The 72,089-nt window shown below is 34.1% G+C and overlaps 2 protein-coding genes across 4 annotated transcripts; both read left to right on the plus strand.

The window, feature by feature from the left end:
• The first annotated feature begins 13,702 nt into the window (after nt 1–13,702).
• LOC131621398 (uncharacterized) lies at nt 13,703–14,647 on the plus strand. The gene is made up of 3 exons (XM_058892436.1): nt 13,703–13,798; nt 13,856–14,102; nt 14,187–14,647. The coding sequence occupies exons 1-3, from the start codon at nt 13,703–13,705 to the stop codon at nt 14,645–14,647; spliced, it is 804 nt and encodes a 267-aa protein (XP_058748419.1).
• A 9,083-nt stretch (nt 14,648–23,730) lies between these two features.
• On the plus strand, nt 23,731–38,890 carry LOC131621458 (helicase protein MOM1-like). 3 transcript variants are annotated; one of them, XM_058892510.1, is made up of 14 exons: nt 23,731–23,855; nt 24,736–25,280; nt 26,772–27,309; nt 28,385–28,436; nt 28,711–28,791; nt 28,876–29,175; nt 30,257–30,430; nt 31,340–32,252; nt 32,829–32,849; nt 32,952–33,073; nt 33,972–34,076; nt 34,884–37,142; nt 37,239–37,449; nt 37,886–38,890. In XM_058892510.1, exons 2-14 carry the CDS (start codon nt 24,767–24,769, stop codon nt 38,626–38,628), a joined length of 6,033 nt encoding a protein of 2,010 aa, XP_058748493.1. In that variant the 5' UTR covers nt 23,731–23,855; nt 24,736–24,766; the 3' UTR covers nt 38,629–38,890. The 3 variants fall into 3 exon arrangements, with proteins under 3 accessions (XP_058748493.1, XP_058748496.1, XP_058748494.1); XM_058892511.1 differs by having other exon boundaries at nt 23,790–23,916; XM_058892513.1 differs by lacking the exon at nt 32,829–32,849.
• The last annotated feature ends 33,199 nt before the right edge of the window (nt 38,891–72,089 follow it).

Consider the following 72,089-nt stretch of genomic DNA (forward strand, 5'->3'; position numbering starts at 1 on the left):
AGAGATGGAATTGTGATTGGGTTTTCATAATTATCGTTTTTAATTACTATTATCGATATTGATATTTGGAGAGATCGAATCTCATACCGGTAAAAGTCTATCTAATTTGATTTGCAGACAAGGAATCATATTTGAGGATAAGTGAAGATAGTAATTCAAAAGATTGTTCAATTGTGAATTAATTGATAAGTTGTATAGGAATAGGTTGATGAACCCTAAAGCTCAACATATTTCCTTAATCGTTAACAAACGTTCATTATCTGCATTTACATTATTGTTTACATTTGATAGTACTATAATGGCTAAATACCCTTTTTGGTCCTTTAAGTGTACCTCGGGGTCCATTATGGTCCCTTAACTTTAAAAAGTTCCAAAGTGGTCCTTTAATTGTTCAAAAAGGTCCACGTTAGTCCTTTCCGTCCAATTTGTGCTAACGGCGTCAAACTTTTCATGCTGGCATCTGATGTGGCGCTGAGTCATACGCCATCTTCAAATTCATTAAAATTCTAAAAAAACATTTCAAAATTTTGGCTATTACTTGGATTCGAACCTAGACCAACTTCTTTGCAAGTACTAACAATTATCCACTACTCCACTTTACAATTGGTGTTATTATTTTCATTTAACTTTATTATCAACATTATTATTACTACTATTATTATTATTACTATTATTATTATTGTTATTATTATTATTATATGCTTATGTGATAAAAAAATATTAATTAAACAATGAATCAAAATATAAAAATTGATATATTATTAAATGAAAATTAAAGCTGCAAAATATTCACAAATTAAAGCAATGTTTCTAAATAAAAACAAAAAGTAATGTATCTTCCTAAATCAAATCTCAAATCAAAGTAATTAAATAAAAAATCAGCTTTGAAATCCTCATTTTCATCAAATGCTTCACATCTGCAAAAGTGATTTGTGTTCCTAAATCAAAGCAAAGGTTCGTAAATGAAAGAAAATGTTTCTAAATCAAAATTGCAAAATTGATTTTTTGTCTTCTCCTTTTTTGAAAACTCTCTTCTTAAAATCCTTCTTTCCAACAATTTCTTCAGCGATAAAAGAAAACAAAGTTATGTTCTCTTGCCATTGCAGCAAAATCTATGAATTTACCAGGGAAACATTCATATGGCCAGATCAATAAAGACTCGTATATAGATCTAAGGATAAAACGAGATTGAAGATCTGAGAGAAATAAAAGGATTCACGTGCAGATCTGAAGAGGAAATAGGTGGCAACGTAGGTCTTCATTGTCCATTGGGATTGCTCAGCTAACAGTGGTGAAAACTGCTTGCCACAGCGGCAATAACTAACACATTGAGAGAGGGATTTTATTTCTTCATCTACTTCAAATTCATGGGTTGGTTAAGAGGAAAGTTGAACAAAGAAGGATACTACATTTAAGGATACTTCCTATTTTTCTTTTAGTTTTTCAAACTTTTCTGCAAATGAAGAACACGATGAAGATATAAGAACAACAAGAACAATTTAATTTGTTGTTTTTTATTTTATTTATTATTTTACTTTAAATTAAGAATAGTAGTAATAATAATAATATTAATAATAATATTGATGATAAAATTGAATGATCCAGTTAACATCGATTATGAAATGGTGTAGAGGATAATATATATTGCTTGCAAACAACTTGGCCTGAGTTCGAATCCAAGTAAAAGCAGAAGTTTTGAAATGTTTTTTTCAGAATTTTATGAATGTGTGCCAACTCACGTGCCACGCGTATGTTTCAGCGCCACGTCAGATGCCAACATGAAAAATTTGACGCCGTTAGCAAAAATTGGACGGAAAGGACTAACGTGGACCTTTTTGAACAATTATAGGATTACTTTGGAACTTTTTAAAGATAAGGGACCAGAATGGACCCCGAGGTACACTTAAGGGACCAAAAAGGGTATTTAGCCTACTATAATCATAAAACAAATCCAATTAACTTTTCTCACTCAAAATAATCAACTATAGAACGGCAGTGATATTAAACCAATCCCTGTGGATACGATATATTACCGAAAATATTTATCCACAAATACTTTCAACAAATTGGCGCCGTTGCCGGGGATTGGTGTCAATATTGCACGCATTGCAATAGTTTTTTATTTTGAGTTATTTCCTTATTTTTAGTTATATTATTTTTAGTTATTTACTTATTTTTAGATTTTTTGTTTAGTTACTTATTTTTAGATTTTTTTTGTTTAGTTACTTTATTTTATATTTTTAGTTTAGTTCCTTTATTTTAGATTTTTAGTTAGTTACTTTATTTTAGATTTTGTTATTGCAATAATCTTTTAATTTTTAATTTTATTTCTTTTAATTTTAGTATTATTATTATTATTATTATTATTATTATTTTATCTTGTTATTTCACTTGTGTGCTAGTTTTGTAGATTTTTGTTGTCGGAATGTTTGACCCAAACATAAATGCCGGGATTCATGCTCATAACGAGATCCTATTCCAACAAATGGAGTACCTCCTTCAAAGTGTGTCACAGTTTACACCTCAAGTTAATGAGTTTTATGATAGCGGATGGGGCACACCGGAAGATACGATGGAGTATCATATGGCTAACCATGAATATCAACAACAAGCCTTTCAACCTTACACTCAACCGTCGCCACAACAACAAGGAGGACAATCTAAGTTGGAAGAGACCATGAATCAGTTCATACAAATGTCAATGACAAATCAACAACAAGGACTTTCATATTATAACCAAGGTTATCAAAGTGAACCATCTGAGTTAGAGGAAACCATGAATCAATTCATGCAACTCTCTTTATCCATTCAACAAAACCGGGAAACACGAGATGTCCAACTTACCCAATTCTTAACCGAGCAAAACGTAAGTCAAATCCCAACTTTTCAAAACCCTACGACTTGTGTAGAAACTTGCAATACTACTTCTATAAGGAGTGTAAAAGTGATTGGTGAGGATGTTGGAAAGAAGAGAGTGGAGGAGGAAGTTGATGACAAGGAAGATGTTGTTGAAAAAGATAATATAGAGCATATAAACATCAGGGAAAATATAGAAGTTGAGTATAAGCCCTCAATGAATCTACCTTATCCAAGACCTCCTAAAAAAGTGGATGATGTGTTAGTCGAAGGAACAAAAAAGGAGGATATAATCAAAGAAGTCGTGAATAAGTTAGAAACTTCAAAAGTTGAAACTTTTTCAAAAGAGAATATGATGAACTTAGAGTTGAAGAAGAGTAGTAATGCAAAGGAGCATAAACTCTCATTGGAATTACTTCCTCTACAAGTTCTTAATAAAAAAGGGAATGAGAATCATTACTTTCGGCCAATGGAAATGTTTAGCCGTTTGCAAATCACCATCCCATTTTTAGAAGGTTTAGAGTTAAAGCCAAAATGTGTCAAATTCATCAAGGAGATGTTCTCAAAGAAGACGAAATTAACGGATAAGGAGGTTATCTATCTTGAGGAGAGGACAAAACAAATGAAGGAAGAGAGATCGCGAGTTGAAGTGGTAAGAATTAAGGATGAAGAAACCAAACAAGCAAACATGAAATACTTTTGGGGCTTCACATTGGTAAGAAAAGTGCCAAGAAAACGAGACAATGGTTGATGATTCAACCATGAACTGTCGAGCCATGCGACGTTAAATGGAGCGCTTCGTGGGAGGCAAACCACGTTTCTAATGTTTTATTTTATTTTGTTTATTTTTATTTCAGGAAATAATAAGGGAACCTTTCTGGTGAAAGCTAGGAAGAGGCAATTGATATTGCAATACCCTCTGTGAGTCAACCCTCTCGGGCTTGTTACGAAACATTGAGGTCAATGTTTAGTTCAAGTTTGGGGGTGGATTTACTCTTTTGCATTTTTTAATTTTCTGTTTATTATTTGTTTGTTTTATCCCCAATTTAGAAAGAGTACTACCACAACAAAATGAAAATCTCAAGCAAAGTACCAACAATGGAGAAACATGTATGAAAGTGGTAGCGAGTGAATGTTCAAAAATTTCAGTTTTCACTTTCTTTTTCAATAAGTAACAAGTCAGGTATGAATCTTCAAACTCAAACTTCTAGTGTGTGCATGAAACATAGGTTGTTAGAAAATACTTGGCAGAAGTTCTTTATGGTACACTATTTTTGTTGGATCAACTTAGCCTTAACCATTGTGAGGAAAGCTTTCCATTGTTTACTATATGCAGGAGACCATAGGTTATTTTGACTTGTTTGTATCATGCTAAACCATTTGTCGCATCGTTTGTGGAAATCTGTGGAAGTGATTTAGGCATTTGTTTGAATCTGAGGGTTTCTTTGAACCAACTCCATCTTAAAATTTTCTTTTCTTCTGTGAGAGTGTGATCCTTTGCTAACCATTCTTTGAGCCTGAGGTCAAGGTAAATTTCATCATATACACCAAGGAAAAACCTGGTGAGTTTTGATCTCAATAAAAATTTTGTTGTAGACCATCAACCACAAAATTTGGTGATGTGTTTTCTCTTTGACCTTCATAGAAAGTAGGGGAGCATTCATATAATCCAAATACAGGTTGATCTCCAAGTTGGGGAGAATCATAATCAAAAGAAGAGTAAGGATGTAAGTGGTGATGTACAAAGAACGAAAGAAATTCATAGCTTGAAAAAAAAAAGAAACAAAAGAAAAACAATGTTTGAAAGAAAACAATTGTTGAAAAAAAAAAGAAAAACATCGAGCTACGAATGAAAAAGAAGAAGTGGTGAAAAAGTCAAAGGTATAAAGGAAAAGGAAAGGAGTTATGATTCGGATGCTTCCCTAGAATAGGAACAACCCTCGTTTGTCTTCTTTTCTTTGAATCTTAAACCACACTACAACCCTGGAAAGACCTTCTGATTCTCAGATTCCACATGACTTGATGCTAACAATATGGTGAACGTATGATATGGATTTTTGTTAATCTAATTGTTTGGATGAGTGTTTAACCCCTCTATTATTCATCATACTTTTTGATGAGAGTGATTAGTGCTGATTCAATTGCAATTGTGTAGTGTTTTGAACTTCTGGAGGTAATTTTCTTTCAAAATTTGTTTCATGTATATGTTCTAAGTTTGCAAGAAGATGAGGAGTATCCGATTTGGTTGCTGAATTGAGCCACTTGAAAAACTTTTTTGAAAAACTTGTGCATGATTGTTGGTATGTTTGGTTGAGGTAAGTAATTTTGTTTAGGGACAAACAAAACTCTAAGTTGGGGAGAGTTTTTTAGGAGTGAATTAATGGTATTTTCATGTGTTACATTAACTACCTTTTGAGCTAAAAGTGAATAGATCTTATGATTTTTAATGGTTTTATAGTTAGAATTGAACTTTCGAGGTTCGATGTTAATTGTAGAACAACTTGCATCACTTTGGGTGTTATTTGTGCAGATATTGAAGTTAAGAAGCAAAGACGAAGGAACACGCAAGCGTAGAAGCTCTGAAGAAGTGGAATCACAAAGAATTGATTTAAAGCAAGTGGCGAGCCGCGCCAAAGCAGAGGCGAGGCGCGCGAAACCCTCTGTCTTGGGTTCGCGCCGCGCAAGACCGTGTCGCGCCGCGGTGATGACGTTATAAAGAAAAAGGCTATAAATACAAGCCCTAATCGTCATTAACCAGAACTTTTGATAACTTTGGAAGAGAGAACTTTTGTGAGCGAAATTAGGAGAGCATTCTGAGTGTGCAGCCAAGAACAACAATTGAAGGCCAAATCTTTACCAATCGAAGACATTCCGTTGATGAAGATGAATCCCTCTGTTAATTCTTGTGTGTTCTTCATGTCTATGGAGAGCTAAATTCCTCTTGTTGAGTTTAAGGTAGTAGTTAACCTATGAATATACAATGCCATTAATTATTTCCTATGAACAATTGTTTGAATTTATTATCAATAAGAAACCTTGTTTTTACTTTACACCATTGTTGAATCTTTGATCGAAAGAAAGGATTTTAACTTTTGCCCTAGGTTACTATATTGATTCAATCCCAATTTGCAGAGATCGAATTGTGATTGGGTTTTCATAATTATCGTTTTTAATTACTATTATCGATATTGATATTTGGAGAGATCGAATCTCATACCGGTAAAAGTCTATATAATTTAATTTGCAGAGATGGAATCATATTTGAGGATAAGTGAAGATAGTAATTCAAAAGATTGTTCAATTGTGAATTAATTGATAAGTTGTATAGGAATAGGTTGATGAACCCTAAAGCTCAACATATTTCCTTAATCGTTAACAAACGTTCATTATCTGCATTTACATTATTGTTTACATTTGATAGTACTATAATCATAAAACAAATCCAATTAACTTTTCTCACTCAAAATAATCAACTATAGAACGGCAGTGATATTAAACCAATCCCTGTGGATACGATATATTACCGAAAATATTTACCCACAAATACTTTCAACAAATGTTGAATAGGATTCTTTGTCAAGCAGATAGCAGCAATATTATCATAGGAAATTGGAATACTAATTTCACTTATTTTATAGTCTTCCAACGGATATTTGATCCAGAGTAGTTGTGTGCAACAACTTGCAGCTAGGATGTATTCTGGTTCTGCTGTAGATAAAAAAATAGTTACTTGTCTCTTACTAGCCCATGATATAATATTTTCACCTAAGAATTGACAGGTTCCACTAGTAGATTTTCTCTCAATTCAATTACCTTGTAATCTATGAAGAACTTCAGCTTTTCCATCATGCTCATTTCAAACTTAGCCTGTATTAACTCAAAAAATTCTTTGTAAAAAGTAGCATTATTAGAACCAAAATTGATATGATCAACATAGACTTGGGCAATTAAGATTTCATTTTTCAAAGTTTTTCTGAACAATGTAGTATCAACCTGACCCTTTTGAAAAACATTTTTAATAGGAAATTACTTAGTCTCTCATACCAAGTTCTAGGAGCTTGTTTGAGACCATAGAGTGATTTTTTAAGTTTAAAAACATATTCTGGGTGAATTGAATCTTCAAACCCAAGTAATTGTTTGACATGCACTTCTTCAAAAATGACACCATTTAAAAATGTACTCTTAACATCCATCTGGTATAAAAAATATTATGATTAACAAAATAAGATAGAAGTAAATTGATTGCCTATAACATTGGAACATGTGCAAAAGTTTCAGAGAATTTAATACATTCTTGTTGATTGTATTCTTGTGCTACAAATCTAGCTTTATTTCTTACCACTTCACCTTACTCATTGAGCATGTTTATGAACACCCATTTTGTTTCAATGATGTTCTTCAGATGTGGTTTGGGTACCAGATCCCATACTTCATTTCTTTGAAATTGGTTCAACTCTCCTTTTACTATCACAATCCATCCAATTCTTAGACCTTATTGTTTAAGATGTAACATGTATATCCAAACTTGTAAAATTAAGATATATTTGGATTTCATCTCTTGAACAGTTCATATAAAGTTTTGTTCATAATAGGTATGATGTAGATTCTGTTATGAATATAGCATGCTGTGTTTAGAGCTTCTGCCCACAAGTACTTAGGTAAGTTGTTTTGATGGATCATGATTATGGTATATTCTTGTAAAGATTTGATATTTTTCTCTACAACTCCGTTTTGTTATGGAGTTCTAGGAGAAGAGAACACATGGAGAATTCCATATTTTTCACAAAAAAATTAAAATGGCTCATTTTCAAATTCTCCTCCATGATCACTTTTGACTTTTAAATTGTTGTATTCATTTTGATTTTGTACATGTATGCAGAAGATTCTAAACACATCATATGACTCGTCTTTAGTTCTTCGGAGTTTAACCCAAGTCTATATGTTATAGTCATCAATAATAACTAATCCATATTTCTTTCCATTGATTGATTCAGTACCAACTGAACCAAATAAATCAATGTGAAGCAGCTTCAAGGGTTTAGAGGTAGATTCATTATTTTTAGTTATAAAAGAAATTTTGTTAATTTCCCTACTTGGCATACTCCACAAATAGCATCTCAGTAATAATTAAATTCTGAAAAACCTTAACAAGTTTAGAGATTAATCTCCAGTTAACATGACCTAACATTTCGTGTCAAATCCGCTTTTCATCACTCACTGATAGTAGACAAAGTACCTTATGATCGACCAATTTAGAGAAATTAATTTTAGAAACATTGCCCTTTCTCCTATCTTTGAACATTATGGACTTGTCAGACCATACAAACATTCTTATAAAACACTACTTCATAACCACTTTCACAAAAATGATTGATGTTTTAGTCCATCTATTAACCAAACATTATTAATGGAAATAGAGGAATTACCATTAATATATGTACCTATGATCACTCTTTTCTAGTTCCCTCTTAACTCCACGGGTACTATGATTGTTGCTTTGCTTCTCCCTTAAAGCATATCTATTGGAAAGATAATTTCAAATTTAGGCATCCATAATCTTATGGGTCCTTTAAAGTTATTTCTGAAGGACTTATTTTGACTTTGTACCTTAACTTTTGTGAAATAAGACTTGGGATTATTCAAGACTTTTTGTTTAAAAGTTTTTGGTCTTGAATTAACTTTAGCCTTAGGTTGTGAACCTCACAGAATCTTAGACTCAGATGTCTTAGGTTCTGTTTTGTTCAGAACCTTTGACTTCTGAGTCTTCAGAAGTTGACTTCCTTCAGAGTTTGAGTCTTCAGAATTTGACATCTATCAACACATGAATTCACTTAGGCTTTGTTTGGGAGGGCAAAAAGGGTTTTGAAAAATGATTTTTTTTAAACAAATATAATTTTTTAAAACATTTTCTGGAAAAAACGATTTTGTTCAAAATAATAAAATAATATTTATTATTAATGTATTTTTAATTTTTGAAATGCTATAACAAAAATTATATTTGAATAAATTGTCCAAAGTCTTCAAAAACCTTCATCCAATACAAATTTTGAATTCCTTCAAAATAAAAAGTTTGTGGTATTACGAAGAAAAACAAATACTCCAGAATCCTCCAAATCAAAAATTTCTATTGTTTTCACTTGATTCTTCTATTTTCCTCCAAACTCTCCCAGAAAACCTATTAAAAAAACTTGTACCCTAAGTCAAATATAACTCAAAGTTTTTTCGAATTCTAAATGAGCTACATGCCCAAATTAAATACTCCTAAATTAGTGAGCGAATTTTGCATCTCCTTTGGAAGACTTTGATATGTTGTAAATCAAGAAGCAAGCAACCATTTCGAGATGATCTTAAAAGCAGGGACAAAGTATGAGTGACTTTAGAGGAATGTAACTTTGGTAACTTTAGTTATCAATTTATTCTTTTACATCAATAAAATATACATTGATTATTTTATCATTTATTTTGTTAACTAAAGTTACAAAGTTACAGCAACAATAAAGTCACTGAAGCCATTCCCTAAAAGCAGTGGGTACTCTAGTTTGTGAAATCCAATGTTCAAGATAATTTACAATTTCTAAAAAAAATAATTCTAATATTATTTTACTATTTAATATAAAAAGTAGATTATGTAGACTTAAATATAAACGGTTATATAGATAGAGAAGATGCTTATTCAAACATATTTAATAAGCAAACATTACAACTTATCATACATATCTTCTTCATCACGGGATACAATTTCATTCATTGCCAGGATGCGTGCCATAATCCTTGCGAGGAATATAATGATGATCATTATCATCATAGATACCAAACTGCCTAGTTCCACCGGGCTTGCCAAAGCTCTTCCGGCGATCGCGATTATTCTGATCAATGAGTTTGTTACGACCACCTTCCATGCCTCGATGGATTTCAAACTTTTGAGACACTAAGTTTCTTTTATCATTTGCCATACAAGAGGTTGCTAACACAAACACAAGTGCAATTGCCAGAAGCTTCATGATCTGGATTTGCTATGTGGTCTTGTGTAGAGAAGATAGAAGAGACTCAAACGGCTTTTATAGCCATTAGGTTTTGGCTTATAATGAGTTGGATATATGGTGGGGTTGGCATTATGTGAGACAAGATTAAGTGCTATTGCCATTAAATTCTTGTTATTCAACTATATCAAATGATGAAAATTGAAATGCTCCATTATAATTCAAATATGGACTACGTAGGAAATTTCTATTTGATTGAAATATATATTGGTTATGTCCATTAATCATTGGTAAAGAGACTAATTTAATTCCTCCTTGCAAATTTGTTGGAAAAAGACTGGTTAAGATTTTTTGTAAAGGGATAATTAACACCTACTATCTTTCCACTTTCACTTGTGATTATGAGTACTAGTTTAGAATTTAATTCCATCATTGTTTCAATTGAAAGAAACGATATTGGTGCAATGGTGCATAAGTCCTATTCATAAATAAAATGAAGATGACTTAGTGAACATAGTGAATGATACTAATGCGATGAGAATAATCATATATCACCTCACGTATATTTCCCAATTTTCACATTGCCAAACACGTTCAACTTATTGTAAAATTTGACTCTTATAGGGTGTAGTAATACTATGCGTGTTATTAAAGTTGCATTAGATAACACATAGATCAAACAAAACGCCCCTTCTCCAATTTTCCAGTTAATATAATGCGGTTTCTCTATTTTGTTCATTTTTCTCAAGATTGCGTTGAATGGAAGAACAAAAAGATTGGAGAAGGGGCGGTTTGTTTGATCTAGGATTTTTAACCCGTTTGGATAAGAAGAGGGCTACGGGTCCAGTTTGACCCGGTCCAGCCCAGGGTTCTTTTTGTTGGCATGTTTTTTTTTTTAAACTTTTACTTTGTACCCTTACAATTATACCCATACCCCTATACAAAAAGAATTTGGACTAAAATACCCTTATAAGAATAATACATATTTTAAAATTTTGCACTTTTTTCTCACATTTCAGAAAAATTTTTGAAACATCAAAAAAATATATAAGCCATAGCATTTTTCCAAAGTCTTCCGGTTTAGAAAAAAACACACCGAAACGAAAAATAGTTCTGGTAGTTTTCAAGTTGCATATCGGAACACTTATTTGAAGTGTTTCAGTGGTTTTTTTTTTTTTGGCTTAACTGCAACTTTGATCCCCTATTATCACATTGTTTTTTATTTTGGTCCCCACGTTTTAAAATCCGGTTTAAATAGTGCCCTTATTATGTTTTTTTTGAGAATTTTAGTCCGTCTTTGAATTTCAGAGCATTTTTTCATGACATGTGAGTGTCAATGGTGAAGTGTCAATGTCAAGTCAGCAATAAATTATTATTTTATCCAACTCATTTAGTTTTATTTTTTTTAATTGAGGTTAATGTTTTTTTTAAACTAAAACACTTATTTTTTTTAAGTAAATGATTAAATTTGCATTTTTTAAATTTAAATTTAAATTTTAAATACATTAGTACACCCAAAAAAATATATTCATCAACAATACATTAACAAAATCCTGAAATTTATGATCTTCTTCAGAACAACCAGAATCATAACCAACACTCATCATTTATAAACAAAACATGCCAAAACAAATGAACTTCCATCAAATGAATCACCATAATAAGCCATTAAAAAGGAAGAAGAATACCAACTCTTACTTATTTTCTCCAACTATTACCCATTTATCCCTTCCAACAAATCTCTCTTATATCTCTCATCTTACCATCAGGTCTATGTAGATTTTGTTAGCATAAACATGCTCTATCTCTTCATCACCAAATATTGACCCTTGTTCAGTTCTTTGGAGTTCCGTTTGCAGAGAGTTTTTTCGATCTGTGTTTATTACCAAAAACGAAGGATTTGATGTGGAGATCGAAAGAAGAAAAAGAATAATTAGGTGGAGAATCAAATGGATGGCGATGGAGTTGAGCGTAATTTCTATGGAATTTCTCTAGAAACTAAGCTTTTGTCTTTTGTTATTGTGCTGGATTTCTAGGTTTTTTTTTGTTTGGAAGGAAGAAGATGAGATGAATGAAGAAAATTCTGAAAACTAAAAGAGGATTTTTTTTATTAATATCACGTTATGTATATCCTAAAATATTGAGGGATTAAAAGGAATAAACTGTGTTGTTTTCATTCATTTAATTATTAAGTAATTGAAAGATTTATTTTCAAAATATGATATTTTTGGTATTATTTTGGAGAGTTTCTTAACCCATCCCATAGGTCTCTCACGCACCACCGAATTGGTAAAAATGTCCTCGCGCTTCCGTAAATGCATCTCCGGAAGCACCCATTTTTTTTGTTTAACGTTGTTTTGTTCCGTAGATGCACTTACGGAAGACTTTCGTTAGTGCATCTACGGAAAGGTTTGACATTATAACTCGCTCCAGACCTTTCCCCTCCCCCATTCTTCACATTTTCAAACTCAAACTCTCTCAAACTTCAAATTTCAAATTGACGTATTTCTTTATCCCGAGTTCGGAAGACGTTGTCAACTCAAGTATCAACTTCCATCCAGTTCCTATATTTATTTAACCGATAAGTTTTCGACATTTCGATTAATTTTTTAGTATTTATAGAATCGAATTAGAATTCGATATTTAGGTGTAGAAATGAATTGATAGGTTTAGCAATAGCGTTTAGAGACAATGTAGGGGTTGTTTGGGGTTTTAAACGGACGATCAAGCCACAAAAATAGAGTTTGTAGTAGCTGGAACAGTTCTCAGACGCCATTGTTACGTTTCTGAGTTTCATTTGCCTTCATAGATCCATCTACAAAAGAGATGTACGTTAGGGCATTCCGTAGATCCATCTACGGAAGCACCCAATATTTTTGAACTTTAGGTACTTCCGTAGATGCATTTACGGAAGCACATAATGTTTTGAGAAAAAGGTACATCCATAGATGCATCTAACTCGAGCTTTTTTGTATCATAATGTAGACATCATGACCCACGGTCCGGATAGGGACATTCATGGGAGGACCGCACAACACGCATTCGTCCCGCGAGAACGGATATGTGTAGTATCTCAGGTCACTGATGGAGCAATTGTTCCACATGATGCACCTACGACATTTGATACACCCGTCAGCTCGACCATTCCTTCTCCATCACCCGCTCCAGTCGGGCCTAATCCTTCATCCGCCCCAGCCATTCCTTCTCCGTCACCCGCTCTAATCGGGTCTTCACCATCTCCTTCCCCTCTACTACTGCACCACATAGGCCTCGGGATGATATTGAGGGTTCCTCACAGTTGCCACCCTCCTGCAGACGTCATCGGGGCGGTTCTTTTTCTATCGTGCCACCTCTGAAGCTGCACGAGGATGATCCGGTACCGGAGCCTGTGCCTGTCGCAGAGCCTGTATGGTACCCCGGGGGGCCTGTAGACGCTTCTCTTCTGAAAGGATATGCAGATCATGCAGCCACACGTATATGGGATGGAGGTGTAAGTTTTATTTGATAATTACTTATTTATTTATTTGCTTCAGTTCTGACCTTGCTTATTACTAACCGTTTGAATTTTTTTAAAATTTCATAGTAGGGATCCCTAAAGGTTCTACAACCATGGGCGGAAGATTAAAGATCTCGTGCAACCTGACGAGCAGTGGTTTCAGGAGGTACTGGCAGCTTCAGGCATGAGGGACCTCTGTACGCTCGGCTACCATACAATACATAATGGTATGCTTGCGGCCTTTGCGGAGAGATGGCATCCTGAGACCTCCTCATTTCATCTACCCCGCAGTGAGATTATCATCACCCTAGATGATGTGGCATGCCTACTTCATCTACCTATCAGAGGTACCCTCTTTCGTCACGGTAGGATGACAAAAGCAGAAGCTCAGGAGATGCTTATTACTGAGCTGGGGGCTGATCCCGATGACGCCCTTGAGGAGTTAGAGAGGACACGAGGGGCCCACGTAAGGTTTAGCTTCCTGTAGAGAAAGTATGATATAGAGCTCATTGCGGCACAACAGGCTGAGGGGGACGAGTTGAAGCAGACTACACACAGAGAGCGGGCGTTGAGATGCTACTTCCTGTATTTGATAGGCACTCAGCTCTTTGTGGACATGAGCTCATCGTACACAGACATCGTCTACCTGACGTACTTATCAGATATAGCACGTATCCATGAGTACAATTGGGGAGCGGCTGTACTAGCGTACAATTACCATAAACTTGGAGAGGGATGCATGTGGAAGGCAAGGACAATTGCAGGCAGCTGTACTCTATTGGTGGTAACAATCTTATACTATTCTACTTTTTATTTATTTTTTATAGTACTTTAAAATAACCGTGTTTTTTCAGGGTTGGATACTACAACACTTCCAATACATTATTGGCTGGGGAGAGGTGCCTACCTACACAAAGATCATGCTGCGTGCCAATGCTTTCACCCCCTTAGAGGGAACCAGGTGCCAGATCCCTACAAGCGCGGTCTTGACCGCATAGCCGCCGAGGATATCAAGTACTACTGCAATGCTGAGCACCGGGAGATGGTTCCGTTTGACGAGATAGTTCTGTATCCTGGATGGTTGGCCGCCAGCTCGACCATTGTTGTACGCTATCTCCCAAAACGCGTCATGCGTGAAATTGGATATGAGCAGATACCTCGCGATCCTACTGTCTCAACTCCTATCGCCATGACCCGGAGGAAGTTAGATGAGGTCTTTGCAGACTTGGAGCATCACATGGTCCCTAAGGAGGCATGGGCGATGCTAGAAGAGCACGACTGGAGATGTACCGAGGGGTACATCTCCTGGTACTAAAGAGTCTCACACCCATACATGCTTCCAGCTGCAGAGGGAGGTCCGCCCAGACCAACCCTCGAGGAGATTCTTCGTACGCATCAGGCTCAATTAGACCACACTCAGGATCTTCTCCGTCTGTGTCGTCAAATAGTTGACCGGGGGCCTCGGAGCCATTGCAGAGGGTTTATTCCCTGATGGGACTGCTTATAGGCGTGTGCTGGATGATATGATCAGGCTGGCAGAGAGTGCATTTTTGTACCGTCGACATCGTACCAGGACCCATGGGACACTTGGTGCTAGGGGTAGAGCCAGCCGAGCCCTTGGTGGACGCAGAAGCAGAGGTAGAGGAGATGTGCAGGATGGTACGCAGAATGATACCAGGCATACTCAGTAGTGATATTTGATGATGTATTTATATTTCATTTTCGTATGTATTTGATGATGTACTCGACACTTTGACGTACATTATTTATATATTGTATTTTTATTGGTCTACCTACTATTGTCTTTAAAATGCATTACTGAATCTGAAAATGTATGTCTTTAAAAATGGAGTTTCTGAATGAAAATGACATGAATTCAAAAAATAGCAGACTGTTCCATAGATGCACCTACAGAACACTCTACCACATTCCGTAGATACAACTATGGAAGTATTGCTAAATTGAAAATAAGGTGAAATTAACTGCGTTTTCTTTTGTTTTATACGCTTTCGTAGATGCATCTACGGAAGGAATCAAATTTTTTCAAAATATGGAATGCTTCCGGATGTGCATCTATGGAAGCTGGGGGCAAAAATGAAATTTCGTGTGGTGTTTAAGAGATCCATGGGGTTGGTTGAGAAACCTTCTTATTTTGTATTAATGCATTTAAAATTAATTTTTTTTCAAATTTTAAATTAAATTTTCTTATAAAATCAAGATTAACAATTGAAATGTGAAAAAATATAAATTTAATCATGTACATTTAAAAATAAGTGTTTCAGATTTAAAAACTAAATGAGTTGAAAAATATAATAATTTATTGCTGACTTAGCATTGACATATCACCATTAACACTAACATGTCATTAAAAAATACTCCAAAATTTGAAGAGGGACTAAAATTCTCAAAAAAATATAATTAGGGGACTATATAAACCGGATTTTAAAACCACTAACACTAACATATCATTAAAAAATACTCCAAAATTTAAAGAGGGATTAAAATTCTCAAAAAATTATAATAAGGGGACTATATAAACCGGATTTTAAAATGTGGGGATCAAAATTTAAAAAATGTGATAATAAGGGGATTATATAAACCGGATTTTAAAATGTGGGGATCAAAATTAAAAAATGTGATAATAAGGGGACTATATAAACCAGATTTTAAAATATGGGGATCAAAATAAAATTTTTGTTTTAGTTTGTTTACTTTGGGTCTACTCCCTCTAATCCGGGTTTCACCCCTCTGAGCCCAATTCTATTTTCGTACAGGGGTATAAGTATAATTGTAGGGGTATAAAGTAAAATTTCCGTTTCTTTTGTTTACTTTGGGTCTACACCCTCTAATATCAATTTCACCCCTCTGAGCCAATTCTATTTTCTTTTACTTGTTTTTGGTAATAACAATGTTTTAATTAATAAAAACATAATAATATTTAGTTAGTAGAATTAATTAATTAAACTTGGTTTTAGTTAGTTAATTTTTCTAATTACATTTAATTAACTCGATTAATCGATGTTTAATCAATTAATCTTGATAATCATTTTTAATTAGCCTAGTTAAATAACTTGATGAAATTTAATTAATTAATTTGGCTAATACTAACCACTCAAAATATTTTTTTCTTAATAAACCAAAATCTTTCAAAATCTTGCATGTTTTCTCATTTTTTGTGTTGATGTTTGCTTTGTTTCAATTTATTCTTCTTTCTTTCCTATGTTATCTTGTGTTTCTTTTCCATTCGGTCAAATGTACCTCTTTTCCTTTATGTAATTTACTTTTCCTCATAGCCTTATAATCTCCCAATGTAACCGATGCAAAATAGTGGATTGAGGATTTAGGTTTTTTTTTTTGGATTTGGGTACTTACTATGCATGTTTACTTTATTTTGCTATTTCTTATCAAATTATTTTCAAAACATCAAAATAAACTCGATCCACATATCGAGCACCATTTTCAAACCCTTGTAAGTCGATTGCCTTGTGCATCGCCATCAACCAAACTCCCGCATTCTTGGTCCATATACCAAGTCCTAACCTACTACTCGTAAATTGATTGCCTTGTGCATCGCCATCAACATCTTCCATCCGTATCCAGTCACACTACTTTCATAATAAACCTCAATCCTCGATCCAATGTCGAGTTGTATTTTTCAAAGCATTTCACAATAAAAACTTGGAGTGAGAGACGATTGGTTGAACACAACTTTGTTCCTCCAATTTCTAGTATTTGAATCGTTGGTTGTTTAGACCTTTGGTTCAATACTTGTCCTTCATGCACAAAAAACCTAATAAGTGAACCTTGTTTCACATCACGTTTTTCACGAGAAAACTTTTGGAATGAAAGACGATTGGTTGAACACAATTTTGTTCCTCCAGTTTCTAGTATTTGGATCATTTGTTGTCTAGACCTATGGTCTAGTACTTATCAGTAACATAAAACAACTTCAACTCATTCAAACCTTTTTGCCACTTGGCTTTTCAATTTAAGACTTTTTCACAAACGAGAGACTTAGTCTATTTCACGATGATGCAAGCATGCTTCCACATGTGAAGATCGAGTGTTTTCCACTCGAATGCGATGATGCCCAGAATCTGTATAAATCCATGATTTAGTCATCCATTTTTGTAGTGATGCAAACATTCTTTTATCCATGTGTCGAGTAAAATTGTTTCCGTTTTAAAGCGATCGAGTACCTCTCGTTAAAATCAATAAACAAACTTTATGGTTCTTTATACCCCGAACTACGAATGCTCTGACTTTTCCATTGCACGAGGGAATACATAGGCACAAGATACGATGTATTGGCGAGTACAATAATAAAAAACCAAAAAGATTTCCCTTTTCTTTAATAAGTAGACTTTTAAGTTAACATTCTTTTGCAAACAGACCAAATGGGTACCATCGAGTATGATGGATGTGAGGGGTGCTAATAGCCTCCCCTTGCATAACTGACTCTTGAACCAGCTCTTTGTTGTGATGACCATTTCTTTTCTTTCTTGGGTTTTATTCGATATTTTTCCTTTCCTCTTGTAATAAATAAAGATTGGTGGCGACTTTGTTGTATTTTGAGTGTGTGATGCACTCATGGTATTTTTTTGCATTGTGACACATATCCTTGTTCAGTGGATTGATGAACACATATATAATACGTTGAGGAAGGTTTGGACACAACTAGACCAAGGCTAGAGGCAGAATGATGGAATTTCCTTCATTAATTTCCTGAAGCCTGGCCTTCAAATTATGATGTAAATTGGGAGGAACCTGCATGATAACAATTAGACTCTGACCACACTAATTTTCCAACCACAAGCTAATAAAATTCCATTCCCAATCAACCTGTCAAAGTTTTGATCCATCTCACCAATAAAATCTTTACTACCTGTCTAAATTGATGAAGGAACGAGTTATTTGACCGGACTATCATTCTTTAGAATTTTGGCCCTTAACACTTTGGTTCAATCCTCACTAGCATTTGAGATGCATAATTATTATTACAAGTTAGTAGCCACATTCAGCAGTCCAAGGGATTGCAAGCCCAATCCACCATATTGGAGATCTTTACAACATTGCTTCCAAGCCATAATCACTAATTTCCTTTTTTGTGTCTCCACTCCAAATGAAGTTCTAACATTATTTTTCTACATCTCGAATTAAACTCACTGGCCAAGAATAAATCATAATAGAATGCAACATATTTCCATGAATTATAGACCTTTCTAGTTGAATTCTACCAGCTATAGATAAGAGGGACAATTTCCATGCAACAAGTTACTTTTAATTCTACCAATAATTGGTTGAAAATAGGCTTTCTTTGGTCTCCCTTAGAAGATTGGGACCCTAAGATATACGAAAGGAATCTTTCCCGTTGTGAATCCAATTCTATTTTCCAACTATCCATGCCTAGCAGCTGATATTAACCCTACATATAATATGGATTTGGAGGGGTTGCAAATCTAGCCAGTGCACATAGCATAGGAAAATATCAACAATCGCATCCAAAGAAGATACAATTCCTTTAGTAAAAAGCATAATGTCATCAAGATAAAGAGTCTAAAAAGGAACCACCGTATCTCTAGAGGCTTTAATCTTCTTAATTTTGTTGCTAGATGCCAACTTTGATGATACTCTGCCTTACCCCTCTCTGACACTTAAAGTAATCATGGAGACCACCATTGAAAGAAATAGATACAATTTTTGTGTGTATAATACATTATACCCATTTGAAAAAAGTGTAGTTGGACCCAAATTGCTTAATAACTTTTAGGAGAAAAGACCAACTCAATGTATCAAAAGCATTAACTATGTCTACCTTCATAGCAATGTTTCCACCAAGAAACTTTTTGTGAAAAATATTAACCACTTCAAATGTAAGGCAGATGTAATCCTTTATGCTTTTGCCATGAATGAAACCTTTTTTCTCCTTGAAAATGATTTGGGGTATAAACACAGCTAGCCTATTAGCCAAAATTTTCGTGATAATTTTATGCTTGAAATTTGCCATAGCAGTGGGCTTATAATGATCAATGCAATCAACATCTTTAGACTTAGGTATTAACACCATAATGTTGGAGTTATAATTTGGGAGAATTAAAATTTATTTAAATATTTGCATGGTAGCTTTGACCACATCATCTTTAATCACCTTCTAGTAAGTCTAGTAAAATAAAGGCCAAAATCCATCAGGTCTAGTTGCACTATCCTTCCTTATACTAAAAATGGAATTATAAATTTCATCCTCATAAGGTAACATGGTTAGAAGCTTGTTTGTCATTTTAGTTAATAAATGAGGTATCACCTACTCCACCAAAAATTATCATGCAAAATATAAACATTGTTAAAAAAATCTTTGTAATGCTTCATCACATGCTTTGATAGATGCTTTTGATTTGTGATAATGGAGTCACTCGCTTTCAATGAGTGAATAAGCTTAGTAACATTCCTTATCTTTATAAGTTTGTGAAAATACTTTGTATTTCTATCTCTTTCAACATGTCAGTACACTATAGCCTTCTTTTTCCATAATAACTCTTCAATATTCAAAGCATAACCCAACCTTGATTGTGTAGTCTTCTGCTGTTCAGCAAGATCATCAATATGGAATGACCTACTAATTCTACTATAAATGTTCATAAAATCCCACCTTGAATGCTTGAATTGGTCTTGCACATTGTCGAACTTGGTTTGAATCCAAACCTTCAGGTTACCCTTGAGAATTTGAAGCTTTCTAGATAACACATACATCGGGACATCCAATAACCTTTGAGTTCTAAGAGGATTCTACAACTTTGAGACAATCCTGATGAAGTGTCCACATCTGAAGAAACCTAAATTGTGACTTAAAACTCTTTTCATGACAATTAAAATGCGAAAATAATGGGTATTGATCTGATCCAGTTTTCATCAAAGTAGAATAGGAGGTAGTTACACAAACATCAACCCATTATTGATTGCAAAAGGCTTGTCCAGCCTTTTTAGGTATGACCAGATCCACTTCTACCAATGGACCAAGTAAATCTATCTCAAGAAGTTGGCAAATGCAGGAGATGGTTGTTATCATTCCAAGTAGAAAAGTCATCCATTGGTCCTCTAGCAGGCATACTAGAACTACTATATTACTGAGCACTAAGTATGGTGTTGAAATCACCAATAAAAAACCAATGAATGGTAGCGACATTCATGATATTTTGCAACTTATCCCATAAATATCTTATAGTTATATAGCAAGTATATGCATAACAACAGATAAGCTCACGAGCATGTCTTTCATTTTGAAGGTAAAGGAAACTTGTTAATCATCAACATCCACAATATCTGGATCATACTATTATCACTCATGCACCATAAATTTGAACTAAGATTATTTCTATTATCAACATCCATCTAGGGCTCAATAAGAAAAAAAAATGAGGATTGTTACTGAGGACTAACCTTTTTAAAGTCAATTTTTAAGGAGAGTCACCAATACCTTTCACATTAAAAAATAAGGAATTCACTGGGAATTGTGAGTACTACTAGGCCTTGACATAATGATGTAGTTACTCATGAAAGAAAGTCGTTTTTGTGTTTTAAATCTTGATCTTACTTGTTGGAATCCATATGTATCAACTATCTCATTAAATTGTATATTTGTAGGATTGCCATCACCAATGCCCTATCTAACATTATCATCCGTTGCCAAATTATCCCATGAAGTTTTTAAGAAAGCCATGTCTTTTTGAATATTTCTTTGGACAAGGTTACTCTTAGGAACAACACCTTATCTACTCTATAATGTGGCCTCAAAAAAACTTGAATCCATAGAGCTTTCAGTGTTACAATCATCCTCTTCCACATTAATAATTGGTCGTGTCTCTGTCTCCAAGATTACCACTGCTTTGTCATTGAAGTTATCAACTGTGACCTATTTAATATATTTTTCCCCTTGGGATATGCTATTCTACTCAGATGATGTAGCAAGAAGCTCTTTTCATGTGTTCTAATCAACATTATTGCTTATCTCCTTTGAAATCAAATTATTTGTATCATCATACACTTTCTCAGGTTCCATTGTATTACCCTCCAACGACTTACTAGATTCCTTTTGGTCACTTGGACACAAACATTCATAAAACCTTATTTTGATGTACGTTATCTACCTCGTTAATGCTCTCACCAATTCTCCCATAGCAATTATACAAGCAATGTCCCAGCTGATTGTGAATAGTACAGTATTATGGTAAGAAAAGGATTAAAATCCTTACTCCATGGAAAAAGCTTGATAAACCTAGGATTGGGATTCCATGAGGTGATTGACCTAACTCTCATAACATTCTCTAAGGCTGAGAGCAAAAAAATTTGAAATATCCCTTACCTAGAGAAGTAATCCCCCATCTGCTAATTGATTTCTAGAGGCTTAGCAGTTTAGATTTCAGATTCAGATAACTGTTGGTGGAGCTGAACCCTTGGGCCATATGACTCGACCGTGAAAGTTATGCTTTCAAGCCTCCACTCTCAATTGGAACTCCTCCTCAAGAATTTCTATTGCTAATCTATCCCTTTTTACACATGGTTTCGTTAGTTGACTCAGGGGAATATCACAAACGTTGTTTACAACTTCTACAAAAGATCTAAGTTGTTTAACTTTTGACCTTATAATCAGTTCAGTGGTGGAGGAACTCTCCCTAAAATATCCAAGAACTTCCAAGAAATGATTGGTTTCACCATGGCCTTGCAACTTTGAAATTGAAGAAGAAAGAAGAATCTAAGTTAGAAAATGAATAATGAAAAATTGCTCCTCATTTTTTTAAATAATATTATAATAATATGGAAATATAAATATTCAAAATATATATAAAAGGACAAAATTTATCATAAATGAAAAATAAAATAAAAATAACAAATAGTTATAATTAATATGAAGCATATATCTCCTTCTCTTCAATGGGTTAAATTTAATTGTGATGAAATTTAATTGTGATGGTGCTTCTCAAGGCAATCCAGGCCCCCTGCTTGTGGCGGTATCGCTAGAGATTTTGATGGTAGGTTTCTGGGTGCCTTCGTTTCTTTTATTAGTATCTCTAACTCTCTCATCGCCGAACTCACCGGTGCTATGCTAGCTATTTAGTTCGCCCATGAGAAAGGTTGGAGAAAGATTTGGCTTGCAACTGATTCTTTAGCGGTGGCGCGTGCTTTCTCTCCTCCTTTCGTGGTTCATTGGCAACTCCGTACAAGATGAATCAATTGTGTGAATATTACGATAAGTATGTCTTTTGTGGCTTCTCATATTTTTCGAGAAGGTAATAGTTGTGCAGATTCTCTGACAAATATAGGTCTAACAATTAATGATTACACTAATTATAGTAGCATCCCTAGTTTTTTGAGGACAAATTTTATAAAGAATAGACTTAATTTGCCTTTCTTTAAGTTTATGTCTCATTGAGAGGATTTTGGTTGTTGTCTTCCCTCTTTTTGTATATCCTTTTTTGGTTCAATCTTAATCTTATTAAAAAAAATCACTCAAATTGAGTAATATTATTTATATCAGTGTTTTAAAAACCGGACCGGACATCAAACCGGTGAGGATACTGGGTTACTGGTTTATTGGTCGAACCACCGGGTCACTGGTCGAACCGCATGACTAAACCGGGTTAAACCGGATAACTCGGTTGAATAGACCGGTCATTATAACAAAATTATATAGGTATAAAATCTATCGAACCGGATGATTCAGTCCCTACAAAATATAACTAGTACTTAAATTTTTTGAAAATATCATATTATAAAAAAATTCACAAGTTCATAATTTAAATTCAAATTTTACACATAGGTATCATACACAATTAAATAGTACATAATTATAAAATATAAACAAAAGTTTAATCGCAACATAATTTAATTGAATAATTTATAACAAAATAATTTCATTGTCTACTAAATTTAATTTCAATAAAAGAAAAATTATTTCAATGTTGGGATCTCCTTCTTCAATATCAAAATTATCTGTAACAAAATCAACCGCATCTACAACCATCTTTTAATTTTAATTTTTAATTAAAATAGTCAAAATTGTCATTGTTTTAATTTTTTAAAATAAAAATAAATTAAAAAAAATTGAAAAATACCACCGGTTCACAAAAATGCATTTAAACCACCGGTTCACAAAAAAGAATCATATCTAATTACTAAAAAAAAAAAAATCATATCTTACTATATAAATTTTATATAGTAAGATATGATTTTTTTTTTTAGTAATTAGATATGATTCTTTTTTATACATGTTTTAATTGTATTTCTTTGAAGAGAAAGATATGATTTTTGTTATCAATAAAAGATATGATTTGGATACATTACTTAAAAAAAAGATTTGTTTATTAATTAAAATATACAAAAAAAAAAATCCCATATAACTTTTATCACGAAATATATAAATACATTTAACCTATTCTCCAATCAAACGAGGAATGAACACCATAATTCTCATCGTCGCTGTAAGATTCACGCTTCCAAAATCATCCATGCAGCTTGATTCCATGATCGAGGTTTTTCTTCAAACTTCTCTTTACTACTAATTTCTCAACTTCGTTCTCTCTCTTTGTAAAGGTAGAAGAACACACAATTTGCGTTTTCTGCATTACACTGCGATTTACGCTTTTCTAATTTTTAGTTATTTTTAGTTATTTAGGGTTAGGTCATTGTTGTTTTCGTTAAGTCATCCATTGAAACCCTAGATTTTCTGCATTGTTTGAATATTCCGAATATTAGGTGAGACTGTGTTTCAGAATTGTGAATTTCTGAGAATTGGGGAATTTTGTAGATTCTATATATGCCATGAGATGATTTAATTATATAGGCTAGAATTCTTTTTCTTATGGAGATTGATATAGACACTTAGCATATGTTTGGTTCTGCGGTTAAGAAAATTGATTTTAAGTGAATTGATTATGTAAAATTGATTTTGGTTAAAAGTGAGTTGAATAGGAAGTTTCAGTGGAAAAATTACTTTTAGACTCAAGAGCTACAAATTATAGTTTCAAGTAGAATTGATTTTGGAAAGAGAGTAACTGAACATGTCAGAAATCAGAATCAATTCTATACATTGAGAATCAATTTTGTGTTTGTTTTTGAGACTAATGTCTTCCCTTTGTGCAAGTTGCGCAAAACCAGATTATAATTTGCTTTTTTATGGTAGAAAATAATGTTATTGATATCAGTTTATTGTTTGTAAAGCCACATCTCTAAATAGTGATTAATGTTTTGATTTCAATTGATTGTATCAGGGACATATTCCTTTGTAGTTGGTACCACAATGTACACTTAATCTTGATGAAGTTTAGGTTTCTACATGCCAATAGATATCTGTGTATTGATTTGTATGTTGATTTTTGTTTCGTGATACTAATCAAATGTATTATTCTGTAGATTTCAAAAGTCAAAATATTCTGCTAAGCAAATGGTAAGTAGTACTCGTTCTAGACAAAGTGCTAAGGATAAAAAAAATAGTAATCGGAGGCTGACCCGAAGTAGCAAGAAAGCAAAAATCAAATCACGTCTCAATGTATTAGGAACTGCTGGTATTAGAAAGTCTCCTAGAGAAACGCCTTTGAAGAAGATAATTGCAAGCTCTTCAAGTACTCAAAAGTCCAAGCAGGTAGAGAAGAGAATACTATCAGCTCCTGAAGCTAGAAGAAAGTCTGAAAGGGTTGAGAAAAAGAAGATACCAAGTCCTTTGATAAGATCTGGAAGAACTAAGAATCTTTCTTCTTCGAGTCCTTCAAATTCTAAAAGTGCAGGGTCTTTGGGTTCAATTTCAAGGCAGAAGCTACAAAAAGAGAAGAGCATGAAACAATTGATTTTTGAAACCGAAGTGAATGAAAACGGGGAACACGATGTAGGAACTTCCCAGGTGAAATCTAAGAGAATGGATGCTCGTACGTATCGGGCTCTCTTTAGAAATCAAAAGAAAGGTACTCTGGAGTTTTGCATAATGTTATTCTTTTTTGGCAACTTTGTTATTATTTACCTGGGGATGAGTTTTGTTAGGTATCCAAATTTAATAAAAATTCTTGGAAATTTCGGCTTCATTATGGTCCTCCCCTAGCCGCCCAATTGCAACATTTAGATTGCATTCATGACGGTGTTTAAAAACTGGGAACTAGGCCCATGTCCGGTCCAGTTAGCATATTGGACCGGTCATGCTTTTAGCCCGATTTAAACCGGAGCGGTCCAGTTCAATGATGTATGAATAATGCTTCAAATTTTAAAAATAATTATTAGAAATGGCATGAGCGTGACTCCAGCTCGCACACTGCAGCAACTATGGTAGGGGCATTTTGCCATTTGGCCAATGGCTTGTTTGTGTTATCCAGGCTTCTTTTAACTCCATGTTCAATATAAACTTGGATTTCAATCAATTCCTAATTAACTTAACACCCTCATCATTCTTTTAAATTAAAAAACAAGCCTCTTCTCTCATTAGCATGTAGTATATTTTGTTAGCTTTTTTTGGTACGAAGTACATTATTATATAATGATTGATAATTAATTATACAACAATGTTTACTCTTTCAAATGAAAAAATATATAAATATCCTTAAATTAAATTATATATCATACAAATATATTATAATTTTACGACTACTATGATTATGTCATAAATATTATTTAATTTTGTATTGTAGACCGGATCAACCGTCGCGCGGATCAATTTGTGACCCACCGATCCAACCAATGACCCACTGACGGGAGTGCCTTTACCGGACCGATCACCGGTCCGGGTTTTAAATCACTTGAAAGGGTGGATTTAGACCCACATTTAGAAATATGACTTGTGTAGTGTTTATACAGCTTGAACAAACCTCACCCTACGAGCCGATTTTGTAAGGTTGAGTTAGGCCAAACCCAAATTCTAACATTTACCAAAGCCTATCCAAGATCTGTAGTTGGGCTTCCCAAATGGACTGCCATGCTTTAGGCTCATTGGGGCTCGAGCGCGAGGGTGTGTGTTGGAAATTCTACCCTCATTGCAGTCCGTCTCTAGCCATCTAATTGTGGCACTTGGGTTGCCTTCATTGCAGCTTCCAACTCATCCACTGTGTTGGGTGTGAAGGGGGGGAATTTGGTCCCACGTTGGATATAGTTATTACGTATGTTGTAGTGTATATAAAGTTTGGGCGGCTCTCACCTTACAAGTCATTTGGTCCAAACTCAATTTCTAAGAACAATCAATGTTACATTGATGGTTAATATTAAGACTTTAGTGCATTATCATGTTATTATAAAAAAGTAGCTAAATGAAACTAGCATTAGCAGGCCTTTTTCTTAATCTTCTGGTTTAGTTGTTTTTATTCATATTTTCATGTCAAACATTTTATAAGTGGGAGTTTTTCCGAGTAAGACATGCTAATTATTGTTAGGTATTATTTGATTAATCCATATTTTGATTGCTTGATTTTCAGATTGCCTTGAGAAATCTCATAGGATTAGCCAGTCAAATCAGGAAGGTGACAACAGTAGTGGAGACAAGACTGATGAGTTATCTAAACAAAGTTGTTCAGATAATAAAGACGTCTCAAATAATGCTACATTACCATCTGAAGATGCCAAAGCAAAAGAGACCGGAATTGACTCTATGTTGAGTCGGCCTATAACGAATCTAGCAGAAAATAGTGTGACTTCTGGTTCATTTATTCCATCTAACACCCCAACTCATGAGATTAGTGAGGTGTCTAGAAGTGCACAGCCTGATTGCTGCAGGGAGCAGACATTTCCAACATTAGTGTCTGGAAACTCTAAATTCGATGACAAGGACTTGGTCAGTAACAATGTTGGGCTTGATGGGGGTGAAAAATTAACACCTTCTAAGAGAAAGGTAATCTCAGTGGACATGGATTCAAATGTTTCTTCCCCATTATCCAAAGAAGACAACTGCAACATGATCCCTGATGCTCTCCCTTCAAATCTAGATGGTAACAAGTCATGTTCCAAACAAATAAGGTACTTGTTAATAAATGATAGTAAATAGTATCAATTCTAGTGAAGTAAGAGTTCTGATCCATTCGTTGTTCTTGTTTTTTGGTGTGTTCTGTTGCTTTTATTGTGTCTTGTCTAATTTTTTTTACTATAAAGCTCATATACACATTTCTGTCTTTCCTATTTAATTTTCAAATTCATGGTCACATTACAAAGTTTTTCTATTGAATCATATCACACAGCTTGATATATCATATTAACCATCTTCTGTCCTTTTTGATCACAACAAATCCATGTAGTGTTTATAAAGCTTGGATACCCCTCACCTTACAAGCCGCGTTTGTAAGGCAGAGTTAGGGCCCAATATAAAAATCTAAGATGATATATTAGCCTATTGTAGGGCTTTCTGAATCGTCCCCGCTTCAGGCTCATTAGGGCCCGAACGTGAGGGTGTGTTGGAATGTTCACCTTCATTGCGATCCTCCCCTAGCTGTCTAATTGTGGCATTTGGGTCTCCTTCGTTGTAGCTTCCAACACCTTCATTGTGTTGGGTGTGAAGGGGAGGATTTAGTCCCACATTGCCTAGAGATATGACAGCTAGGACATCTTTCACCTCACAAGCCTGTTTTGTAAGGTTGAGTTAGAACCAATATAAAATTCTAAGAACATCTATGCACCAATTTTAGGATTATAAGCCTATGTCTCCCTATTAAGAGGGATTAGTGTTTAGTCTTTTGTATCATGCTATTATCAAGTTATTATCTATAATTTTCAAGCTCTTATCACTTCTCTTCTCCTTTCATCTAAAACTAATAACTTCAACCATCATCAATAAATGTATCAAAGTATTTCAGCCTTTAAATTGTCTCATTATGATTAGCCACATCAATTGCTAGCCAATTTTTGTTACTTTTCAAGGCTAGGGTTACCCATTTACTATATTCACATGCAGCATAGACATGTAAATACATGGACGGAATCTTTTGCTAGGAACGTTACCATTTACCCTTTATCTGTTGATGTGCTCCTGATGATTTATCGGCACTTTGACATGTTAGGTGTGTTTACAGGTCTAAGTGATTGGTTCTTTACATTGCAGGTTAGATTACAATCCTACAGTCAAGGAGTTATGTGATCCATGTGCAGCCGAGGTTGGTTCAATTTCTTTTATCCACATTGTCCCACATCTCTCAATTTGCTTAGAAGTTGTTAAAAACGGCTTATACTGCTAGGATTCTCAATCAAATTAAAATGGGGCTGCAACACTGATGATAGATTGCTGGTTAATAATGAATCAACAATCATCTGGTGGCCAGACATAGACCCTGTTCCTTTAAATCAAAATTAGCAAATGTATATCCATGTACATTTATTTTTTTATGTTCATTTGTGGTAAGTCTCTTATTTTTTGTATCTTTTCATTAGCATCAGGACGGAGATGACATTGAGGCTACCTTGCTGCAGAAGGATAAGAGTGATCACACAAGTGGAATTGGACACCAGAAGGTTTGTTTCTTTTATGCATAGGTTTGATCTTGTCGCTAAACTCAAATTTGTTCTGTTGCCTATTTATTCCTACCGATGTTTCAGGATAGCTTTGGGGAAGACAAAAATATTCTTGATGGTCAAAGTGATACTGAAAAGGACGGTTTAATATATAATTCCAATAAAAGTGTTGTTCAACCGAAGGAGAAATTGTCAAGTCATATTGCAAACAGATGCAAGTCTGACTCCTTTAGGTTTGTTGAGTATTGGATTCCTGCTCAGATATCTCATGTGCAGCTTGAGCAGTATTGTGCTACTTTACTTTCAAATGCTTCAATTCTTTGCTCATCACCAAAGATTGATAGTGTTGGGGCCATTCGTGATGTCCTTATTTCAACCCGTAAGGTTAGGTTGCCCTTTTTTAATTATTTGCTTAGATTGCATAAGATCATATATAATTGGTTTATATTTAGTTGTTTTATTCTGCAATATTTGGTTGGTACAATATTGGTTAATTTTGCTTTATTATTATTAGATGTTATTGATAAATTGATCATAATTCTTTATCAGTATGAATTTCAATATTAAAAATTTCATCCTTTCAATTTTTTTTGTTGGCAATTTCAAATATTGCACAGCAGTTTTTATCAATCCAATACATGCACGATTTATTATTAGATTGTTATTATAAATTGATCTTAATTCTTTACGAGTATGCATTTCAATATTTAAAATTTTATCCTTTCAATTTTTTAAAATAATTTAAAAAATATTGGATAGCAGTTTTAATCAATCCAGTAGATGCACAATTCATTATTTGAAAAAGGTCTCACTTTACCTAGTGATATGGCTTAAATGGAGCTTATCCAACTTTGACAACCCTAGCCTTACAAACCGTTTTTGTGGGGCTGGGTTAGGCTGAAAGCCTAGGATATCCAAGCCAATCCTAGACTCATTGTTGCGCCACCCAAGTTGTTCAAGCAGAAGACATAAGAGCTCTGAATGTGGGGTTGTACTTGTAAGTACAAATCTCACACCGCCTGTTGATATGACCTAAATAGAGCTTATAAAGCTTGAACAATTCTCATCTCATGATCCAGTTTTATTTGTTTGAGTTATACCCTCTATCTCATTCATCAATCAATCATTAAAATAGGTTTAGATTCAACCTTCTTTAATTATTAAATTTTTTTATGTATAAGTTCTGAAGTTTATATGGTCTCCCTAAATAAAAACTAGAACACATTTAGTAAACAACTATTTATTTTTTTAATAGCTGATATGGCGGTTTCATTTTCTGGTTGTGGTATCTTTCGACAGTGTTGTAATAATCCGTATGTTATTGATCCGCCCGTGCAAACGCTACTGTGTTTTTTTTTAATAGCTGATATGGCGTTCCTTTATATTTTCAATTAATTCCAAAACTGTCAAGTGGCTCTAAGTTTTCTTAATGGTTTCATTTTCTGATTGTGGTATCTCTCGACAGTGTTGTAATCATCCATATGTTAATGATCCGTCCATGCAACCTCTACTATTCAAGGGCCTTGAAGAAGTTGAGTATCTGAACGTTGGAATAAAAGCAAGTGGCAAGCTGCAGCTACTTGATTCAATGCTCAAGGAGTTGAAAAAAAATGATTTAAGGGCACTGCTACTTTTTCAGGTATGCATTTTTCAGACTATCTTCCTATACTTTATGGAGTTGCTGAACTGAAAAAACACTTGTGTTTTTCCATAACCGTGCCGCGTACGCCTTCTTGGCAACTTTCCGAAAGCGCTTAGAAGCGCACAATCCTGCACCGCTTGCAATCTTGTTTTTGCACAAGCACACTCAGAGGCAGCAACATGGTGGACTCATTTGTGCCGTGATTCTGACTATACCATAAGGGGCTTTTGTTTTTGTTGTATATATATGTGTCTGAGAGAGTTAAAGTTTCACTTGTTAGAGTAAGAAAAGTCTCACTGTTCAAGTTTTCTTTTAAGATTGGTTAGGATCGTATGAGTGAGGAGAACATTGTTATAGAAGGCTTAGAAACATAGTCTTATTTATTAAAATAAGACTAAGTAACTAGATCACTGACAACTTTAGATTCTTTATTATTTGGTAGTCATTATACAACACATACAATTAAGTAGAGGAGGGTAAGAGGGGCGGAGAAAGATTGAGCCATTGATGTAGAGAAGGGGACGTGAGTATGAGTGCTATTAAGATGCAGAAGTAGTTTTTTTAAGTTGAGTATGAGACTAAAAGTTTAACCTTAGATTTTTTCGAGAAACAAATTTTTGTACTTTTTTCCTCATCTATTATCTTTGATTTATTGTTGTCCCACGGTAATTTTCAAAAATCAAACAAGTATCTTTGTATTGTCTTGTCATTTGTTTTTTAGCAAATTAAATGCAAGCATGACTGTTTTGGCATTATCACGGCCATGTTTTCTAATTTTCTCACTGTTCATGAGTGTCGTTGACTGCTTCGAGAATGTCATAATACCCCACTTTCATTTATATTGTGTTCATCCTCTTAAGAGAAACTAGGTCATCGAGATATAAGAAATTCTTATTGAATTTGCAGTCTATTGGAGGTTCTGGAAAGGATTCAATAGGTGATATTCTGGATGACTTTCTGCGACAAAGATTTGGTCTGGATTCATATGAAAGAATTGATAAAGGTGTTTCGCCTTCCAAGAAGCAAGCTGCCATGAAGAAATTTAACGACAAGAATAATAAGCGATTTGTCTTTTTGATGGAAACATGTGCCTGCCTTCCTAGCATAAAATTGTCATCTATCGACACTATTATTATATATGATAGTGATTGGAATCCAATGAATGATATAAGATCCCTTCAGAAGATAACACTTGATTCACAGTTTGAATTGATCAAAATGTTTCGTCTTTATTCAGCTTTCACTGTTGAAGAGAAAGCGTTAATACTTGCTAGGCAAGCTAAGATCCTGGACATAAATACTCTATTTACAAACCGGAGTCTCAGTCATACACTATTGATGTGGGGTGCATCTTGTCTTTTTGATGAGTTGGGAATTTTCCACAACATTGCAACTTCTACGTCAAGTCCTGAACAATTGCTGGAAGAAACAGTGTCACAGTTCTCATCATTTATATCTGATGCTGTTGAAGATTCTGACAAACGCAACCACTCAATTTTATTGAAAGTCCATCAAAATGGAGGAACATACTGTGCTAGTTCTCCTTTATTTGGTGAGCTGAAAATTGGGTCGCTGGATGAAGAGTCACCACAAAATTTTTGGACTAAACTATTGGAGGGGAAACAGTTTCAGTGGAAGTACTCATGTAGTTCATCTCAACGGAGCCGGAAGAGAGTTCAGCCTTTTAATAATTTGGAGGGTGAGTCTGACTTTGTGTATGAAGGCATAGCAAAGAAGCGCACGAAAGTGAGCAACAATATTGTTGATCAGCCTTCATTGAAATCTGAAGGTGAAAAGTTATCTACTGAAATCAAGGCAGGTTAGTGGCTGGTTTGTTACTTCAACTTCGTTGCGACCTTTTATTGATATATTAATTTGTTTTAGCTTATTTTGAAAAAAATCACCTTTTTTAATAGAAGCTTATTGATGGATTAATTTGTTTTAGCTTATTTTGAAAAAATCACCTTTTTTAATAGAAGCGTATGTTTAAAGTTATTCATAACATTCATATTAAAATATGAAATATGAAATATTAAGAGTTATCATTAAAACCTATTGTATTTAAATAAACCATTTTTGACAAGGTATTCAATGATTACCTACAATTATTTTTTCTTAAAAATGCGTTGTCATTTCTTGTAATTTTGTAGAAAATTAGCACTTTTATGTAATTATATTCAAACAAGTTAAAAATTATTTAAAAACAATAATTTTTATTATTGTAAACAAACATGCATCAGTTTCTGCTTTTTCTAAATAAATCTAAATTATTTCTATTAAAAATTACTTTTATTTTGATCAGTAACAAACAGGCCCTTAATGAGGTTAACTAATAGTAAGAATTATCTTTGATTTTAATATGATATCTTCTAAAACCTGTAATACACTTCTGCAGGAACCTTTGATGATCTAGTGGGTAAAGTTACTCAAATTCTTTCCTAGTTCAACTATTTGTGTTGGTGTAGGTATTCAATGTGAATTACAGTCCTTACTCACTGTTTGCTTGATCAAATGCCAGATAAACCTAAGGGTAATGATGTTAAATTTGAGAAAAATGGCAGTGTGCATGATGAGCAGAGGAGCTTACATCTTTCGCTGAAGCCGCAGATCACAAAGCTCTGTGAAATTCTTCTTCTCCCAGTATGCCGCATGTTTTTCTCTAAGTTTTACTTGCTGTTTATTTTGCTGCTTTGGTCTCTTGACAAGATTGCATTTTAATTACCTTATGAAGGCCAGATATACTTGATAGGATACAGATACGATAAATTTTGCAATTCAAAATAGAATACGGCTAAGATTCTTTAATAAAAAGTTATATTTAAAATTAAATATATAAATCAACAATATATGAACAAAAACTAAAAATGATAACTAAAAATCATTCACATTACTAAAAATATTTAAAACAAGTGACAGTTACATGTCTTTTCCCAACCAATTAGAGTATAGCAAAATGAACATCATTACTACTACTATCCAAAAGAAATTTGTGCTCCATAGAATTGTCTAATATTGTCTACTTAACACTAATTGTGTCAGTGTCCTCTCCCCCCTCCCATCATCAAGAAACAACTCCAGCTCTGGTTCTGTGGGGACACAATTGGTGCTGTGGGTGGCAAACCCTAACTTTTGATCAAATGATTCAAACATGTGTTTTTGACTCTTGCATTCATTACTTATAATGTTTCACTTTCTCTTTTACACTAAAAAAAATCAAAATTCTGGAATCCTTACTTTTGATAAAAGAAAGACCTTGTTTTTTGGAGTTTGCTTTATTCTGAGCCTATCTCATTCAACTGTATCCCGTGCTGTAGCTGTGACATTCAGCCGCATCCTAAGCACATCGACCATATTCTCTTTTAAAAAGTTTAATTTATTTGCCGGATACTTTCCCGATACGTATTGGGCCGTAGCAGACACGTATTAGTGTCGGATACATGTAAGACACTGATACCTTGGCAATTTTGGAGTGTCAGGGCTTCACAGAGTAATTACCTGATTGTTTCTGCTAATGAAATCTGAGCTCTATTGTATGCAGGATAATGTCAAGAAGATGGTTGACTGCTTTCTTGAGTATGTTATGAACAATCACCATGTCAGTAGGGAACCTGTGTCAATGTTACAGGCTTTTCAAATATCTCTGGTTAGTTTTTTGCATTTTTTATCGGACATCCTTTTCCTTAATCTCCCCTTCTCTATCATATACCTTATGCTCCCTTAAATAAAGTTGGTTTTTTGTTTGTTACTTTGTTTGTTTGTTTGTTATTGTTTATTTATCCTTGATTGTTTCCATAGTCTGTCATATGTGATTTTTTTATACAATTTGGGCAAGCAGTACTATTTTCTGGAATTTGATTTCATTGTATACTATCCAGGCTTCCTAATTTTTTGTATTGTGTGCATATTTTATTTATTTATTTTTGGGAAAATCTAATAATCAATTTGTTGATTTTTCACACACTTAACATTTTATGTTGCCAGCAAACCACCAAAGCCATTATTTGTTTGCACTTGATCCGGCTAGTCAACTGCATGTTTGCCTTGAAATTTTTGTTTCAACTGAGATTCTTATCTCTGGGTAGTTTAGCATGCCTGTTCAAAAGGTGGCTAAAATCAAGCCTCATTTGTGGAAGATAATATAGAAGAAAGAAATGGACAAAGCATAGCCATAAGATAGATGCAAAGCTGAATATAATTTCCCCCATTCTGTTTAATATTTGTTCTTACTATATAACTTTCACTCTTTTTTTCTCATGCCTCTTTTATTCCATTTGAATCGGAGAGAATCTTACTGCCACATAACTTTTCTTATCTCAATTATGATATTTTCTAGTATATTTTAGTTAATAATATGTAATGGCCCGTGACTTTGTACAGTACTTAGTTTTATAATTGCATTTAGCATGCAAAAGTATGACTGATAATCCCTCCTTGTATTGTGCCATTTCAGATTTGGACTGCTGCTGCTATGCAAAAGCACAAACTTGACCACAAGGCTTCTCTTATTCTTGCAAAACAACATTTGAATTTTGACTGTAAGAAAGGAGAGGCGAACTACAGTTATTCTCTGCTGCGGTGTCTAAAAAAAATATTTCGACATCGTACAGGCACTTGTAGTGATACTTCTTCTCCTCAAGCTTCTAATATGATTGAAGTTGAACTGTTCAAAAAAGATTTGTCCAAAAGCATTAAAGAAACTAAAAAAAAGTGTGAAAAAATGCTGAATAATATACGCCTTATGCAAAAGGAAGAGAAACATAGATTGAGAACGGCTATTGAGGTTGAACTGGCTGAATTAGAGAGAAAACAGAAAATAGAGTTAGCTTTCACTCGGTCCTGCTCTCCTAATGAGGTGACGAGAACAGAAACGCTCAAGATTTTGAATATTGACCATCAAAAAAGTATTGAAGAACTGAAATTTCAGCATGAATTAAGACTCAAGGATCTTGAGGACAAACAATCAGCTCATATGCTAAAGGCTCAAGACTGGGTGCCCACTTGGGTGGAAAATTTGAAATCTTGGGCAAAAAATGAATTGCAAAGCATAGTTTCTTCAAAGGAACTTGGGACTGGGGTTGATTACTCGCTGATGATTGATAATGTGATTGAATCTATGAAAGATACGGGGGACATGGTTCCTGAAACCAATTCCTCTTCAGTTAGTAAAACAGTTGAAAAACAAAATTCTCTAGGCAAGCATGACAATGCTAATGAAGTGGGCATTATGGTTTCAAATCGTCTACCAGTCTCTGGAAGTGAGGACCATAATGCAATGGAAAATCATTATGTCAGTCAGGAAAACATCATCTCTAAACATTTCCATTCTGGAGAACAGAATGTTGATGGTGCTATTGCAGATGAAGATAATGGGTGTGGGAATTTAAGACATAGGTCTCGAGATGATTGTGAGAGGCCTAGCTTAGATACCACGCGCTTGCCAGATTTTAGAGAACCTAATTCTGATGGTGCTACAAGCATGACAGATGAAGATAATAGGTATGCAAGTAATGGCCATGGGTCTCGGGATGGTTGTGAGATGGCCAGTTTAGGTACGAAGTGCTTGCCAGTTTGTGAGAATGGAACACATCTAAATCATCAATATTCTGGAGTCCCCTCAAGTGTACCTGAAAGGCAAACTTCAGTTGAAGTGCAAGAAACTAATAATGAAGGGGACTCTGTAAGTGTCTCAGAAAGACAAGTGCGAGTTGAAATGCCTGTGGCCGTCAATTTTACTGATTGTCTGCTTCAGAAAGTAACTCATCTGAACCCCCCTTCATCCGTGGATCAAATATTTGACAGAAGTTCAATAGATGTGCCAGTTTTAGATGGTGTTTTATCTTCAAGGCCTTGTCAAGTTGCTTGTTCAACCAGTTGTGGAGATACAATTTCCCCTTCAAATCCACCTTTGGAGCAACAAATTCATGATGGGATCTTGAGTATTCCTGATGGAGATATCCCTATTACGGTGCCAGAAAACCATACAGTGGCTGGTCGTCATAAGGATATAGAGTCTTCAGCAAATGCTTTATTGGTGGATAATAGTACCACAAATAACCAGGAGGGAAGAGTACTTGTAACTGTGACCAGTTCTCCAGTATCTAGACAAGTTAATGTCATGGAACCTCTAGAACAAGGAAAACAATTGCCATCTGTGGAATCCGCCGCTGACAAATCAACTGGTGAAATGCAAAAGTCTTCTGAACAAGTTCAACTGGCATCTAGTTTAGCTGATGTTGTACCAGCCAATCAAATCACGATGCCTCCGAAACCGGTGCATCAATTAGCAGCTGCAGAATTCTCTTCCAACTTGGATATGTTGGCTTCGTCTAATTTTCATTTAGCAACTGAAGATGAACATCAGCCGATCAGTGTACATGATCTCCCCACTCATCATCCTCAGGTATCTTCTGCGATTCCAGATATTGGGCAACCACACCCAAATTCAGTAAATGGTTTACATTCAAATCAAGTTGCTATACACCCTGCCTCAAATCCAGACCCTGATTCACTTACAACCAGTACAGTAAGAGCACAATCTGCCAACCCAAGAAATTTGTCAACTCCATTAGAGATGAATAATCATCCTATCCAAACTACAGCCCCTTCACCTTCCAGAACGCCTCCTCGTTTGTCCTATGATCCACTGAAAGTTGATGTCGAAAGAATACAAAAATTAATAGAACAATCTTCGAAAAACCATGAAAACGCGGTTAGTTTCTGGTTTACTCATATTACATTACTCTGATGATGCTTATTCTAGGTTTCTATATTTTCTGATTACTGAAGTGTATTCTTGTTGGAACAGAAATTGCAGCTGAAATCTGAATTTGAAAAGGAGTTAGCGGAGCTTCGAAGAAAGTATGATCTTAAATTTCAGGAAGCTGAAGTTGAATTTCAGCAAACAAAAAAGACTCTGGAAACCAATCTTAATACAGTTTGTGTGAGTAGGATCTTGGCACATGCTTTTAGGTCTAAATGCTTGGATCTTAAAGCTGGTGCATCAGGAATGCAGCATGGTATGTTTGTTTTTCATAGACATCTAAGTTTTAATATTGCTTTTACAGATCTGACACAGAAGCTAAATTTCACTTCCATTCCTTTTCAGTTATAATCCATGTTGGTGGTTTATTTATTTTTCCTTGCCATCTGTTGTTTTTTATTGCCTGATCAATTTTCAACCTAAACAATAAGCCTGAGTTGGTTGATACATGTTAGTTTTTGAGAGTTCTTGCATGAAAATTGTGCCTCCTCTTATTATTTATCTTTTCTAAGAAGGCAAACTTTTAAACTAAACTTTATATGTGTAGTTTTTGTAAATTTTATATTTTGTTTGCATTCATCTCTTATTTATGTGTTCTACTCCGCAGCAGACATACAAATCACTATGTAGATTGGCTTGCAGCACTGAGTTTTCTGTTACAAGTATTTTTCTAACCACCATCTTTGTTTCAGATTCAATTCCGCAGCAGCTGCTTAACCTTTCAAGACAACAAACTGCTACTCACCCGATCTCTGGTTCTTCTGGAGAGCCTCCTGCGACCAGTCTGCCGAGCCCCTCCATTGCTCCTAACTCACAAAATATGGTATCACCTGTTTATAATGCGCCAGGAACTTTCTCTGGTTTCTATGCAAGACCACCTGTTATAAACACTACTACTACTACTACACCTATTATAAACACTACTAGGTGTCCTGTCATAAATATTACTACGCCTATCATAAACACTACTAGGTCTTCCATTGTCCGAGGTAGTCAAACTGGGGGTGAGATACGTGCCCCTGCACCTCATCTCCAATCTTCTAGACCCCAAATATCTGTTCCACCCTCCAGTTTCCATCCACCTCACCGAGGGATTCAAAGCCAGACAGCTCCTAGTAACGTTCCAACAACAACTCCCTCACATGCTCATGTTTCATCCTGGCAAAGAACGACAACCTATCAGTCTGATCCACAAATCGGACGCAGGCCTGACAGTGCAGGCAGGTTAGCTGCTCCTAATTTACCTTTCATGGGATTACATGGGAGTGCTAACAGTCAATCTACTGTGACCCCTCCAAATGTTATTTCACGTGTGTCAGATCTGGGTCCCAATAACCAATCCAGAATTGAGCCCAACAGCAATAGCATTGCAGCTAACTCATCGCATCAAGCTGTATCTCGTGGTTTAGTATGTTTATCAGACGATGATGACTGACCAGACAAGTGTTGCATGCATTTGTCCTAACTCCTGGCCATGCTATAGCTTTGTTTTGGTTGGAGGTTATTTTGTTGGACTGATTGCAGTGTTTTGAGATTTTTTTAGTGGGCAACTGGTTGCCCTAATTATTGATAGTAAAATGTATATTAATTAGTTAGATCCAAAATTTCATTGATATTTTGATGTATCTAACAAATTATTAATAACTAGTTGAAATTTTGTCCATATGACATCAGGTTAAAAGAAGCATGTTGAATCATGAACCGACTGTGGACTGATCTATATACTGTTACGTGTGACAAGTAATAGTAGAACTAGACTAGATTGTACTACGTTTTACAAAATACTACCAAAAGAAAGTTGTTTAAGTCACTTTACAATTTTAATTTAACATTAATGATATTTTTTTTCTAATATACTTTGTTTTTATCATTTATTAATAAAATTGTGTGAATGTCCAAAACGTATTTGGAGTTCGGACGGAGGAAGTATAATATTTGAGGATTTTTTATCCCACTCCCATCTTTTCCAATGCACCCTGCGAAATTTCAAAAATATTCTTCAAAATTGGAAGTATATTTTCGTGCACACCATAATTGACATTAACGTTGGAATTAATTGAAAAAATAATTACGGTATGGAACCGCAAGTATATTTTTGATTCATGGGACACCTACGCTGACTCTTCCCTATCTATTACCGTTTCAAAAATAAAACTAAATACATTCAATCTCTCAAAACTCTCTCAATTTCACTTTCACTGAATCAACCGCATTTGCAACTGAGGTCGTTTAAAGGCATCAAGCATCAGTGTATCAAGCATCCAACAACAATCAAACAACAACAATCAATCAAGTTGATTTTGAAATTTTTAGAGTTTATGTAATATCCACTTAAATGTGTGTTTTAGGTCAGAAATTAGATATTTGTGGATTGTTTTAAACACTATAAATCATTTCTAAGGTGTTAGACATGTCATTTAAATGATCAAAGACTGTTTATTTGAGTTCTTTTGTAGGGGTGTGGTGTCATTAATGCACCTTTGAAATTGCAGTAGAAACCGAAAATATACTTCCGGTTTTCATCAAGAATAAAATCGCGTGTATATTTCCGGTGTTTTCCCTTATGTGTTTTCAAGTTTGTTTTCAACATTGGTCCTTCAGTTAACATTTTTTCCGCGTGCTTCTACAGGAGCAATGACAGACAGAGCATCTTGATTGAAACACGACATGGTAGCACAACATGCTTCTGTGCAGAGAGAAAGGAGTCAGGTAACCCAGCCTACTCCTGCATTTGGACAGGCCGTACCAGATACACCAGCTACAACTTCATCTTCCATTGTTCCTCCTGCTACTCCCACTACTTCGGCCTCCCGCAGCAAATAAGATTCTCTAGTTCATCCTTTTCCACCCTCGTCCTCCCGTAGATGCACCTCTCCACCCCCGTCCTCCCGCAGACCCACCTCTCCACCTATAACATTTGAGGTGGGAGAGGCCTCAAGTTCTCAGACGACACCAGAGGTAACAGAGCATACATGTTATGGTTATTCTGGGGGTCTCATCCATACATGATGCAGGATGTTCCAGGGAACCCACCGAGGCCGGTTCATCAGGAGATCCTAGAGGAGAAGTAGGCTAGGGACGATCATGTTACTAACGTGTCGCTCAAGTGTCGCCATATCATGGAGCTTGCGCAGGAGGGTATTGAGCGAGGTTCATTTCTTGATGGATCCGATGCTCGACGGACTCTGGATGCCATCATGGCAGAGATTCAGGATGCTATGCTTTACAGGAGGCAGCGGAGGAACGCCTCGAGGGTGACAGACTGACTCATCATCCGCCATACCCAGTAGTTTTTGTTACTTTTTTTGTTATTTGGTTGTACTTTTTTGTTATTCAATTTGGATTACATTTTTGTATCTCGTACTACTACAACTATATATATATATATATATATTCAGTAGTTCTGGTTCAATTGCTTTTTGTTATTTAGTAATTTATGTTTTTTTTCAATTGTACAGGTATTTGTATTATGTGCGAATGAACCGTAAATATATTAAAATGGTAAAATGGTTCTGATATAAACAGAAGAAACGAAAAATATATTACCGGTTTGAAACCACAAATATACTTCCAATTTGAAATCAATTTTAACAACAAATGGTGCGCACTAAAAATATATTTTCGATTTTGGAGGGACCTTTTAGGAATTTCATAGGGTACTTCTTTGGATCATGGGGTGGAATAAGAATTTCCCTAATATTTCTTTTATGAGCATTTTTAAGGTTGGACTTAACTATTTGAAAGTGGTACAATATTAAAGTCCTTTTAAAAAAAATTACAATAAAAAATTTATGGCAATTTTCCTTCCCACCTTTATGATGTGGTTCACACTTTTAAAAATAAAAAATTATTCTCAGGTATTTTCGAAGATAGCATCTTTGGATGCACTTTGAATCATTTTTGCTAAAATTTAGTTTAGTGATACATCTGCGAATATTTGTGGGGTGTATTCGGAGATGTATCTCCGAAAACACTTATAACCTATTTACTAAGTGTTTTTATTTAGATTTCTCATATAATCATTCAGTCAAATTTTTGGAGATGCATCTCCGAAAATGTCAAGCGGGAAATTGAATATGTCACCACCTTGCACAATCATCTCTCTCATACTTTATACCTCTTCCATAACTCAAAACCCTTATAAAAATTATTTTTAATCAACTTTTCGACTACAAATCATCACTCTTGTGTTTTATCATACATCAAAGGGAGGAATAGATGCTGCAATTTAAGATAAAGTTCATTGGTTTACCTCATTGCTTGCATTAATCTTGTTCTTGAGCTGGAAAAAAAAATGAAGGTTGAGTCCGGAGATGCATTTTTGAATTCACCTGCTATATGTTTCGCAGATGTATCTCTGAATTTGTCTGTTACTGTAATTTTTAACCATTTTTCTGTTTTGGTTCGTATTAGATATGGTGCATCCGGATATGGTGCACCCAGATATGTAGTCCTCCAGTAGTCCATCAAGAATGGAGTCTATTTGATCTTGTTTTGAGATGACTTCACCAATTGCAAGTAAGGAGTTGGTTACGACTTTGATTCACATGACATATTAAATAACAGGCCGATTACCTTCATCAATTTCAGCTCAACACCAATTACATGACTCTCACATTCATATGTGTATTGAAGTATCGATGAATCTTGCCCCACACGTCAAACACATGTTTGCACAATAGGACCATAGGAAATATCAATTTAGAGATCATTGAGAGAAGCCGACCAAATACAACTTGATCCTGCACAACCTAAGATTCATACTCTTTAGACATATTGCTTTGGAGTTGATTTTGATCTATCTTGAATTTCAGTAGATTTTGAGGATTTACAATGAGCTTATGCATTCTCTGAGTGAAAATCACTCCTTCTTGATTTCATAGAAGATAATTGTTGTCTTATAATTTGATGGACAACTTTAGACCAAATCTGTGGTTTGATTGTAATAGTTTGTGTTGGTTTTGCCATGTCTGTAACTTAGGTGTGGGAAAGAAGAAGTTCTTGAACTATGAGAAGAATGTGATAACATATTGTTAGTTACAAGAACTAGAGTTTATTAGAATAGCATAAATGGATCTAACCAAATGAATGATATTTAAATGGATTCAACGAAAGTTAGGTTCCCTTTAAGGTTGTTCATGGTATAATTTATTAAGAAAATCAAACCAACCCAAACCATAATAAATATATACTCGAACTGAACTGAATCATTTCAATTTACTCAGAACCGAACCATAATTATTGGTTTGGTATACCGTTTTGAAATTTCAAACCATACCGAACCATTAGAAGTTAATTTTCCCCAATCCGAACTGTTTATTAAAGAACCGAATCATTAAATTATTTTTAATTTTAAAAAAATAAAACTTATTTTTTTATTTTCATTTCATTTTCGGTTCGGTTCGTTTATAATTTCGGTTCCATTCTAGAACAGTTTCTACAATATGGTATTGTTCAGTAACCAAACATAACAATTTGATTATTTTATGTTCAGTATGGTTCAATTCAGTTCATAGTTTTTTTTAACAACCCTAATTCCCTTACACATTTGTGTTAATTGGTCAAGTGATTACAAATGACTCAATGGGGGTATAAAGTATGACAATTTCTTTATAGACCTCCCTAGCTTCTTAGCAACCTGTGGTGAAAATCTCAAAATACCCATATATTTCGGAAGTGTATCTCCGAAGGCAATTTTTTTTGAAAAAAAAAGGTTATTTCGGAAGTGCATATCCGAAGACACCTTTTTTTTTAGAAAAAAATGTGACTTCGGAAATGCACTTCCGAAGACACTCTTTTTGGAAAAGGGCTGTCTTCGGAGATGTATATTTGAAATATTCTAATTTTTGGTCTTGAGATTTTTCGAATATGCATATCCGAAAGAACTCAATACTTATTAAAAAATTAAAATCAAGGTGAATCAATGCAATTAATAGTATAATTAATTGTATTAATTAAAATATATTATTAAATATATATCATTATAATCAAGATATAATAATAATGAATTTTTTTTTTTGAATATCCAATTTTTTAAAAAAAATTTCAGAAATAACAAACTTTTCAAAATATTTCCCCAAATGTCCATTTTTTGCTAAAAAATACACGTTGTCGCCAGGGGGGGTGGCGACAACACTGGGCTTTAAGAGCATTCGCCAGTGGGCCTGGCGCCCATGTGTATTTTTTAGGTGTTGTCGCCACCCCCCCTGGCGACAACACCCCCCCCTTTATTTTTTTTTTCTTTTTTTTTTTGTAATTATTTTTTCTTTAACATAATGTATTCTAAATTTTTTTTATGTTATATTTGGCAAATATTATTTCAACATGGATTTTTTAAATAATTATTTTTTTCAATTTTAATGTAATTTTTAATATTAATGTAATTTTTTTCAATATTAATGTAATTTTCAATATTAATGTAATTTTTTTCATTATTTCCTCTTAATTTTTTTCATTATTTCCTCTTAATTTTTTTTTCAATATTAATGTAATTTTCAATATTTTTCAATCTTATTTTCATTATTTCCACTTAATTTTTTTCATTATTTCCTCTTAATTTTATTCATTGTTTCCTCTTAATTATTTTTTTCAATATTAATGTAATTTTCAATATTAATGTAATTTTTTTCATTATTTCCTCTTAATTTTTTTTCAATATTAATGTAATTTTTTTCATTATTTCCTCTTAATTTTTTTCATGGTATTATATTTTAGGTAATTTTTTACTTTCAATATTAATGTTTTCGGTACTATTTTCTCTTAAATCTTTGTAAATTTTATTGGTTCCAAATATTTTCTCCATGGTAATATTTGGTAATTTCTTTCAATATGTACCATGAACTTTTTTTTATTTAGTAATTTTTTTTGTGTTGTAACCCATAAAATTTATAAAAAAAAAAGTTCATTTCATTGAAAAAGTAAATTACAAACATCATCGAAACTAATAACTATGTTGTGGAACTAGATCCACGATTGGGACATTTGGTCCTATTATGTCCTACCTCACGACATATACTACACTTCCTCTGCATTTTTTCAGTTACGTCCATCTCGGTTCTAATACGCCTGCTGTTTGGTCGACCGCTTTTATTCCGACGCATTAAATCGTTATGCCAAACTGTTTCCCCCTCGTACACAGGCCAATATGCTTCCATTGCTACCACCGGGAAGCAATTGTCGTATACGTTGAGCAACGTTGAAACCTTGTAAATTTCTGATACCAAAGATAATGCATCAAAGTGAGTATGTGAACATGCTGCAAGGACATGGGAGCAAGGCATGCGATATGCTTGAAATTGGCCACAGTCGCTATATACCAACTCTTTCTTCATTCTTACTGCAAACACTAAAAATGAACTCAGTTTGGGCTGTCGTTTTTTTTTAGGAAGGTAGTCACATGCGTGTCTGCCTTAACCCCCATTGGAATTTCTAGAGAATTGTTAGAGCCATCAACACTGGGTTTCGTCAACTAGATGGTCCGACCAGAAAAGTTAAACAGATAGATTACCGTTGTCCATACATTACGTTGACGGATAATAATCCAGAAGGCACCTACATGTATTATTGGGACCGTGTGAAAGACGATGTGGACGTGGATCTAATGTTTTGGACACACAGTGGAGAGGTTAACCGAGGCGTTGAAAATCCACTTGTTCTTGCAGTGATACTCGAGTAGTTTAGATTAAGTGTTGTTGTGTTTGTTGCAATGATCGAGCGTGTACTACAAGTTGTTATGTGTTATTTTCTTAGATGTTTTAGTTTCTGTGTTGGTTATTGTCAATGTACCTTTTTAATGAATGAATGAATTAATGTTTTCCATAATATATATATCTGCGCTAGTTTAATATAAAGGTCTCAAAATCTATTATAATTGTATGTTTTAAATGAATTAAAAATTATGATAATGCATGTCACAAATTATGATAATGAATTAAAATCTATTATAATATAAAATTCTCAAAATCTAACATAAACATGACAAGACCAGACTAATGCATGTCACAAAAGATTCTCGTCCCCACCTCTTACACAAGGCTAATGCATGCAAGAAATGAAGCAATAATTCTGCACAAGATTCAAATATGACATGACTAATGCATGACACAAAAGATTCTCGTCCCCACCTCTTACACAAGGCTAATGCATGCAAGAAATGAAGCAATAATTCTGCACAAGATTCAAATATGACATGACTAATGCATGTCACAAAAGATTCTCGTCCCCACCTCTTACACAAGGCTAATGCATGCAAGAAATGAAGCAATAATTCTGCACAAGATTCAAATATGACATGACTAATGCATGACACAAAAGATTCTCGTCCCCACCTCTTACACAAGGCTAATGCATGCAAGAAATGAAGCAATAATTCTGCACAAGATTCAAATAAGTATATGTGTTAAATGAATTAAAATAAAAATAAAAACATCTAAATAAAAAATAAAAGTATATGATAAATCGGTGCATGCAATGGTTTAACATAATTTAGCATGACAAGAATGCATGCCTCTATAGCAATCTAGTCCCCCCACCACAGACACCACAGACATGACAAGACAAGACACTGCAGGGAATCTCGTCCCCACCACAGACATGACGGGACAAGACAATGCAGGGAATCTCGTCCCCACCACAGACATGACGGGACAAGACACTGCAGGGAATCTCGTCCCCACCACAGACATGACGGGACAAGACACTGCAAGGAATCTCGTCCCCACCACAGACTTGACGGGACAAGACACTGCAGGGAATCTCGTAATAACCTATGCATTTTGGCTATAAATATGTTCCCAAACTTGTTCATTTTCTTCATCACCTCTTATACTTTCATCAGAGCAACTTATCATCAGAGCAACTTTGTGTTTCATCATCAACAAACATGTCTCTCCTAACTATGGGTCAAGAGCATCGAGGCACCATTGCAAACATTGCCACTTATGTAAGTTTGAGTAAACACTTAATTTTTTTTACTTAAATTTACTAATTTCAAATACTTATGGGAGGTGTTTTTTTTATAGGATGTCACGAGATTTAGGACCCGTGCTGGTAAGATGATTGCTCCTGACCCTTTGATTGTGGACTACGTTAAACGTGCGGGATTTGGTGAGGTAATGAACTTAACACATACCTCAGTTGATATGAAGTTTATATTAGCATTGTGTGAGCGTTGGAGGCCTGAGACTCATACTTTTCACCTTCCAATGGGTGAATGTACCGTCACTCTAGAGGACGTGTACATGTTGTTGGGTCTCAAAACAAATGGAAAGGCAGTGTATGGAAATGTCCAACAACCAAACGCCCTATGCGTCGAATTGTTGGGTGTGGATTTAATAGAGGGTGAGGGGCAACAAAGGGGTAGGGGCCAAGGTATAAAGCTTGCTGGCCTTCAGGAAGCTTATGTTGGGCTTCAATTGGATCAGTTTTCTGACGAAGAAACTATACTGCGGAAAACTAGGATGTATATTATGTTGTTGTTTGGTAGGTTTCTATTTCCCGAAGGCACGGGAAATAGTGTTAATTTTATGTACTTGTGTTTACTTGGGGACATTGATGCAATAAAGACATATAGTTGGGGTTCGACTGTGTTGGCATACCTATATAGTTCCTTATGCAAATGTGCAAAAAAGGATAGTTGTACATTTAGTGGATGTGCATTCTTGCTACAAGCATGGGCATGGTGGAGGATGCCGATATTGGCCCCTGCAAATCCAAACAGTTACGCCTTCCCTTACGCTTCAAGGTAACTTTTGGATCTTATTTTAATTATTGCTTTTTATTCTATTATTATTTGTAACTATATTGATTTATATCTTTTAATGTGTTTAGGTTCAATGCACTCGGAATGGATTGGTCCAAAACGCCTGATTCCAAAATCATTTTCTACCGCCAGCTATTAGATCGACTAGGACCCCAAGAAGTAATACCTCTAAAAATGTCCATTTTCTAAATATATTTTTAAAAATAACTATCTTCTATATTCTGAAATTAATATTATTTGCTTTGCAGTTTATTTGGCGTCCTTACTTGGAATTGGACCACGTACCCGACCTTGACGAGGCGGCTATTTGGACAGCAAAATCACCCATCATACGGTTCACCACTGTGGAGATGCACCCGAGTGACCGTGTGAAGCTCCAATTCGGCATGCATCAAGGTATCCCTGACCCACCTGAGCCTGACTGTTTGGGACGTTGGCATCTTGCGAAGGTTAGCGAACAGTGGTACGTACAAAATTACAAGTCCTTTGCCATAGAGCAGCGTAAAATATGGGCTCGTCGATCAAAAACGGTTCTAGAATTTCCTGTGGCGCCGGGAGAAATGAAGCCAACTGTTGAGTATGTAAACTGGTACAGGTCCGTCACAAATCCTGAAATGATTGTGTCTGCCCCTTTCTATTTAGCTGACCCGCGAGCACAACCTCCATATTTTGGAGGACAACAACAACCACCACCAAATTACCACCAACAACAACAACAACCACCGCCACCAAATTACCAACAACAACAACAACCACCACCAAATTACCAACAACAACATTACCCACAACAACACCAACAACAACAACAACAAAGTTACCACCAACAACCAATGCAACCACAAACACCTTTTTACCAACAACATTCCCAACAACTCCACCCGTTTTTTTCATCCCAAACTCAACCACAAAATCAAGAATTCCATGCAGGGAGCTCTTCTAGATCACATTTCCAGGAATTCCATGCGGGGGGCTCTTCAAGATCACCACCAATGACCCCCGACATGGGCATAGAAGAAGAATACCCGCAATACACCACATTCGACCAACACACATCACAGTACCCCAACCAACAATTTGACTTCAACACACCGCCACAACCATTGTATTTTAACCAAACCGGATCCACCACCAACTTCCAAAACTTCCAGGCTGCACCCACTAGGAGAAATTTAGACCCGCCTAGACACAGCTTCGACAGAGCCGCGGGCACCCGCCTATCCTATGGAGGGAATTCTATAGGTCAAGATGTTGAAGACCCAGGTTTCATTCAGGGACCGTCGACTATGGCACAAGACGTACCAAATAGAAGGGGGCGTGGTCGCGGGAATAGGGGGGCATTACCAACTCGTGACCCATCTACACGACCCATTCGGCAACCTCAGTGTGGATCGTACCATGGTCCACGTGGCGCGCAATAAGATTTTTATTTGTATCTTGAATGTATTTTGTAATGTTTTTAATTATAATGTATTTGTATCGTTAATGTTTTTTGAAATGTCTTTAATTTTAATGTATTTCTATCGTCAATGTATCGTTATTGTATTTTAATATATAATTATTTTAACGAATGTCCAACTTATATTTTAATGTATTTAATATTTTTTAAAATAATATTATTTTTTTAAAAAAATATTTAATCTTAAAATTTATTTTATAATATAAATATAACATTGTTTTACTAACCAACTTCACAACTATATTAACCACAAAAATATAAGTTATTAATTAATTATTTTACTTATAATTCATTAACTACTTCCACTACTTCATTGACCAATAAAATATATATTATTAACCATGTTCAGACACTAAATTATAAATAAGTTAATTAACATTTATATTCCAAAAATAATTTTAACAAGATAGATAAAAAAAACAATATAAAAAAATTATTGAAAAATTGTTGTTAAAAAAAAAACTAAAAAAAAAACTAACAAAAAATTATTAAAAAATTGTAGTTATTAAAAAAAAAAATACTGAAAAAAATTAAGAGAAATTAATGTTAAAGAAAAAAAATTACAAAAAAAAAAAGAAAAAAAAAATAAGGGGGGGTGTTGTCGCCAGGGGGGGTGGCGACAACACCTAAAAACTGCACATGGGCGCCAGTGGGCCTGGCGAATGCTCTTAAAGCCCAGTGTTGTCGCCACCCCCCCCTGGCGACAACGTGTATTTTTTAGCAAAAAATGGACATTTGGGGAATTTTTTTGAAAAGTTGGTTATTTCTGAAATTTTTTTTAAAAAATTGGTTATTCAAAAAAAAAATCGATAATATTATCTTCTATATATAAAAGATGATTGATTAAAATGTTGATAAATAAATTTTATTAAATATTTTTTTAGTAAAAATTTAAACTCACTCTTTTGTACAATTTTTAAATTTTGCACACATAAATACTATTCGATCACCAATTCATTTAACTACGACACTCTGAATTTCATTTAATTCTATTACAAGACTAGAAACTTTAAATGGAGTGAACGACATTGCGTGATAGAAGACAAGTTTATCTACTATCTTCATCTAGATGTTCAACCTAATATGCAATTAGACTTCTTTTTATATTTCCAAATTTTTTTTGAGGTAGATTAATTATTTAAAAATTATTTTAAATCTTGTCTTATTTCTAATTTAATTTTCAACCAAAACAAAAAAACAAATTGAATATGGTTTTTCTAGTCTAACCGATTTTTATGTTCAATATTCAAACAAAGGATTTTATCTTCTATTCCTTCTCTTTTTATTTCTAGACTCTATGATTTTAACTGATTCATAACTGTTTATAACTGTTCTAGTATTAGTTGCAGTCAGTTAGAGTTAGTTCCAACTGTTTGTTACAGCTAGCATAGTTAGTTAGATCAGTTACTTGCATTCTAAGCTACGGCAACAATAGCTTCACATTGTATATAAACTAAATGCCAACTTGATCAATGTAAGAGGTTTTCACTTGTGATAAACAAAGACACGAACTTGAACATGTGGTTCAAAGTTGTAGTCCTAGTGCACAAATACTTCTAGATAAAAATTGGAAGAAAAAAAAAATTCAAATTTGTGATTTTGAATAAGGTTGTTTGTCTTTTACAACTCATGATGCATAGGTTCTATGTATAAAATAGAAAAATTATGAGAAGTGCAATGATGCTGGCCTTCTCGCTAGGCGAGCTTCTATTCTCGCTAGGTGAGACATGTGAAGCAGAGAAGTTTTGTGCAAAAATCATAATCAAACGATATAGTTAAAGGTTTTCTTTTAAATGATTAATTCAAATTTTTTTTTTATTATCTATGAATGATAGCATGAATATGAAAGAATTGCTTGTTTAAAGTTGAATTTTATCTCTTGTTTTGTGAAAATATGTTGGTTGAAATTAAAATCATACATGCCTAATAAGCGAGTTGTGTAAAATCTCCATGTTTCACATAGATATTTTGAGTGTAGACATGCATTTAAATTTGTTGCTCTTGCATAATTCTTGCTATTTCTTGGTATGTATAAAGCCATAGATACAATTAAGGCATTGTTTTTTGATTGAGTTAAAATTTACTGTGCCAAATAAAACCTAGCTTTGTGAGGGTGTGATATTTTAACAAACCCTTTTTGATCCAGAATTAAATATTATTTATTTTTGAAAAGTTACAACTCTTAGCCTATGAATAGAAAAAAAAATAGAGCATTCAATTTTCAGAAGGTATGTAATATGCAAAGTTGGGGAGAGAAGAATTTTTGAAAAAAAATAAACCAAGTAGCTATAATAGGGATCAAAACCAAAAGAAAAAGAATGTACTTTGAAAAAAAAAAACAATGAAAAGAAGAAAAAAAAAAGAAAAAAAAATCCAAGTGTTAAAAACAACAGTTCAAAAGAGAAATCACCAAGAAAAAAATTGTAAGTGTAAAGGAGGAGTATTTTGTGGAAAACAGGTGGAAACATTGTGCTCTCTTATTTTCTAGGGACATTTGAATCCAAGAAAAACCAATATTTTTGTAGCCCGACCACGTTACAAACCGATTAAAAGACCTTAGTGATCTATGATTGACTCTATACTTTGTGATTTTACTTAGATGAAGTACAAGATTAATTTATATTTTATGCATTGACTAATAATTGAGAGATACACTAACCTATTGAGTGATACTCGGTGAAACCATGATCCTGATTGAAAGCTAACTGTTGATGATAACTTGTTTCAAAATATACTATGACTAAATAAAGTTTTTATCTTCATGCTAGGCTTTATGGATGATTATTTTGAATTTGCATATAAAGAAATTGTGCCAAGTTACTTTGTTTCGCTATGCAAAAATAGAGCCTCTCCTAGTGAAGCAAGATGGCTAGGACCACTTGGATGAGCTGGAAATCAACGTGTAGGGCAAAAAGACAAGCCTTTTAGGAAAGCTAAGAGTCTCACTAAGCGAGACTATTGCTACAAACCTCTATGTATAGCAGCTGGAAACATTCCTTTGAAAGACTTTGGCATAATACTTGTACTGAATTTAATCAGAAACATCAATACAACAAGGGAGAAAGATATAGAGGAAAGTTGAAGATGAAGCGTTGTGTGATAAATTGACAAGTATTATATTCAAATTATTTATTCTAGGTCATTATTATATAGCTACTATAGATAAGAGTAACTAATTTCTCTGTAGTTGGGGTTAGCTGAAGTCATTCGAATATTCATGTATCAATCTTGCTCATGCCATTTTACGAAAATCTAAATATGCTTTAATATTTGAAATTATGTTGTATTGACGTCAAGATGTCAGACACAATGTTGGAAAAATGTATGTAACTATAATTATGCACAACATGAAGGATAAATGCAGAAAAATAAATTACACAAAAATTGTTTATTCAATTCAGTACAAAGTCACATATGTCTGGAGGGTATCAACCCAATAAAAGGAAATTCACTCTTAAAAGTTAGAAGTACAAATTGGTTTTATTTGAAATCTCCCAGTTCAATTCCTTTTTCCCTAATATCCTTGAACTTTGATCCAGACTCTCTAAATCTGAGACGCCCATCACTTTCACTCAACCACGTTCCTAGGTGTTTTGATAATTATAAAATTATGTGAATGATGAAACAATAATACAACTTAAATACTCTATGCTCCTAACTAAGAAATATGGCCCATGAATATATTACTACAAAACAAATAAAGACTCAATAACAATAAAACACGCCAACCTTAGTAGTGTGTGATATGAGTCTTCACATAGGAAAACAACTCCTTAATAGCAAAAAAATCCAGTTAGGGTTTTTGGTTTGAGATGCGGCTGAACCTCCAAAAGTGTATATGACCAATCTTCATAAAATTGATTGCAAACAAATATTGAATAAATATTAATCTCTTGAAAATATGAAACTTAATCTTGATAGAACAAATTCAGATTAAATCTTTCTTAAACCAAATATCCAAAAAAAAAAAGTGAGAAATACTTTAATCATCCATGCGCGCCAAGCAAATAAAGCGAGATTGGATGGCTCACATAATGTAGGAAATTTTTCTTAACATTTTGCTTTGCACTAAAGTGTCACAATCACTCTGAGAAAGGAAGTCTCACCACTTGAATGAACATCTTGATTCACATGTTGCCTATACAATATTGCCAATCACATGTAACAACAATATTGATGATCATCTTCATGCTTAATGTTTGTTTCATAACAGCTAGCTAGAACACATTTTCATGATTTTGAAATGATATTGAGAAATATTTTTCATTATTAGATCAAAGATTTTAATAAGCTAGATGCTAAACTCTAGAGAAAAATTTAGGTTTAACATCCACCGGTACTATAAAATCTTGATGCTATTGAATTGGTTAATAGGCTCAGAGATCGTCTATTATGTGATATAATTGATTTCACGTAGTCGATTTAGAGATAAACGATGAAGGCAGAGCGATGGGTGGTAATATTAAATGCTAATTAGAAATGCATAATACTAATCACAATAGTATGTGAATATAAAACGATAAAATAAAACCCAACAGATTTTTTCAGATGTCAAAACTCCAAGTTTGTCCACCATTATTTCAATATTAAGTTCTTACAACAAACAACTTTATAACCCTTTATTAAAATCCTAAGTACTATAGAAAGACTTTTGAAATCGTATCAGTCCTCGTGGAGATGATAATCTTAAATAATTACTTATCTTTTGTTGATACTATACTGGATAACACACCATCTTCGTAGTTTCAGAACCTCCGTGCATTTCCACCCTTACTGCTTCAGCACTGCCCCCACAAGACCGTGACTATGGCATCCTCTATTTGCTTTCCAATTGCTTTTTTGAATATCTAGTTTCTAGAAATCTTGGATCATGTTTTCTTTATCTTCACCACTTAAAGTTTTAAGGTATAATTCTACAAGTCTCCACCTTGACTTTAAATTGATGATGATGATGCTAATTTAGCCATCAATCAACTTGTTGCTCTCTTTAATTTGAATGTTCATTCAATAAACTTGATCAAATCCAAGCCACATTTGATCCTTGATCTTGCCACTTAAAACCACTTGCACCTAACCACTCTTTCTTGCTTAGGTAATCTAGAAGGCCACAAGTATGGTTATTCAACCATATTTGACTCCCTTTGCTTTTAAATGCCTCCATGGTTTTGAACTCTTCGGACACATAAAAAGCAATAACCAACGCCAACATAAACATATTCATGAGGTTCTACAATCTCTCTCCTTACCTTATCACAACTAAAATGATAATCATAAGCCATTGTGAAATTTTCCTCACTATAACTAGTATACCTAGTAGGAACCTCTACCTCAAACTAAGCCTTCTCTGCCATAGTTTATGATATTTTAGTCTCCATGTATTTACCTTTCCTTCCTTTACGGGTATCACTAGAAGTAATAAATTTGCCTACAATTAAATTTCATCCTCCTAGTTCCATTTCCCACAAATCATAACTCTTCCCACCTCTTGGATAGCCATTGAAGACATAGCTCATAACCTTACCATTAAGCTGGAATAGCCTTTTTTTGGTACAAAGGTAAAGTTTTTATGAACTTCAAAATATAATGGTCTACACATTTCTTACTCCAAACCTACACGAGTTTTTGGAAGTTTATTCCCATGAGTAGAAATCTTTTGTTGGAGACTTCACACATAAGAGGGCGTGAATTGTGTGGTTTGGAAAAATATGGTTTTGAAAACTTTTCGAGATTAAAATCAGAGTTTGAAAATAATTTTCTATTTCTAAGCAGCGTAAAGTAAAAGAGTTAAGGGAAGAAGAAAAACACCTAGAGTTATAGAGGTTCGGTCAAAATAAAAGGTCTACTACTCTCCCTAATAATTGATCTTGAAATTTTTCATTAAATACTTGAGAGCTTCTAGCAGGTGAAGATATGATTGTTTGCGTCTCCATTGAAATGTTGAGACTGAAGTGCCCAAGCTTCTTTCCCAACTGTAGATTGAAGTGGTTAATCTTCTCGTCACGAAATATCTTAGCTCAATTTGGTTTAATAGGATAACTAATAATCTCTTGAGATTTTAACAGGCTGATACTCTAAGCTATGGTTTTAAATGGGATATCCACGAATCTAATGGTAAGTTCATCAATATTGAGAAACTTCACCTTAATATTCTCCAAATTATCTATGATTTTGAGAAATTATGTCAACTACTCCACAATCAATTTGTAATCTACCATTCAAATGAATATAATTATTATTTCAAACATAACTTGTGAGCTAAGGACTTGGTCATATAAAATGATTCAAGATTCACCCATACTGAAGCTTCAGTCTTTTCTATGATGACTTCCCTTAGAACTTTATCCTTATGGTAAAAGATAATGACACTCATGGCCTTATTCACCATTTTGGTCTTCTATGCTTGTGCTAGGCCTGAAAAATAGATGTATCACCCTTTAATGCTTCAACACACTCTTGATGAGTAGAGATTTCTTACATCTTCACTTTCTAGAATTCAAAATCGTTGTCTCTAAAAAAATTCTTGATATTTCATTCAGTACCCATGGTGCTCAATTATAAACAAAAATCTTTTGTCCCACAATGGGCGCCACTTATTGTGAAATTGAAAGGTTCAACCATACCTAACAATTGTTAAAATCTAACAATAATATTAATTTTGTTGATAGTGAAGATGGGTGGGACAAAGAACAATGACAACAAAAATAAATGGCCTCACACACAATATAACCTACATTCAATGTAAGCAAACCCACAACAAATAAGAGGAAGTTAAAAGGCAAGAACATAAATAACTTGTTTACTCAATTTGATTAAAGCCACCTACTCTAGGTAAGATAGCATTTATCAAATTCACTATATTTCCAAGAATTGGTACAAGAGAATAAAAAATAGATACAAGAAAATAGTCACGTAAGTTTCCAAGAAAAAATCATATTTTCTACCTCAAGTGTTTCTTAATTTCTCAAACTCTATATATATATAAACTAACAAACTCAAGAGGTTTAGAAGTGTTTTTCAATCCTCTTTTAAATGCCTCCAAAGATTTTCCAAATTCCAAGTACTCCAATGAATGTTTACCTTTATCTATCTAACTAGGATTATCACCTTTTCTCCTTGTCTTCTTCGACTCCTCCTAACAATATTGGTTGAGATACAAATTTATAAGCATCCCTACATATCTCTAACGTACCAAAAACACAACCCATTAACAAACACATATGTGAACTGAAACAACCAAATTCGATGCCCGCGAATCGGACCCATTCCCTCTCGTCGATCAACCGCCAAATCTTCATCGCTGCCACTTGTTGGGCTTTGTCATCGCCTAATGTGGACCACTGTTGTTGCACCGATTTCCCGACTCCAACTCTGATGTCGTTGACCACCAGACCACTGCCTTCACAATTCTATCCTCGTTGGCTTTTTAGTTGACCGTCAGACCGCTGCCCAATGGTTCAACGCTGATGTCGACCACCTTGTCAATAGTCGGTCATGTTGTCTTATGTTGACTTCTAAATTAATTTCACAACATTATGATTTCTAACAATCTCAAAATATATTTTCTTTTTCATTAGAAACTTAAGAATTGAAAAGATACTTCTACACTCTTAACACTCTTCACCAAATATCATTACATTTTAACCAATACATGTCATTTTTTTACTATTAAATTTATATAATTATTTCAAAATTCAAAATATATTTTAATAGTTACTCTCACAAATTATGAGTTCTATAAAATTTTGAGATCATGTGTACAAAAAACCAACTCTGACTTTAGGGAAGTATCAAAATTCAAATTTTAGTTGAAAAATATCTATATTTGAGGTCGACATATATTACTTCATTAAAAAGAATTTATGAAGAAAACAAAAAGAAAGTCGGTTGAAATGGAGAAATTGACATTGACATGTACTATCATACTATGAATTGGAAATTGAAAATATCGTTGAGAGAATATTACCTACCGCATATTTAATACTTATATTTTACCGTAAATCATTTTTATTAATATAATAAATTAATTTGAAAACTAGCAACCACACTTTTCTAGCCTGTGTCCAGAAAAAAATATTGGCATACTAACCAAATGGTGACCTAAACTCATAAGAGATAAAAAAGGATTTCATTTCTTGAAAAGCGTTTTTTTCATAATAATACTAGTACTAAAATTAAAATTGAGAAAAACAATTGTACAATATTTCATATAAAAAATGAAAATTGCATTTTAGTTAGTCCTAAAAAATATAGAAAATTTAAAAAGAGTGAGAATCTCATTATGATTAGTATATGTTAAATTATGAAATTAGAATTGTTCGGTGAATGAAGAAGTTGTGTTTCTTACGGCGAACTCGAGCTCTGGTGTAGTACCGAAGGAACTAACCTGCAATGATAGCACTCAAACGTAAAGTCAATAAGAGAATCAAGTATGATGTGAGAGTGAGTATAAATTTGAATAACTTTGAATGGCGTGTTTTTCCTCTTAAATAGTGGAAGTGGTTTGAAACAAAAAGCGTTGAGTGAGGTGTGGATCGCAATTAGCCATTTGATTGATCTTGACAGTTGGCAGCTCTTTTAAAGGTGGAATTACTTGTTTTAGGAGAAATAAATGCTTACCTATTATGTGCATGTTACTGTTTTGCTTTGTCATTGGACCTTTTGTCTTGGGCCTTATGGTCGGCCCAAAGCAGTTATCCCTCAAGCTCTTGTCTTCTGCTTTGATGATGAAAGTTTGCTACATATGTCCTATCCCGACTCCTTGGTCTAGGGAGGCGAATGCCTTGTGACATCACTACTATTCGGAACAAACACATTTACTGTCTCCTTTGTAAGATGTAATATTTTTATATGAATAACTTGTGTGTGTGTGTGTGTGTGTCTATATGCCAATTGGTGATGATGCTTATTCTTCTTTATGGCACTTGCATATTTGGAATAATCTTCGATGAAATCTCAATCGTTGGTGGTGCGTACTAGATTGTACAATCCTTAATGGATAAGGCGCTTATAATATGTTTCTAAAGCGGCATTTTACCTCTTTTCAAACATTAGCAATTTGCAACATAATTGGTTTCTCCTTTCTACCATCATTCTTTCTTGAGAGTTTTGATGTTTTTGTTAAGTCAATATATGATACTCGCTCGTTGGTACTTAACGTACATAAGCAAACAATTTATTTCCCTTTAGATAAATCCAATGTCTTTTCCTTGCTTCCACCTATTTCTAGGGCTTTTTGGGTAGTGAGTTGTGCTAATTTTGCATCTCTTTCAAAATATTTCTTCTATTGTTGACACTTTATGATAAGAGTGTTTATGGTTTGAACTAGCTTCTTTAGCCTATATTGTTTGTATTATTCTCAGCTTTAGAATTTCTTGTTATGGAGTTTGCACCAAATATACTTTGAAAGAAAAAAAAAGAGATATCTCGGCTAGTTGGGTGGACAAGGAAACATTGGATATCGTCTCCACTTTTGCTCGCAAGGATGTCTTAGACCATATTTTGATTTATGTGAGGCTTTCATCCGATTAGGGCGTTTCTATTGGATGAAGACAAGATTATATGAAGCGAATATGTCAAGCGTGTCATTCCCTTCCATGATTGTCTATTTTCCCTTATGGGTTTTTGTTTTATGTTTAAAGATTTCAAGGTCAGTGCTATGAATAATTTAATGATCGCTCAGCCAAAGATGCATCCACTAAGTTGGGTATTCGTCAAGGTCTTCCAATATTGGTGTGAATATAAGGAGGTAAGCCGACCCAGCGTTATTTTTCCATCTCTTTAAGACTCAAAACAACATGACTAATCATACGCGTTGTCTAGGTTTATTTTCTTTTAGGCAAATCTCGATACTTTTCTATACTTATTTTGACAACGTGAAGCATTTCAAGGATCTTTATTTCTTAGTTATTCCCCTTAAAAAAGAAGCTCATGCAAAGATATGTAAAATAGAACACATGCCTTCATATGTGAGTACAAATTTATTTTGCAAATTTTTGAGTCAAAGTCATTTATTGACGTGGAACAAATGTTATGTTTATAAAGAAGATGACCTATACCAAGAAGAGGTAATTTTGAAGAGGAAGATGGTGGACTTCTACAAGGAGGTTAGTTATGTTGGTGATATCGTTCCTCCCGATGTTGTATCAAATAAACGATTGAAAATTTTCATTAAGACCCGCTGGCTGATGGATGTTAGGGTCGACAGGGGAGAGGAATGCCATTTTTAGTAAGTAACATAGAAATCTCACTTCTCTTTACTGATTTCTTATATAATTCCTTTTCTAACGTATTCCTTATTAGTTATGCAAATGCTAGAAGAGCGATGAGGCAATGCAACATATAAAAATGGATCTTCGAGCTACTTCTCTTCTAGCGGGTATTTGAAATACTCCTCCTACTGGGGCAACTTCTACTTCAGCCACTTCGACCAGACCAACTATTCAGATTTCTCTCCCTAGTACTAGTGGAAGTTTGGGTTTCACCTGGTTAGACTGTGGTAGATGATGGTTTATGCTTGTCGTAAACTCAGGGTGGGGAAGGTATAGCTTCCAATCCTAAGCTTGAAGAACTTCGAGTAGAAATGTCACTTGTCAAGCGTCCCTAACTGAGGTCCATTGAGGTGAATTTATCGGCTCCAACTAGCTTACCTTTTATTGTCTTAGCTCTTCATGGCCCAAGAACGACCAGGGAGTTTTGGCCTTCAATATCCGACGAAGATCAATATTATTTCTTAAATAAGTAAAAAAAACTCTCTAAGGGGAGTTGGCAGAGTTGGCATACCACACCCATCGAGCATCTTCTATCTTGGCCTTCTGAGCTATTGGGCAATGGATATTACTTCTTCCTAAGTGTCTTTGGATGGAGAAAGAAATGGTAAAAGATCGCGTCATTGCTCTTACTATTGAGCAAAATCGTTTCCTGGAAGAGATTCAAGAACAGTCTTCCTTGTTTCTAGATATATAGGCTGTCGTGGAACCATTTGGGTATTATCTCTAGTTAAGAAGGTGAAGCTTCTTGCTTAAGAGGTGATAGGGAAGAATGAGATTTTAGGATATGCCCAAGCATCATTATCTAGGGTGGAGGCCACTCTTGATGAAGTAAATCAATACTTAGACCCTGATCGGAAAAGGATGGAAGAGCTTGAGGCATCTTTGTATAAGTCTCAAGAAGGTTGGAAAAAGGATGAGGACAATCTTCATGAAATTTGTCTCGATGACCTCATACTGTACAAAGAATTATCTAAATGAATAGAGAAGAGTTACTATTTCGCTTAAGACACTTCTGGAAGTTCCTTGAAGTAGGTGAGAGTATTTTTATCTTACAACATGGATATCTAGAGAGATAGCTTGTCTTGACCAAGAGATTAAAAACATGAAGGTGGTTTCCTTGGTGGATCAATCATTTTTTTCTTCATTTGACTTTCTTGTACCAAACATGGTGTGTGTGTGTGAATAAGTAAACTTATGATTCCTACCATGAAATGTGTATTTCATTTTTCTTACTTACAACTTTTTACTTGTTTACGTGATATTGATTTGGTCTCAACGTTTATCTAAGATATAATTTTTCCTTAGAGGCTGTGCTCAAATTTTTATTGGATGAATCTATGAACCGTTCTCAGTCAAGGGTTGATACTCCTTTTTTACCCCCATGTGAAGACGTGGTTCTAGGTCCACGTATGGAAAATTCACCACAACCTCTAGGGTTTCTAGGTACCAAGAGGGGGTGAGTCGGTACTTGCCATTTTTGTGGCTTGCTTTCATTGTGTGTATGCATTGGCCTTGTGGGTCTTGATTACTTTATTCTTATGCTTGTGGCATTTGTGACAACATTCTGGAGACTTTGTGGGGGATTTGATTTCTTTGATCGTATGCTGGTGGCGTTTTTACACCACCTATGACTCGTTGTTTCCTTTTATAATCATAAGTAAAAAAGATAGTTTAGCGGAAATTTATTTGTCCTTTAGTGGAACATCATTGTACATCATAACAATGTGTGAATTATTTTACACAAGGACTGAATTAAAGTTAACTAAATGGCATAGGCACTACTTATTGATCACCGGGGATGTGATAGCTAGCTTTGAATTAACTTCAACTAGCCACCTTCACATATTCAGACAAGATGGCCCGTCTTATCTACAGGGGGTGAATATCCACGTACCACAATTGTCTCATTATAGAAACTGCATTAATCTCCATAGATTTTCCTCAACCCTTTCTGTCCTTGTGATCTTCTTATAGTACTTTGTACATCCTATTTTCACTAGACAGGCCGACTCTTATCGTCACCGGCTCATCATGGACGTTGTGGTACTTGAGCTTGAGTTGTATTGGGGATTTTAGTGTGTCTAAATTTTTCGTGAACTCTCTTGCAAGTAATTACCAATTGTGAATAAATTATCCTAGTGTCTTTTCTTTCTCCCATGGTGACCATAAACTCAATGCACCCTTAAGGACGAACTATTGTACCATTGAAGGCTTATAGATTAGATCTTTTGTATGGCCACAACTTATCTTTCTTCATTCTCACCTTTTCATAGTAAAAAGGCCTGAATACATGATGTCATAAGAACATCCATAATCAATGAGCAAATGGGAAACGTCAAATTTTTCTATCCTGGATATATTATCACCAAAGGAATAATCTCATTCGAGATCTCCCATACTTTATTGTAGCAACCTGCCCTAAAAATTAAGACTAAGAGAGTCGCCACCTATTCTACTAAGGCGAATAGGAAACCTTACGTAGTTGAGAGATCGGGGTAAGATACTATATTCAGGTCGAGGGAAGGTGTTAGGCACCCTCAACCCTTTCCTAAAGGCTAACATTTAAAGATAAAGGTTTATGGCAAGGTTTATAGCTAAAGAATTGAACAGGGGGAAAATTGAGATTTTTGGGAGGGGGACTCGCCTTGTTGCCAAGTGCCTACGTATCTCCTTAGGGAGAATCAGAGTCAACGTAGTTCGGGGAAGGGTTGTACGCCCTTAAGGTTTGAAATTTGATTTGAAGGTTTGAAGGCTTTTGAATAGCCTATCGTAGTTTGAATGAGGATAAAAATCCGTGTTTTGAAATTGAAGTTTGAAAGATGTTTGAAAAGTGTTTTTTTGAGGTTTGGGCGTACAACCCTGATTTGATATGGCACTATTAACCGCAACGATCAATAGATTCGATCGCCATAGTTAACAAATTGAAAATTGTATCGTTACCAATTTTAATCAATTAATTTGATTATTACTAATAACGAATTATGGTATTTTCATAATTTAATAATTAGTTAATTTGTATCGTTACCCCTCACAACCGATTACTTCGATTAAAAAGAATAAGGAATTTAGAATATGAAAATTGAATAGTTAATCATCGCAACCAATGAGGATGGTTGAAACCATTTAACTAAATAGAGATTAATTGTATTTTAATTAAATAAACATTTTAATTAAAATTATTATTGCCTATAGCGATTAATCGATTTAATCGGAACGAACAACAAATTATCATTTTTAATATAAATACTACATGTTAATTTATTTATAAAAATAAATATTATCATATAAATAAATATATTAAAAAGATTTAATTAAAACATATAATTAATTAAAATTAATTTAGTTTATGAGGGTTGGGATTCAGTATGGTTGTTATTAGGGACTATGGTATAGGGGATCAGATCTTGGGCGTTAGATCTGAGTTGGTAGTGGTTGAATGGTCAGATTTTGAGGGTGTATGGTAAGCTATTTAGCTGACAGCGCATGGGATCTCATTGGGAAATTTAGAAAAAATATATGTTGGAGGGAGGGCTCGAACCTGCGACCCTCCACTCCCATAAGCGTTTCTCTACCAACCCAGTTACGCATCTTATGCGTTTATAACACGCGATCAAAGAATAAAATAACGTGACAACACCTGAACAAAAACGCGCGCGCGAATTCAAAACCACCCAGTATGATGGTGCCACGCCATCATCTTCTCCATTTAACCTGCAACATTCAGCAAGGATAGCTACGAAATAGCTAGGCATTTTTCGTAGCAAACCAAAACCTACAGAAATAGCGAACACCATGTTTCTCCACATAAATATTTCGCACCATTCCAAAACGCATCGTCTAAGCCACGCGATCTCAGCCCTATCATCTTTTCACCCTAATTTTTCCCCTAACGAAAACCCCTAATTCGAAACCTAGAAACCTTGTTCGGCCTTCAATGGCAACACGCGATTAAAGCAAGCAAACTCAAGATAATTAACCCAGAAACCATCAATGCATCAAGGCAAGCCAAAATATATGATCAAAGCATCACGAAAGTGTCTATAACATGCTAATCGATTCAAAGTTTGAAGTGACTTACTTTGACAAAATTGAGATAATTCTGGGGGTGCTGATGAAGCGTACCAATCCAAACACGTTCCAAATCCCTTGAGGAAGCTTTTGAAATCTTTAGATCTTGTTGAAAGTCACGAATTCTTTGAAAAAAAATTTGAGATTTTGGATGAATTTTGAAGTTCTTGCAAGTATGCCTCTGGCCAGAACTTCCAACCCCTATTCGTGTGCCCACTCTCCCTTACTTATAGTGAATCAATTAGGTTAAAAAAAACTCCACAAATACTCACTTGAATCCAATCTTGCATTTTTTTTAAAATTGGATTTTATTCTTGAATCTCAACTTGCTATTTTTTGCCCTTATTTTGTGTTAATCCTTCCCAATCCAATTATCACGAAATTGTATTATAATTTAGTCATTAATGTTGATTGAAATCAATCCATATGCACCTTTTTAACAAAATACTTGATTTTCTCACTAATTAAATCATTTTAAATAAAATAAAAATCATGAAAAAATCAAATAAATGTTTAATTTTCGTGTCATATATTTTTAGGCATGCTAATGACTTATGGACCAAGATTGCATCAAAAAACCATAGGCCCATTTGCAAAGTTTCTCAATTTGAACCTTCTTTTTCCATATTTTGCCTCCAAAAATCACCCAACTTTGATCAATCATATTTCACTCAATTTTTAAGCTATGAGGGAGTTCTAAGACTTTTTGGAAACCTCAAGAGGTCCTCTATAAGCCACTTTGGAATATATTTTTCATTTGGAGCTTTTATCTTGATCATATCCTCTTTTCGAAAAAACTGCTTTTGAAGGACGCTTGAAAATGACCTGTAATCTTTTGTACCATAACTCTCAAATGAAGCATTTCTAGCCCTGGCTTGTGAGAGACAAAGTTGTAGAGAATCCAATTTCCTTCAAAATAGGCTTTGAATGGGGCATTTTTGATGTTCCATGTGAAAGTTATGCCCAGTCAAAGTTGGGTTGACTTTCTCCTAAGAAACCCTAATTTGAACCTTTTTGTATTTGTTCATCTCTGAGTTTCTATTAATGGAATCATGATCAATCTTTGATCAAATGATGGTTATGCACCTCTATACTTGATGTTTGACCAATGATCATAGGTTTGAATCATGCTTTGATTGTAGTTGGCCTTTGGGATAGGATCAGTTGACTGTGAATCTTGGGATTGTTTGAGCAAAGCTTTTGGGGTTGAATCTTGAACTTTGAATCATTGTAACTGGAATATTGAAGGCAAATTTTGGGGTATGACATTTATCAATGTCACTGAGTCCAAAAATTGGCCTACATAGCACCTTGCATGAAGTGTTCCCCTTGTTCTTGCTAACAACTATTAACTTAGTGATGTTCATCTTCACCGTCCCTTTAGAGAAATTTCTTATTCTTGGGACGACGCCAATGATGGAAGCAATATACAGGTGATTCCCTTTAAGGCTTTCTTCTTCTTCATTGTTTGTGTTTTTCTCTTAGGATATTGCAACAACTTTGATAGTTTTCTTAGGGGATTTCTACCTCCTAGATGGAATTTCTTCTTCGGTGAACCTTCATAGCTTCCTCGACCCCTCTTATTATCTCTAATGTATCTAGTCAGTCACCCTTTCTTGATAAGTCCTTTTATGTCATCCTTTAGTTGAATACAATCATTCGTGTTATGGTCGTGACTCTTATGAAAACGAAAAATACTTGGAATTTTCTGTCCTTGAATATTCCCTAACCAGGTATAGATTCATGACCTCAACCTCCTCGAACTCGATATTTTCACATTCCTTCCAAAATGTCTCCCTCGAAGTATTCAGGGGAATATGTGCATTTAATATGCCTTGGGGGATGCATTTTTCTTCTTCTTTGTAGTGTCTTTCTCAAGTTCCCGATAAGTCTCTATATAAAATTTTCTTCATAATTGATTAGATTGTACCCTGATCAATAAATATTTTAAGTTATGGGTTTCTTTGAGCCCTAGCTTAACCTAAAACATGCAATCAAACCTCAACCCTTTTCTCGAATATCCCACATTTCAGCCTTTTGTCCATGCCTCATACGACCATGGCCACTTTAGTGAAGCAACCGATATACCCATGTTGGTTCTCTTTCTTCCCATGGGTGATCCCACTAAGCATTTCCATCATTGTAGGTTAACTCTTTTGGGCAGTGAAGGCTTCATAGAGATCTTCCCAAAAATCTATACTCTCGTCTAGAAGGGTCTTGAACCAGGTTATTGTAGAGTCAGCCAAAGTTAGTGCAAAGATCTTACACTTCACACCCCTGTATGCGTGGTTAAAATTAGACCGCTCATCCACGTGCTCGATGTAACATCCCTAACTGCTTTCAGGATTAGTGACTGACCCATAAACCAACGCGAGTCTCTCCAGCATGCTTTAATCTTACTCACATGCTTTCCGGAAAACTTCCCAGAATGTCACCAATCCAAATACTACTCCAAATCAAGCCTCCTTAACTATGGAGTTCTTATTTGTTAGGCTACCGAAAAAAGATGCATCTTATTTGTATAGGTAGTATCAATCAATCCTTATAAGTCTTCCTTCAACCATGCAGTCCCTTCCCTGCACAACCTCAGGATCCCTCTTATTCTGATGTGAATTTATTGACCACTATGCACCCTCTTCAACCTCGGATGTTACATGTGACCACTCTCCGCGCTTTTCGGTCTCGGGTGTTATACTCGACATGTTCGTCAGGGTCTATGGTTTTGTCATAATTTTCAAGATTTTGAGGTTTTTATAGGGACCTTGGAATCTTTCTATCAAAGACATGAAGATTAGATTTCGATTCTCATAAATGGCACCACTGTTCTGTTTTGGAACTAAAATTGTTCAGCGAATGATGCTTGCTACGGTGGACTCAAGCTCTAGTACGGTGGAGAGGGGTATGACTTGCAAAGTTAACACTCAAACAATCAAGTCAGTAAATAACCAAATGTGATGTGAGAGTGAATATGAATTTGAATACTTGTGAATGATGTACTTTTCCACTTAAATAATGGGAGTAGTTTGAAATAGAAAACGTGTAGTGAAATGTGGATCACAGTCACCCATGTGACTGATTTGGATGATTGACAGCTCTTCTAAAGGCAGAATTACCTCCTTCAAGAGAAATAAAGGTTTACTTGTTTTGCACGTGTTGGTGATTTACTTTATAATTGAGTCTTTCTCCTTAGACCTTTATGTTTAGTCAGGAACAATAATTATTGAATTTTATTATGTAGCATGAACTAGCTCAATAAATTATTTTTTATATTAATGTTTGTTATAAAAATAAAACAGGATTAAAGTTTATCTCAATGCACATAATTAAAATTTAGTTTAGTGAATAAAGTCTCGTTGTTTTTTGGTTACTACATTACTACGAAAAAGAAATTTAACAAAAGTTGAAAAAGATATATAGTCACGCAGGTCCAGGCGTTGTTATTAGAGTGTTGTTGTAAATGCGTTACTTACAATCACGGTCCTGGGACCGTTGTAGTATACTGGAAAGCGCGCGCGATATCACAACGGTTAGTTAACTAAACTGTTGTGGTAGACTTAAAGGTCCCAGGTTCGATTCTCAGCAGCGACATTTTAGAATTTATATTATCCTGGTCAGCATTCAGTATACAACCACATTTAATTTTTATAATTGTTGTCAAAATATCAGTTGTTTTTAAAAAAGGACTTCGCTGCTTTTAAATTTTTTCCCATTTTTTAACCTGTATCTATTTTAACCATATTAGAGAATTAAAAACAACATGTGTTACACCCATTTGGGAATTGAATATCAATAATTGTATTACATCAATTACACATTTCCATTAGGAACCAAACAACCTACAATGTACATATTATTACATCAAATTATGCATAAGAAGGAGTGAAAGGAATATCAAAGAAGGAAAAAAGAAATTTAAAAAGACAAAGAGATGTAATTATTCTAACAGATCGAGGTAGCTAGTCATCCAGAAGATCTTTCTAACTTCCAAGAGAATAAAACATGGAGAATTAAAGAAGCAATAATTAGAAGGAAACTTAACATGCGTGAAATCTTTTGGCTTTTAGTTTTTCAAAGATCATCGAATAGGAAGAATCAGAAGAACAAATATAAAAGCGGAAAACCTCTTTGAACCAAAACACAAAAAGAACTTCATCCAAAGAAATCAGAGAAGAGGAAGAATTATAAAGAGTACTTCTGCTGAAACTTTCAACATTGCTAGAGAATAGAAGTTGTTGTGGCTGTAGAGGTCCAAGTCGTTAAAAGAGGTCAAGCTATCGAACCTTTGAGACCTCGAAGAGCTCTCATGAAGAGGAGATTAAGAAGAAGAATGGTGAAAAGGTCAGTCATCATCGGTTCTGATGATGATGAAGCAGATTATACTTGGTCAAAATTTCTCTCAGCCAAAGGATTTAAATATGATTAATAAAAAATGATCTTTTTGTAAATTTATTTAATGAAAGTTTTATTTTATGGTTTCTTATTTGTCAGGTTAAGGTTATATCTAATATAGGGCTTTCTTATGTGATTAAGTTTTCTTATATGATTAACCTATGGTTTTAGGGAATTCAAGAACTCCTTTCTCATACACAATTTTTAATTAAAATTTTTTTAACCTATGGTTTTAGGGAATTCAAGAACTCCTAACAATTTTTAATTAAAAAATTTTAAAAAAATGTTAACCTGAATTTAGAGATGTCACCACGGTGTTTGGAAGAACCATGATGACTTGAGTGGTGTTGTATATGCGCTTTATAGTAATGCTAAGACTTTAGTCTTGTCAAAATAACTTTTATGGTTTTTTATTTTTTATGTATTTTAGATCAAACAATTGACTTTCATAACTTTATTATTCAGTAATACTGAACTATTTTATTTTTCTTTAGTATAAAAAGTCATATTACTGTTTTCTATACATAAAAAATTAATTATTAATAATAAAGATAAATTTAAAATTTTGAAAAATGTGAATTAGAACAATAAACAATGAAATGAAATAGAACAAAAAAAATTATTAATATTATAAAACATATATAACTTATGACAAATACTTTATGGAAATGACATGTAAATGTGGAATGACTTAATTTATTTTTAAAAAAATATACTTATTTTGAATTTAAAATAAAAATCAGTTTCGTACATATATGTCAGAGGGAGCAAAATCCTTAATATATTAAAACAAAATACAAGTTTCCCTCCTAATCCTTAATAAGTTTCCCTCCTAACTTCTTATTAAATCTATAGTTGCATTTAATTATTCAATCTTTTTATTTTTTTATACAGCTCTTTTCAAATTACCAATTTCAAAAATTCCAATTTCACTAATTAATTGTAATTTTTATATTCATAACATATGAAATATAATTTATTTTTTGACATTTATAAACATATAATATATCTTCCTAATCAGTCATGTGCATCGCACAGGTAAAAGTACTAGTTCTAACTAAGACAAAATATGTGTTTAATAATAATTGGCACATATTTTTTATTTATTTATTTGCTATTTGATTCTAATTAAATCATAACATAACATAAAGGTGTTACAATTTGCATTAATATTATATTTAAAACATTAAATGTAAAGTCAACCTGATTTTGAGTTTTTTAATGGAGCACGGATGAAGTGCTCAAGTAGTCAAGTTGCTTATTGAAAAGCAAAACCAAATTGTGAAATTTTTTATTTAACACTTGATTTACATGTCTTGTTGGCAAGGATAAAGACAACGCAGCTTTCAAAATGAAAATATTATATAGGACAAGATTGAACTAATATTTATGTCTAACCAAATATCGAATTTAAATATTAATGGTTGGGCTTATTTACATTTGAATCCCTTAACTTTTTTTAGATTATTAAATTATACTTTTGAATTTTTTATTTATTTTAATTCGGTCTAACTTCTTGTGTTATGTTTCTTTAATATATATATATATATATATATATATATATATATATATATATATATATATATATATATATATATATATATATATATATAACAGGTCCTTTAAAAAAAAAACAGAAATTGAAGAGATAAGAAGAGAACACTAAAAAAAAGTACTCAACAAAAGAAATTAAACTCTCCTAGACAATTAGTGATTCAAGAACAATGTTAAATTTGTCATTCACTATAAGAAAATGCAGGAAACAAATGTATTTTTTAACAAGTCAAGATTTTCTCCATTTTATTCCTTTTTCATTTTGTCCATTAACAAAGCTTTAAAAATATAAATGTAATAATGTGACATTTGATTAATTAATTTATTTTTTTATATACTTCAAATATCTTTAAAACTATAATAATGAAGAGGAAAAACGGAGAAGAAAAATGGAGAGGATCTTGACTCCTTCTTAATGTACCATTTCCACAACTATAAAATAACTTTGTCTAGTCGTTCTTCTTTGATAAATGTCAAACTTGAAAAGAATAACTTATTTCAAGACTTCTAATGGGCCTGCACTACAAAATGGCATATCAAAGCTAACACAGGTCTAACTCTCGACTTGTTCTCAAGAGACCACACTATTTCTAAAAGTAGTTCTAGATTTCCAAACAAAATTACTTTCAACCAAACAACATAAATAAACTATACCAAATAAAAATTGTGACATCATAAGAGACAAAAAGATGGATAACAACTCGGAATTATCTTGACACATCGCACAAGAAATTTCATTAGGGTCTAAGATGATCCAACGCCTAAAAAGATTATTTCTAGTAGAAATTCTATCTCTATGCAGTTGCTAGAAAAAGACAAGTACCTTAGTCGGCTTCTAACTCTTCTAAACAAGAGGCATAACCTACCAATATTGGAAGGATCAATTTTGAGGTATAAAGAAAGGTTAAAAGGAAATTTATAGGCTACTTTAATAGTATAGAGTCAAAACTTGTCATGCGACCAACATCATCTATCGACGTAAGTGGTACATCTAGAATCCTCAATAATTGTTACAAAGTTGACAACAAGATCAAGCTCCCCCAAAAAATATCTCGTCCCTCTAAGAACCTAGGTCCAACCACCATTAACAAATTTACCTAATTCCTTCATTCTCCTATTGTATTGAATCAAAACTCGATAAAGCCTTGGGAAGACAACTCTAAGGGGTGGGATCAATTATGGAATTACTTTGTCGATAACAATGAAATTTCTTAGTGTTTTGATGTTTTTGTCGTATTTTAGATATTGTTGATTTATCGTTTTATCATTTTATCGTGGTAAATGCATCTCTCAGTTATCCTTAGTTCACTCTTAAGTTGAAACCTTTTCCAATAATTTTCTCTAAGCAATTGATCAAAAGTCAAAGTCAACAATATATGACTTGAGTCATAGGTTAGAAGTCTTAAGACAATGTGTTTTTTAAGCTTGATTCAAATCAAAACTTTGGTTGGTTCTAATTAAGAGTAAAATTAAAATTTAGAATTTGGCACAAATCAACGTTTTGTATGATTCGAATCAAAGACGCCTTGATGCGAATCACAATTACGGTTGATCGAATTATACATTAATGATTTTTTTTTGCAAATTACCTCTAGCTTTGTGATTCGAATCAAATAGTTGTTTGACTCGAATGACATGATTTAAATCTTGATCTGAATCAAACAATTGTCAAACCCATATTTTATCATCTAGACTCAAGTTACTTTTTCACTTGATTCAAATCATAAAATTAGGTCTTGACTCAAATCATATTGTTAGTTTTTCACCTATTTTGTGCCCAATCTCTAACACATAAATTCATTTTTATGTCTCTCTCTAGTATGTATGTATATATATATATATATATATATATATATAACTGTATAGACTTGTAATGTTAGATTGCATGTTCGATTAATAAAATTTAATTTAAACATATCATGTAAATTGAATCCGGTTAATTGATGGATTAGTCGTTTAGAGATCATCTTTGTGTATCAAAAGAATCAACATGAGAATGCTCAGAAGCTGTTTAATAAAATGTCCGAGAGAGCTTCCATCTGATGAAGAAAAGCAAGAAAGATAAAAAAATAGACTTCCAAATACACATGTTCTCGAGAAAATTGTACATAATAGGGACAATTACTCCCATTATATGATGCATGGGAAAAGACGAAACCACCCTAGTACTAGCGGAAGTGCACAAGGGAGCTTGCAACATTCACATTGGCGGAAATGCCCTCGTTCATAAGGTATTAAGAGTAGGATATTGATAGACCACTCTAATGAAAGACAATATCACCTTCGTCAAGAAGTGCAATAAATGCTAGAGACATGTTAACCTTCACCACGCCCCGACAAACTCCTTCAGTCGATGACCTCGCCTTGACCTTTCTACTAATAAGGCGTGGACATCCTGGGCCTGTTCCCCTTGGCGGTGGTTCAATTGAAAATCCTAATAGTAGGAGTAGATTACTTCACCAAATGGATAGAAGCAGAGGTAGTAGCAAAGATTACAACGAAGAGAGTGTGTTGTTTCTACTGTAAAAAGATTATGTGCCGATATAGACTTCATGGAGCAATTGTCTCCGACAATAGGACCTAGTTTTTTAGCTAATTGGTCACTAAATTTTGTAAATACTTGGGTGTGCAAATGAAATTTGTGTCCATGGTGCACCCTCTAGCTAATGTTTAAGCTGAGTTGGTGAACAAAGTAATTCTTAAGGGACTTAAGAAGAAACTTGACAACCCGTGAGATGTTTGATTCTTCTTCATTCTTCTTTGTGTATTTCTATTTTGTTGGGTTTTGTTTGTAAGTTTACTCTCAACCTATGTATATTTGTTACTCTATTGTTGTATAAATTTTGCTTTACAAATCTTTTTCGGTGTTTCCTTGATCTTTTAGCTTAAATGCTTTGGATTTGTGTTGTTGTAGAAATAGACATCACAAGTCTTGATTAGGGAGATATCTGTTAGCTTTATACTCTAGAGATAGAATTGGGGTTAACATCCACATAACATCAAAGTTTAATGCCTCTGTGTTGTTTGATTGGTTGAGACATCATCGAAAGAGCAATATGGTTGAACTCTCGTCGGTGTTGCAGAAATAGACATTGATGTGAGAGGTATGTGGTGATTCTGTTGAGTATTGTAAGTTGAGTGCAACGGAGTGATAGGTTTAAGTTTGTGAGGAGTGAGTGTACTTACATGCTTGATAAGTTATTTCTTTCCAAAGAATGTATTCTTTTTATGTTCATATGATCTATTTTCCGTTTTTACTTAAAACCCATTTAACCTGAACTGAAGAACTAAGAAATTGTCGAACGACAATTCAATATCACTAATCCCTGTGGACACGATAAATTCCCGGATAAATATTTCCAAAACTTTTGTTGCTTGCCGCTATTCCGCTTCAACAACTA

This window comes from Vicia villosa, unplaced genomic scaffold, assembly GCF_029867415.1.
Source record: "Vicia villosa cultivar HV-30 ecotype Madison, WI unplaced genomic scaffold, Vvil1.0 ctg.000004F_1_1_1, whole genome shotgun sequence".
NCBI lineage: Eukaryota > Viridiplantae > Streptophyta > Magnoliopsida > Fabales > Fabaceae > Vicia > Vicia villosa.

What these genes read in the sequence shown, in the direction of transcription:
- LOC131621398 (XM_058892436.1), top strand. Translation starts at nt 13,703, where the DNA reads ATGACAAAAGCAGAAGCTCAGGAGATGCTTATTACTGAGCTGGGGGCT. An exon ending in AGAGGACACGAGGGGCCCAC is followed by an intron (nt 13,799 to 13,855) that starts GTAAGGTTTAGC and finishes GCGGCACAACAG; the next exon opens with GCTGAGGGGGACGAGTTGAA. An exon ending in AAGGACAATTGCAGGCAGCT is followed by an intron (nt 14,103 to 14,186) that starts GTACTCTATTGG and finishes GTGTTTTTTCAG; the next exon opens with GGTTGGATACTACAACACTT.
- LOC131621458 (XM_058892510.1), top strand. Translation starts at nt 24,767, where the DNA reads ATGGTAAGTAGTACTCGTTCTAGACAAAGTGCTAAGGATAAAAAAAAT. An exon ending in GGGCACTGCTACTTTTTCAG is followed by an intron (nt 30,431 to 31,339) that starts GTATGCATTTTT and finishes TTGAATTTGCAG; the next exon opens with TCTATTGGAGGTTCTGGAAA. An exon ending in AACCTTTGATGATCTAGTGG is followed by an intron (nt 32,850 to 32,951) that starts GTAAAGTTACTC and finishes ATCAAATGCCAG; the next exon opens with ATAAACCTAAGGGTAATGAT.